The sequence below is a fragment of the Oryza glaberrima genome, chromosome 11 (genome assembly GCF_000147395.1).
Source record: "Oryza glaberrima chromosome 11, OglaRS2, whole genome shotgun sequence".
NCBI classification, from domain to species: Eukaryota; Viridiplantae; Streptophyta; class Magnoliopsida; order Poales; family Poaceae; genus Oryza; species Oryza glaberrima.
Window position 1 is genome coordinate 25,919,725 of NC_068336.1, and position 50,797 is coordinate 25,970,521.

Sequence of the window (50,797 nt, forward strand, 5' to 3'; positions counted from 1 at the left end):
GCTTCCCTTTTTTCCCCTCCCCCTTCTTCTCTTTGTTGCAGTGCTTCTTTATGCAAGCATGGCGTCCGTGAAACAGGCCCTCAAAAACGGATTTAGAGGCCTAGGCCTTCCCCACTGCTGGATTTACCCTGAGCGCACGTTGGCTACAATGGCCAAATAATCAAAATTTCGGACAGGACCTGACCACCTAAGTCTGGGTTGGTCTACTGCCTCTGTCCGAAAAGATAACCTAAGTACTCCCTCTGTATTTTAATATATAACGCCGTTGACTTTTTAACCAACGTTTGACCATTCGTCTTATTCAAATTTTTTATGCAAATACAAAAATACTTATGTCATGCTTACAGAACATTTGATGATAAATCAAGTCACAATAAAATAAATGATAATTACATAAATTTTTTGAATAAGACAAAATATCAAATGTTTGTTAAAAAGTCAACGGTGTCATATATTAAAATACGGAGGGAGTAGGAATTTGACTCAACCTAAGATAACGAATTTGGACACGAGTTATCCTAATTGTGTCATATCCTCATTTTGGTTAGTTTTTTTTACAGAGGTGTACGTCAGTCCAAAACAACAAATGTTAGTACAAAATTAATCCTACCTTTATCGTTTTTTAATAGATAGGATCATTGACTCAATAAATAAATAGTATTTATATAATTTTGTAAATAGGATGAATAGTCACACGTCATGTCAAAAATCAACAACATCATCTTTTAAAAATAAACAGACCCAGTAAGAAGCTACTTTCTCCGTTTAAAAATACAAGAACTATGGATCTCATTTGGTTCTATGTTGTTGTATTTTGAGATGAAGAGACAGATACGGAGATAGCAATACATTATTACTGCTCATTGTAAATGCATGGGATATCGGTAAGATAACAGATGCTAGTGTACCCTTATAAAAAACACCGCTAACAGTAATGTCATAGAAGTACTCCCTCCGTTTCAAAATTGACAGTAATGTCGAAGTACTTCCTCTGTTTCAAAATGTTTGACACCGTTGATTTCTTAGTACATGTTTGACCATTCGTCTTATTTAAAAAATTTAAGTAATTATTTATTCTTTTCATATCGTTTGATTCATTGTTAAATATACTTTTATGTATACATATAGTTTTATATATTTCACAATTTTTTAATAAGACGAACGGTTAAACATGTGCTAAAAAATCAACGGTGTCAAACATTTTAAAACGGAGGTAGTAGTAAATCATCGGGACAAAAATAAAAGCAAAAAAGGACTCGTCAGCCTCCGCGCTGCGTTGTCGCTTCGTGGAATGCTTTGTTAGGTCACACCCTTTGAAGTGGGTCTCCGTCTTGTGGATTGCCTCCAGCTGCTAGGCCAGCTTCTTCAAGTGGCTGCCTTGGAAATGGAATGGAATATCTTGTCGACTCCTCCAGTTTTGCCAGCTTGATTTCAATGAAACTTTGAATGGACTTCCATTAAAAAATACTCCCTCCGTTTTAAAATGTTTGACACCGTTGATTTTTTTAAGTACGTATTTGACCATTCGTCTTATTTAAAAAATTTAAGTAATTATTTATTCTTTTCATATCATTTGGTTTATTGTTAAATATACTTTCATGTACACATGTAGTTTTACATATTTCACCAACTTTTTTGAATAAGACGGACGGTTAAAGATGTGTTAGAAAGTTAACAGTGTCAAACATTTTAAAACGGAGGAGTAATAACTTTTTAAAAAGACTCTACAGGAGACCTTGACATGACCGACTAGCTTGTAAACAAACGAGACGTGACTTGACCGTCACGGGAGAAGCTTGCAAAGATCTCATAAGTGGATTGTAATTATCGAGGAGACGTTCCTCGTATCTTTTTCTTTTAAATTCAATATAAATAGTTATGAAAAATTCAAAAAAATATAACAATATAGAGTATATCTCTATATTAATATCTATCGGTCAATAAAAGTTTAAGGTTAAACTCGATCTATACTTTAAAAAAAAGATAAATTTAGATATGAACAATATGCTATTATATTCATATGTTAAATTTATCGTTTTATATCTCAACATGTAAGTTGAGCTTGGACTTAAGATTTTGTGAAGTTGTATAAATATGTTGTATGAGTGTTGTTAAATTTTTATTTCATAACTATTTGAATAGTTTTTAAGCAAACGAGAGGTATCCGCTCGAGTAATCAAATAGTTTGCGAGGATCTCTTACTGATTGATTCAATAATATAAAAAGATAAACCCCAGTCACATGTATCCACCAAGTTAACTACAGATTGAAGTTAACTAAAGATAAACCTCTGATTGACTACAGATCTAGTATATCGATTATTTCAAGTTAAAAAATTATAGTCTTAACCATCATATATAAAGTCTGAGATTTACCCTGAATTATTGCATTAGTTTGATTATCCTCCTAAGACATTCTATACCCATGGATTTTTGAAGCCGGACGATATCCCCTAGCATTGTTTTTGGATGGTTTTGGTCCGATATTGCACATATGTCATGCTCTAGTCATCACGGCTTATTAAGAAAAGTACAATGTGGGATCCACAAGTCATCCTCTCTCTCCTCTCTTTCACTTCCACTCTTGCTGTGGGGCGCCGCTCCCGCACCAGGGCAAGAGAGAGAGAGCGAGGGCGCGCGTGCGGCAGAGCGCGGCGTCGCCGCGTTGGACGCTAGTGGCGTGCCTCGGTGGGACCAAGGTGACGCGGTGGTTGGTCAGGAAAAAGGGGAAAAGGGATAAAAGGGGGGCTCGGTCCATGCTGTTTTGGGAGGAGGGATGTGGGAGCTGGGAGTGAGAGTTGCTACCGCTCGCGGTCTTGGCAACACGCGGGCAGACAGCGGACCGGGCGGGTGACGCCGGTGGTGATGGCGGTGGCCGGCGTGGAGCGGAGCGAGGACAAGGCGGTAGAGTGACGGCAAGGGGTGATGGCAGCAGCATCCTTGGCGGTCGGCCACGACCACGCGCGAGCGCGCGAAACAAAGGCGGTGGCGGTTTTTGAATGGTGACGGCGGTAGCGCGCGCGGTTAGGTGATGATGGCGACGACCAAGCGGTAGCCGCGCGCGTGGGAAGCGATTAGCGGGGCATGGTTTGAGCAGCGGTGGCGCGGGACAAGGGCGGTAGAAGCGACGCGCGCGCTCGGTGGGCTCGGCAGAGGCCGGCAACGCGTGGGAGGGGGAAAGGAGAGAGGAAGATGGGCTGGGGAGTGTTGGGCCAAGCTAGGGAGGCAAAACAGACTTCGCAGAGAAGTTGGCCCAAGGATGGAGAGGAGGTGAACTAGACTTCTGCTGCAGGATTGAAATTAGAGAGAATTAGGTTTAGGGGAATATGGGAAAATCATGGGAGGGAGATCAAGGGAAAGGTTTAGGATTTACGAGGTAAACGCTTGGACTAGATTGGATTCATGGATGCGACGATATTTGTGGTTAGTGTTTTTGGAACGAAATCCGAATATACGAATTCAGACTTCGAAACTGTCTTCAAAACGAAAGGTGAGAGGTAGATTAGGTTTTAGGGTTTGCCGGTTCTGAGATTTGAAAACGTGGAACCTTCGAAGGAGTAAATGAAGAGGATTTGAGTGCGGACTCAAAACCTTAAGGGAAACAACGGAACGGAAATTATTTCAAGGGAAATATCTCGGTAGAGGTTTTAGAAGGGAGATATGAATACAACTAGCTGTGTGGCCCGCAATTGTGCGGCTAGCACCTAAACAAAATCATATATTATTTTAGTATGATTTTACTTAAATTTTAGTAAATAGCTATCTCATTGTCTTAAGACTTTGTAAGACCAAACCTTATTAAAAAGTCACACCAGTTGCTACCTCTTATGTCATTTCCTTCTTTATTTACTTTCTCGATCTATCACTATTTCTATTCATTCTTCTTGGAACCTTTAAAAATTGGATTTTATAGTTTTTAGATTTTATTGTCACGTTGGGTTTCGTTTTTATAATTTCTAGATGTCCCATCAAACGTTGCTATTATACTCCTCTACGGCACATCCACTGTCTCTTCTCTTTATTGTCATTGAGATTTTAAAAATCGAACATAATTATCATTTGGGTTCATTTTTTACTTTCTAGAAGTTCCGCCAAACCGTCGGCGGCTTTGCTATTGTACTCCTCTACGGCCCGTCCGCTACCTCCCTTCTTTATTGTCATTGAGATTTTAAAATCGAACATGATTATCAATATTATTTTTTTACTTTTTAGAAGTTCCGAACCTTTAAAATTTGGACTTGTAGTTTTATTTTTTATAATTTTTAGAAGTCCCATCAAACGATGCCACCATGCCCCTCTACAGCCCGTCCGCCGCCAACTCTTTATTGTCATTGTGATTCTAAAAATTGAGCATAACTATCGTTAGATTTCATTTTTTATTTTCTAGAAGTCTCGTCAACCGTCGTTGGCTCTGCAACTATTCTCTTATACACCCCGCCTGCCGCTTCTCCTTTTTATTGTCATTGAGATTTAAAAATTGAATATGATTATCAATGGGTTTTTTTTTTTACTTTCTAGAAATCCCGGCAACCGCCTTACTTGTTTGCTTCACGGCCTGCCTAACGTCCCCTCCTATTAATCGTCATTAGGATTCTATTTGGTGTTTTATTAACAATTTTTATGTCGTATCAACCGCCACCACTCTACTCCTTTAAAGGCCTTACTTAATATATCTCGTCGTGTGTTTTAGATGGTCTTTTCTTTCAATAGTCTTTATTTTTATCACAAATTTTATTTATTTATAAATTGTACTCCTGATTGAAATCTTTTTTTTTTCTTTTTCTAATTTCAGAATTTATTTTTTTTAAAAAAATATAGTTAATACCGTATTGTGTTCTTTTAAAGTTTTTATTTTTTATTTTCAATTTCAGTTGTTTCAAAATTGTATTCCTACTTGAACTCTCTTTTAATTTTTCTAATTTTGGATATTATTTTATTTTTTATTTGAAATTTTAATTAATCTCGTATTGGGTTCTTATATGGATTCTTCTTTCAATATTGCTTATTTTTAATTCCGCATTTCAGATAATTTTAAATTATATTTCTACTTGAACTCTTCTTTTATTTTCTTTTGCTAATTTCGGATTTATTTTTATTTTTATTCTGAAATTTAATTAATCTTGTATTGGGTTCTTATATGGAAACTTCTTTCAATATTGCTTATTTTTAATTTTGATTTTCAGCTATTTTTAAATTGTATTTCTACTTGGACTCTCCTTTCCTTTCCTAATTTTGGATTTTATTTTATTTTTATTTCGAATTTTGTATTGGGTTCTTATATGGAAACTTATTTCAATATTGCTTATTTTTAATTCCAAATTTCATCTATTTTTAAATTGTATTAATACTTGTACTCTCCTTTCCTTTTCTAATTTTGGATTTTATTTTATTTTTATTTCGAATTTTGGTTAATCTGTATGGGGTTCTTATATGGAAACTTCTTTCAATATTGCTTATTTTTAATTTCGAATTTTAGCTATTTTTATATTGTACTTCTACTTGGACTCTCCTTTTCTTTTTTTTTCTTTTTCTCCGATTAATGTGAGAATTTCTAGCCCCCACAGCGAACGTGGTGCCTCCTTTCAAAGCTGTTTTAATAATATAATAGATAGGTTCAAGTATTGATTTTGGATGGAGATTTTGAGTAGATGATTTGACAATCGGGAATTGAGGCAAAGGAGAGTTTTAAACTAAGATCTACAGCACGACTTTAGACTAAGCACTCAAAGAACAAAATTTTCGCAACTAGGGTTTTCATAAATTAGCTTTTAACGTCACACGGAAAGCGGGACGTTATAGTGGTCGACGGCACCGTCGTTCACGCTGACATCTGCGCCCGTCGTCGTCACCGCCGGCTGAGCAAGGTGCCTGCGGCATCCCGCCGAACCTCCTCGACTGATGCTTGAATTGTCTCTCCACCTCGCACCAAGTGGCCTCGTGCCATCTCCCGATGCGCTGCCGCCGTTGCCGACTGTAAGTGGCCCTGTAGGCCGCCGTCATCTTCTTCCTCGGCTGGGACTATGGATCGCCGGGTTCGTCCCCGGGCCGACACTCTTCACTCCCCCCCCCCCCCCCGCCCCCGCCGGGTCCCCTCGCCGCCCATGGTCGTTAGGTCCTCTCATGGTGTCTATATATTATGATCATGGCTATTGCTCTCTCATCCTGCAATGCAGATGGTTCAACCATAGCTTTTCCTATTGGTTATCAATATTAGTTTGGCAGTATGCATATTGAGATTTGATGTGTCTCAAATATGTGCATGTATCCTACTGATGAAAATGCCTAAACGAGTGCATCTTTTATTGTTGTACTCTTGCTGTGAATACAGGCTATTGCTTCAATCCTGAATTTACATGCACAAAGGATTTGTGCGTCAAATTAAGCATGCCCAGGTAATCCAAGCTCGAAAGTCGACGCATATTGCACACCAAGAGGAGCTTGCTGCTGCATTGGGAAATTATTCTAAATTCTCGAGGGGATTTTTCTTCATTGTTTGTATGTCACTTAAATAGTTAAATTTTTTTAAAAAAATATATTAACATGTGATATATCACTTCACAACATGCAACTTAAAATTTAACTTTTACATATCACAACGAAAAAAATAAATTACACTACAGTTTATTTAACTTATATTTACAGTCAAATTTGTTTTTTCGTTACGACATGTAGAAGTTGAATTTTAAGTTGTATGTTTATGGAGTGACATATCATATGTTAATATTTCTTCTTAATTTTTTAATTTTTTTCATAATTATTTAAGTGATATGCACTCTCCTTGCTGCACCCGATCATCAACGGATCAGAGGTCTGCTGCTGCCCCAGAACATCACTAGTTATTAATCCTTCAAATAATGAGATGTACACATTGATTGATCAATCCAGTTGTAGCAGATTAAAGAAACATAAACTATTGTTACTAAGTGGAATAAAGTTGTGGCAAATCCGACCAACATCATGCATCTGTTTGACAGCACCAGCCAGTGTCACTCTGGTATCAGTAAATTTAGTACAAACCAAGAAGCACAGTCCTATTACTCTTATTAAATTCAATAAGAAATCTTGTCTGGGGATGAAACCACGGATGCATGGCCAAGATGATGCCGCCGCCAGCCATAACTTTGCTATTTCAATATAAACTATATCATGATTCATGCCTGATATGACTGGGAAAATAAACGATGTCCAAGTCTTGCTATGAAGAACTACGGGAAACGCATACGCACTGCCGTATATATTATAGACTGGTCGATCTAGTATTGCCGAAGCCTCTGCATTGCTAGCATTGATGCAGAGTAATCCTTCTTGATCCCATTCAGCTTTGAAACTACATCATTCATTGCCATCCTTTGCTCAGGTGACTCACTCGAACACAGCAGGCCTAGCTCAAATATTGACGTAAGGAAGCTGTTACTCCTGCTAGCCGAGGAAGATCCCAAGGGAGCCTTCTGGTGATCAAAGCAAAGATGTGTTTCTTCATCTTGCAATAGGTTTTCGTCTACAACATCGTTAAGATTCTCTGGAAAAGATTGAGAAACCCATTTCCTCAGGGTCAATCCACCAACGAAAATGGGATTTGTAGGCCTCTTCCCGGTAAACACTTCAAGCAACATGATTCCAAAGCTGAACACGTCGCTCTTTCGTGATGCCTTTCCCATGAGTGCGTACTTTGTGAGAGTGATTTTAAAACAAAATAGTTTTGCCAATATTAAATAAAAAGAAATTTCATGGTCCTTGAGAATTACCTTGAGTTACCTAAATTTTACACTAAAAATTTTATTACCTCAAGGCATCTAGTATCTATAAGTACCAAATTTACACTTAAAATGTGATATCTCCCGGTATTTTCTCAAGGATAATAAAACTACTCTTAAATAAAAACCACATGTTTATTACTCACGGAAAAAAATGTAAGTGGATATAGATTGAGAAGTGCGAGTACCTGGTGCCATGTATCCTATTGTTCCTGGCATGCTTGCTGAAACCGTTGAGTTGTCCTCCCCTAAGAGCAACTTTGCTATGCCAAAATCTGCTACATGCGCAGTCATCTCTTCATCAAATAGCACATTGCTAGGTTTCAAGTCACAGTGCACAACAACCTCATAGTGCTCATGGTGCAGATATTCCATAGCCATTGAAACATCTAGCATAATCTCCATCCTTTTCAAGAATGATCCAATGCAAGGCCTGTTTTCAGTGTGCAAGTATGCGTCCAAGCTGCCATTGGGCATGAACTGAAGCAGCAGTGCTCTGAAATCCAAGTTCGAACAGGTATTCAATATCTTTATCAAGTTGCGATGTCTGGCCATCCGCAAAACATGGCACTCCGCATCGAAAGTCCTCATAGCTCGCTCGACCTGTGTGTTGAGGATTTTGATTGCAACCAACAAGCCATCCTCCAGTAGACCCTTATAAACTTTGCCAAAACTTCCAACTCCAAGTAGGTTGTCTTCGTTGAAGTTTTCAGTGGCACGAACAATTTCTTGGTATGACACTAACCTATGGCTGATTGCATCAGCTATATTAAAAGTAGCTGTCAAATCTAGCTTCTTTATTTTCTTTCCAATCATTAGGTATAAGAACACGGCAATGGAACCAAATGTGACAATGACAGCAGGGAGCAAAAACTTCACCAAGTGTTTTTTGCTAGTTGTGTGAGGCTTGTCCAGACATGGAGAAAATCCTAGACGTGGAGCACCACACAGTCTAGCATTTCCATTAAAGATTGCAAAGTGATGTTTGAAAAAATACCACCACTTGGTATCTGACCTTGTAGATTATTGAAGGAGAGGTTCAAAAGAGTAAGATAGGTTAAGTTGGCAAAGTACTTTGGTATACCATCTGAAAGATTGTTATGAGACAGGTCCAATGTTGCTAAACTAATTAGATCTTTGAAGGAGTTTGAAACTGAATCGCTCAATGTGTTGTGGGATAAATTGAAGTAGCTTAGCAGTGTGAGCTGTCCAAATGAAGTTGGGAGGCTACCAACCAAATTGTTTGCAGAGATGTCTATTAGACCTATTGCTTTCATGGGACTTAGATCAGAAGGCAATGCACCAGTTAAGTTATTATGAGATACATTTAGCTGGAGAAGATTACTAAGATTAACTAAGCTTGCGGGTATAGCTGATGACAGCCAATTATATGGTAGCGATAAGTATTGCAACGTGCTTAGGTTGCCTATACCGTTAGGGATAGAACCAGAAAATTTGTTGTCGTCAAGAGATAATTCAACCATGCTGTTTAGGGTACCAATTTGGGCTGGGATTTGTCCAGACATACTATTTATAGAGAGCTCCAATGCTTGTAGGTTCTCAATCAGCACAATAGAATCTGGAATTGCGCCGCTTATTTGGTTGTCAGCAAGCCTTATTTCATTCAAGTTAGTGAGATTTGATATGGTAGATGGAATACTGCCTGTCAAGTTGTTATTGCTTGCATAAAAATATACTAAATTGCTAGAGAGGTTTGCAAGAAAATGTGCAGGAATAGTCCCTGATAGAGAATTCATACCTATGTCGAGGGATTGGAGTTGCCAACAATTGGAAAGAGCGGCAAAGAAGTCAAGTTTTCCTTGCAGATGATTTTCTCCCATGTGAAGGTGGTAGAGAGATCTGAGGTTCCCAAGGGTCGTTGGTACTGGCCCGGTTAGCAGGTTCCTTTCTACATCTAGGAAAGACAACTGAGTCAAGTTTCCGATGGAAGTAGGAAAAGGGCCAGCTAGCTGATTAAATGAGAGGCTCAAATACGTCAGTTGTGTTAGCTTTCCCAGTTCCACTGGAATCATTCCGTTTAGGTTGGAAAATGACAGGTCAAGAACAGTGAGCATGGTGAGATTACTTAGAACAACGGGGATTGAACAGACAAGGTCATTTCCACTATTTCCCCCTAGAGAGAGGAAGTAGAGCTGGGACAAATGTGCTAACCATTCCGGCACACGATCCGCCAGGAGATTTGCACCCAAATCAAGTACCTGGAGTTTCCGGCATGCCGCAAGTCCAGGTGGAATTCGGCCTGTGAATTTGTTGTAAGAGAGCACCATCACCTGAATCATGGGGAGGCTACAGCTCTGGTTTCCATCTGGGAATGGGATATGTCCGGTCAGATTGTTTCCACTGGTAGACACTTTTTCAAGTCTGGACATATTGAAGATGGTTGGGGGTAGTGAGCCAGACAAGTCATTATTCTGAAGAACAAGAACCTGGAGCATGGGCAAGGAGCCAGTCACGCTCGGTATTGGCCCTGATAGGCTGTTGTTGCCCAAGTAAATTACTCTTAGGACGCTGGAGTTGCTGAACAAAAAGTTTGGTATAGGACCAGTCAAGTAATTCCCTCCTAGGTCCAACTTCACGAGATTACGCATGCAGTTTTGCAGCTCGGGTGGGATCTGCCCTGAGAGGTGATTGTTGTAAAGGAAAAGAGATTGGAGCCTCGTGAGGTTTCCCATGATAGGTGGAATGGAACCTGACAAGGTGTTGTCGTGGAGGTTGAGATATCTCACCCAACCTAACCTTCCGAGGTCAGCTGGAATGGAGCCCGTCAGGCTGGTGTTGGTGAGCTTGAGGACGGCGAGGAAAGAGAGGTTACCGAGGTGTGGGGTGATCGACCCTTGGAGCGGCGTGTCTTGCAGGATGAGAGCGGTGACACGCTGCCGGCGCCGGCTGCACGACACACCGATCCACTGGCAGAATGATGTATTGTCCCTCCAGCCGTCGCGAAGGACGCCATGAGGGTCAGGCAGCTCAGCTTTGAACGCAAGCAGCGCGGCCAGGTCGGTGTCGTTGCTCCGGTGATACTCCGCCGCCGTGATGGCCAGTATTAGGAAGATGTAGAACAGTGTAATGCAATTGAAAGGAGGAAGAGCCATGGCAACTATCGTTAGAGCTCAAGTAGTATGTTTTTCTTGAGGGGATGTATAGAGAGAGAGAGAGAGAGTATGGACGTACGGCTGTTAAAATTCTCTCTCGGAATTTATTTCGCCGTGTCGTCGGGGCAGTTTGCACTGAAACTATGGGTGTGTTTTCCACACCAAAATTGAAAGTTTGACTGAAATTAGAAGTTCGAAGAAAAACGTTGGAAGTTAGTGGGAGTAGAAAAGTTTTGATATGATGGAAAAGTTAGAAGTTTGAAGAAAAAGTTTGGAACTAAACCTGGCCTATATTCCAAATCCCCATGACGTGCTTACTATACTGTTAGTCTAGGCCACTAATTAATACTAGTGCTGTAGTCTCCCGCACTCCACCCACTAATATTGCTGAGAGTTAGGAGAAATTAAAAGTAAGGTCAAATTATACTTTCATCATGCCCTCGGTTTCCATTACCTGATTAATTAAGATAGACAATATAGCAAGAAAAATTAAATAAGTGGTGATTGGAATGTGGAATTTGTACTTCAAAAATATTTATATTTATAAGCAAATTTTAAATGCAAAGTATATATATTTATACGTAAACAAAATAAAGGAGCAAGACCGAAACTTGACTTGGGCATTTTTCATTTTCGTTGGACTAATAATTTTCCAGTCGTTGCTTTCAAGACTCACATGTCACGTATGAAATAATGAAATGTGTCACCTACTTTGCTTTCTCTTTGCACTAATACTACCATCATGAGATGGAGTAATTTTATATGCAAATTTTACTATAGAACATCGACTTCGTAATTTTAAGCTGTAGGACATCGTGCGAAGTGACTTTTAGAGGAAGACAATGACAAAAGTTGAAATTTACTGGTGGACACGACATCTATTAAAAGAATAATTTTTGATTGAAGAGGAGATATATCGTGTAAAAGTTCTAAAATACCCTTAGGCCCCATATCAGCTCTTTCATCTCTCTTCTCTCTATCCCTGCGCCCCTTCCTCCCCTGCCATGGCCATGCCGGTGGCACCGCGCTGTCCTTGCCGCCCCGGCGCCCATCCGCATCCACGCTGATGATGCCATCTCCATCCCCGCTCTACCACCACCAGTCACCAAGACGACGCGTCGCTACGCCTAGCGGACGAAGCCACGCACGCCGTCCTCGCCAGCCGCAAACGCCACCTCGTCCTCTCACAACTGCTCCCTTACCGCTTGCTGCACGCCAAGGACATACCGACGACCATGCCCCTGCCAGCGCTAGCCTGCCCACGCCGTCCTTACCGCGAATCACGTCGGCCGTCGTCCTTGCCGCCCTCACCACGCCGCCCGAAGACCATTCCGTCGCCCATGCAGTCCGCCACCACGACTGACGCCCATGTCGTCCCCGCGTCAGCCACCACCTTGCCGCACCATCCTCACCGTGAATCGTGCCGCCCAGACCACTCCAATCACTCCGCCACAAGCAAGATCCACAGGATGGCGTCCTCCGACGGCGATGGAGCGCATCCCTGCCGACATCCGCGTGCAAGGCGGTGTCGCCCAAATGTCCGACCCGGTGCTCATCCGCGACATCAAGCACGTCGTCACCATCCTGGTCATGGCCAAGGCCCACATCGGGCACTTTGTGGAGGCCCAGATCCTGGAGGACATCGGTGAGGCACAACTTCGCATCCTCTTCATCTGCGGCTGCCGCGACCTTGGCGAGGCGCTCCGCCGCATCCGCAACGGCACCACCATAATCCACAACAAGGACGAGGCTGGCACCGAATCCGCGCACTCTGTTATGGGCCAAATCCGCGCGCTCCGCAACACGGACGACGACGAGGTCTTCACCTATGCCAAGCGCAATGCCGCGCCCTACGACCTCGTCATGTAGACCAAGCAGCTGGGCCGCCTCCACACCGTGCAGTTCGCGGCCGCCTCCTCAACTTTTGTTAGTGTCTTTCCCTAAAAGTCTCATTTTGTGCGGTATCCTACCGCTAAAACCGCAAAATCACGATGTCCTGTAGCAAAATTTGTCAACTTTATATGACAGCTTTATTTTTAGAGAAAAGACACATTTCCCAGCTTTATAGAAAACATAACCAAGTTCATACAAAGTTCAGAACACCGGGGAAACCGGTTTTACAGACAAAAGCACAGTGACTATCTAAACACATAACCACCTAAAAAGACGAAAGACAGAGAATTTCTGAATGCAGTTCAGACCCTCTTCTTCAAAGCCACCATCGTCAGCTGCCCCAGTTCTCTTTGTAAAGTTCTTGTATTTTGGCATATAGCAAGTTTGTTGCCACCTCCAGCCCTTCCTCCACCTTATTCGGCGCCAGCGGTCTCCACTGTTGCAAAAACGAAATCACCTTATGAGATAACTGAATCACATCCGACAAAAGATTATTATTAAACACCCAATCATTTCTCATTTGCCAAATCACCCAAACACCAGCTGCAATTATACAAAGATTAGGAATATTATCAGCATTTCCTGGATTCCTAAGCAACTCTAGCATCCCATTTATGTTTCTGGGAGTAATCCCCCAACCCAAGGCATCTCTAAAACAGCACCATAGAAACCTTGAAGGTGGACAGCAAAAAATCAAGTGATTCACATCCTCCTCGCCTCCACACACTTTGCATGACACCTCCCCAGGCCATTTCATTGCTTTTAGTTGTTTGGCTGCCTGTATTCTCCCTTTTACCATCAACCACAGGAAAATTCTGATTTCATATGGCACTGGGATAGTCAAATTTTCCTGCATTCTGGTATCTCTTACACCACCAGAGATTATTTCCCTATATAAAGACTTTGTAGTGAAATTCCCTGATTTAGTCAAGCTCCAACTCATTACATCCCTTTCTTCTGTAAGTATAGCATCCCCTAAGATCTCCAACAATCCATTCCATTCATCATGGTCCTCTTCTCCAAGAGTTCTTCTTGGTTCTATATTCCACTCCCCATTTGTACAAATATGTTAGACTGTCGCCCTTGGCTCCCTACATATGCTATATATATATATATGGGAATTGAGTCTTCAATAGAGTTTCTCCTATCCACACATCATCCCAGAAAAAGATGGATCTCTCGCTCTCAATTTTGTATTTACTCCCTACTCTTATCCAATGTTTGACCTCATGCAGCCCCTTCCAAAATTGTGAAACCCCTATGTCAGTAGATTGGAAAAAACCTCCCTCACCACAGTATTTGGTTCTGACAAGTCTACAGCATGGGTCATCTCCCCCTGACTCAATCTTGAAAATCCACTTGCACAACAAGGCTTCATTCATTACCCTAGTGTTTATGAAACCCAAACCCCCTAGGTCCTTGGGCCTACATAATGCTTCCCACCTAATCATATGATATTTTCTTTTGTTTTCCAATCCTTCCAAAAAAATCTAGCTCTCAAACTATCCATCTTATGATGTGTTGTCTTTGGAAGGAGATAGAATCCCATCATATACATTGGTACACTGCTAAAACAGAAATTTATAGGGATTGCTCTCCCCCCATATGACAAATGGCCACTTTTCCATGTTGCTAGCCTCTTTTCAATCTTGTTTGCTGGGATACTTAAATTAGTTGCAGTCAGTTTTCCTTCACTGATAGGAACCCCCAAATACTTGATTGGTAAGCTCCCAACCAGACAATTAAAAAAATCTGCCACCCTCTTTGTTTCAACTTCATCTCCCCCCACCACTATCACCTCACTCTTTTGGTAGTTGATCCTCATTACTGACATAGCCTCATAGCAGTACAACAAGAGTTTCACAGTTAAAATATTAGATTCTGAATTTACCATAAAAATATTGTGTCATCTGCATACTGTAGATGTGTCAACCCCCCTTGTACCAAGTGTGGAACCAGCCCCTCTAGGTGCCCACTTTACTTTGCCAGCTCAAACATCTCAGCTAGAGCATCAGCAACCAAATTAAAAAGCAATGGAAAAAACATCCTACTTTTCCATTTATATTAATTGCCACCCTACCATTTGTAACTGCTTTCTTGACCCATCCAATCCATTTTTCATCAAATCCCTTCTTTTGCATTACCTCAAAGAGAAAACCCCATTGCACCTTATAATATGCCTTCTCAAAATCGAGTTTCAGGATGATCCCACTCTGATTCTTACTCTTTAGCTCATGCAACACTTCATGTAAAATAACTACCCGATCCAAAATGTATATCCTTGGAATGAAGGCTGTTTGACTTGGGCTAATGATCTTTTCTGCTATCCTGGTTAGTCTGTTGTTCAGTATTTTTGTCAACAGTTTAAAACACATATTAAGCAGACAAATTGGTCTGTATTGCTTTATTGTATTAGCATGTCACTTTTGGGATTAATGTGATAACCCCATAGTTAAGCCTCCACATGTCCAGCTCCCCCTCAAAAAGCATGTCTAACATTTCTTTGATTTGTCCTTTTACTTATGGCCAAAATTGTTTAAAGAAGATCACTGAAAAACACTCAAGACCAGGGGTTGTGTTGGACTTCATTCCTTTCAGAGCTTCTTCTATTTCCTCCATGCTAAATGGTTTAATAAGTTGTTCACTGTCTTCTTGATCTAATCTCCTCCTCTCACTCCAAAAGTTACCTCTCAAGAAAACTTTTGGAGTCTACTCTACTTCAAAGAGGGTTTCGTAAAAACTATAAATGTGGTTCTTGATGTCCTCTTGGTCAGTGATTTCTCCCTCCTCATTTTCCAGAGACATGATTGTTGTCTTCCTCTTCCTCCCATTAGCTGTTCTAAAGTTGTATTTGAATCCCCTCGAGGATCCAGTTTTCCCCACTCCTCCTTTGCCAATAAATCTCTTCAGCATAATAAATCTTCATCAGTTGACTCTCCAACTGATATCTCAACTTCCACTTATCCTACTCTATTTGACCCTGATCTGCAGCATTTTCAATCTGGCTTATTTCTTCTATTAACCTCTTTTTTTTTCTTATCTCACTCATTCTATCCTGTGCCCAACCTCTCATTAGTCTTCTCAGGATGGTCCTTGACACCTCCATTGCTCCAGAATATATTGTTTTCTTCTTTCTGGCTAATTTTCTATCACCCATTCTTTGAAACGTTCCTGAGTCAGCCAAGTAGGATCAAATCTGAAGTTTTTTTGCAATCTCTAGGCTTGGCTCCAGTTCCACTACCAATGGGTTGTGGTCAGAGCCCACTCTCAGTAAACTCCTAACCAATGTCAAAGGAAACAATATTTCCCACTAAGAAGACACTAGCACCCTGTCCAGCACTTCCCTAACAGGCACAGTTTTCTCATGTGTATTTGCCCCCCAACCTATGTAACTCTCTAAGTTCTGCCTTAGCAATGCAGTCATTAAATTTATCAGTCCAGCTTCTATTTATATTTTCATTTGACTTCTCACTTGCTGACCTGACCATATTAAAATCTCTCCCAATAAGGATGGGTATATGAGCATTCATACATTTCTCCAGTATTTCCTTAAGAAAATTGTCTTTCCTTTCATGTTGCACAGGTCCATATACATTAACAATCTCCCATATCTTCTCATCTTTCCTGTTTTTTAATACCATACTTAAAAGGCAAATTTTGCTACAGGACATCGCGATTGTATGTATTTAGCTCAGGGACACCGCGAAAGTGAAGCTTTGGGGAAAGACATCCTATAATCGTGGTTATTTGCTGATGGACACTGATAATAACTAGTGGAATCAATCAACCAACGGGTAGATAGATAAGTGAAGTGTTGGGCTGTAAATAGACTAGTTATGTGTGTGTGTCTTGTGTGCTGGCCCATCTATTGAAGAGGGCCCATCCCATGTATATGTAAGTGAGAATGGCAATAGAGAAAGTGAAGCTTCCAGAGAAAAAATCACAAGACTTCATGGTATCAGAGCCAACCGGCTAGTGGCTGGCGACGGCTAAACCCTAGCCTCGCCGGAGCTCGTCGAGGAGGGAGACGCTGGTGTTGGGGAGGACGTGTGGCGGCGGCGCTGTGAGCGGAGGAGTGCTGCACCCGTCGACTGCTGAGGCGGAGCGGCGGCGTCGACGGTTGAGGCGGAGAGGCCACGTCGACGCCAGAGACGGCGACGGCTGCTGCAGCGCGGCCGGTGTGAAGGAGGGAGCAGGGCTGCAGTGCTAGGTGTGCTTGTGCTTGTGAAGGAAGGAGTGAGTAAGTGTGCTTGTGCTGTTGCTGCTGTTTGGATTTGGTACTTGTTCTGTGAGAGGAGACAGAGAAGAGCTGTGCGTTGGTAGTGTGCTTGGCGCTGTTGCTGCTGCTTGGATTTGGTACTTGTGCTGTGAGAGGAGACAGAGAAGAGCTGTGCGACGGAGGTGCTTATGCTGTTGAAAGGAAAAAAGGGGAGGAAACAGAGAGGAGGTGAGGTGCTTGTGCTGTTGCTGTTGAAAGGAAAAGGGAGGATTTGGTGCCTGTGTAGCTGCTGCTGGTTGGAGTAGCTACAACTTATAGAAGGTGAGAATAAGGAACTTTCTACTGCAAGTATTGCTTGATTAAAATGGGGGAAAATCAGGGACTGGAACAAGTAATGGGTAAATTGGTAGAGATGCTTGCAAAGAAGTTTAATGAGGCACCAACTACGAGTAGTGCAGTGGTTCCTCATACTGAATCGGTGCAAAAAATTGAGTTGATGCAAAATGACATTAAATTGGAGGGTGTAAAAAATTATTTGAGTTGGTCAAGAAGAGCTTTATTGATTTTGAAGACAAAGGGGTTAGAAGGATATGTTACCGAGGAGGTAAAGGAGCCTGAGAACATATCAAGTGTTGAATGGAAGACTTGGAGTACTACCAACTCGTTAGTAGTAGCATGGTTGTTAACCTCACTTATCCCTGCTATTGCTACAACTGTTGAGACCATCTCTAGTGCAAGTGAGATGTGGAAAACTCTTACTAATCTCTACTCAGGAGAAGGAAATGTGATGTTAATGGTGGAGGCACAGGAGAAGATAAGTGTTTTGAGACAGGGGGAGCGTTCTGTTGCAGAATATGTTGCTGAATTGAAGCATTTGTGGTCTGATTTGGATCATTATGATCCTCTTGGGTTAGAGCACCCTGACTGTATAGCAAAAATGAGAAAATGGATTGAGCGTAGAAGGGTCATTGAGTTCTTGAAGGGCTTAAATTCGGAGTTTGAAGGAAGAAGGGATGCAATGTTTCATCAAACCACCCTTCCTACCTTGGATGAGGCTATTGCAGCTATGGCACAGGAGGAGCTTAAGAAGAAAGTATTGCCTAGTGCCACACCATCTTCACCAAGCCCCACCTATGTAGTTGCACAAAGTAAAGAGACCAGGGAGTGCTTCAATTGTGGTGAAATGGGGCACCTTATACGTGATTGCCGCGCTCCTCGCAAGCCTAGTTATGGGAGAGGAAGATTTGGTGATAGGGGTGGAGCAAGAGGTGGAAGAGGTTATGCAGGTAGAGGTAACAGAGGTAGAGGCTATGAGTATAGAAGTGATCACAGAGCTAATGTGGTCACTCTTGAAGAGGGTTGTTCTGGATCTACAAATGTTGATGTTGCCAATCTTGTTCATTCTTCCTCAGGTAACTCAAACCAAGCATTTATGTCTATCAATAGTTCTCATTCAAATTGGATACTTGACTCGGGTGCATCTAGACATGTCACGGGTATGTGTGGAGAATTTGCATCATATAAACCATACCCATTTACACGAAAAGAAACAATTCAAACTGCTGATGGGACATCATGCCCAGTTAAGGGAGAGGGTACAGTACAATGTACTCCTTCAATCACTTTATCATCAGTGTTATATGTCCCTTCTTTTCCAGTGAATTTGGTTTCGATAAGTTCTCTTGTTGATCATATGAATTGTCGGGTCTCCCTTGATCGTGAGAATTGTTTAATTCAGGAGAGGGAAACAGGGAAGAAACTTGGGATTGGCGTCAGGTGTGATGGACTTTGGTATTTGGATCGAAAGGAGACAAGTGAAGATGTATGTCTTGCATTGATGGCTTCTACAAGTGAAGAAGAGGCTAAGGTATTACTTTTGCATTGTCGACTGGGGCACATATCTTTTGAAACTATGAGTAAGATGTTCCCAGCAGAACTAAATAGAGTGGATAAACATAAGTTAGTATGTGATGCATGTGAGTATGGAAAACATACAAGAACATCATATGTGAGTAGAGGACTCCGGAGTATGTTACCATTTATGCTAATTCACTCAGATGTTTGGACTTCACCTGTGGTCTCTATGAGTGGAATGAAGTATTTTGTTACCTTTATTGATTGCTACTCTCGCATGACATGGTTATATCTTATGAGACATAAGGATGAGGTGCTTAAATGTTTTCTAAATTTCTATGCATACATTAAAAATCATTTTAATGCTCGGGTCCAGTTTATTAGAACTGATAATGGAGGGGAGTATATAAACAATGAATTTAGTAGCTTTCTTTCATCAGAAGGAATATTGCATCAAACTTCTTGTCCTGATACTCCTCCACAAAATAGGGTGGCTGAGAGGAAAAACCGTCATCTCTTAGAGACAGCCCGCTCATTGATGTATACTATGAATGTACCTAAATTCTTGTGGAGTGAGGCAGTAATGACAGCAACTTATCTTATCAACCGCACACCATCAAGAATACTTGGAATGAAGACACCATGTGAGATGATATTTGGAAAGAATAAATTTGTTGTTCCACCAAAAGTGTTTGGTTGTACTTGTTTTGTTAGAGATCATAGACCTTCCATTGGAAAACTTGATCCTCGGGCTGTCAAATGCATCTTTGTAGGCTATTCATCTGGCCAGAAGGGGTATAAGTGTTGGAGTCCATCAGAACGACGAACCTTTGTAAGTATGGATGTTACTTTTAGAGAATCTGTCCCATTCTATGGTGAGAAGACAGATTTAAGTTCTTTATTCATTGATCTTGATGATTCAACTAGTGGTCATGATGGTCACCAAATGAAAGATGAAATATTGGGTCCAAAGGGAGATGAACAACCAAAGAAGGAAAAGCTTGTGGTTGGTTCAATTCCATGTCCCATGGGTGGTCCTGTTGCACAGGAGAAAGAATGGAGGAAGCCACATGAAGAGAAAAATCTTCAAGGATACACAAGGAGAACAAGGTGTCCAGTAATCCAACAAGTTGAAGAGGATAATCAGGTAGAGGAAGATGTAAGCCGTGAGCAAGGATCTTTGGAGTCAGGGGGAGAAGAAGAGGAAGTTAGAGAAGAATCTGACTTACCAATTGCCATTAGAAAGAGTGTGAGAAGCAATGCAGGTAAACCTCCACTAAGGTATGGTTTTGAAGCTCAAGATGAGGGTGATGATGAAAATAATATATCCAACTATGTTTCCTATGACTCCTTGTCATCCACATATAAGGCCTTTGTAGCATCACTAGATTCAGTGCAAATCCCAAAGGATTGGAGAGAAGCAAAGCAAGATCCAAGGTGGCATCAAGCTATGCTAGATGAACTAGAGGCTCTTGAAAAGAACAAAACATGAGATCTTGTACCATTTCCTGAAGGGAAGAAAATTGTCAACTGTAAGTGGGTTTATACAGTAAAGCAAAATCCTGATGGAAAGGTGGAAAGATACAAAGCAAGGTTGGTGGCTAAGGGATATAGTCAAACATATGGAATTGATTATGATGAAACTTTTGCACCAGTAGCAAAGATGAGCACGGTAAGAACTCTTATATCTTGTGCAGCTAATTTTGATTGGCCATTGCATCAGTTAGATGTCAAGAATGCATTCTTACATGGAGATCTTCAAGAAGAGGTGTATATGGATGTCCCACCTGGATTTGCCACTTCACAAACTAAAGGAAAGGTGTTGAGATTGAAGAAATCTTTGTATGGTCTTAAACAGTCACCAAGAGCATGGTTTGATCGGTTTAGGCGTGCAATGTGTGCTATGGACTATAAGCAATGTAATGGAGATCATACAGTTTTCTATCATCATAGTGGAGATCATATAACCATTCTTGCTGTCTATGTTGATGATATGATTATCACTGGAAATGATTGCTTGGAGATAACTAGGTTGAAACGGAATCTAAGCAAAGAATTTGAGGTCAAGGACCTAGGCCAGTTGAGATATTTTCTGGGTATTGAAATTGCAAGATCTCCTAGAGGGATAGTTATTTCACAGCGAAAATATGTATTGGACTTGCTTAGTGAAACAGGTATGCTTGGATGTCACCCAGTCTCTACACCAATTGATCAAAATCATAAGTTATGTGCGGAGTCTGGAGATCCAGTGAATAGGGAAAGATACCAAAGATTGGTGGGAAGACTGATATATCTATGTCATACACGACCTGACATAACATATGCTGTCAGTATGGTGAGTCGATATATGCATGATCCAAGAAGTGGTCATATGGAGGCGGTGTATAGAATCTTGAGATATCTGAAGGGAAGTCCAGGCAAAGGCTTATGGTTCAAGAAAAATGGACATCTTAAGATAGAAGGGTATTGTGATGCAGATTGGGCTAGCTGTCTTGATGATAGAAGGTCAACTTCAGGCTATTGTGTTTATGTTGGTGGCAACTTGGTATCTTGGAGAAGCAAGAAACAATCCGTAGTGTCTCGCTCAACTGCTGAAGCAGAATACAGGGCAATGGCAGCGAGTTTAAGTGAGTTGTTGTGGTTAAGAAATCTTCTAGTTGAGCTGAAAATTTTGGAGAACACTCCCATGAAGCTATTGTGTGATAATAAGTCAGCTATTAACATTGCTAATAATCCAGTCCAACATGATAGAACAAAGCATGTGGAGATAGATCGTTTCTTTATCAAGGAAAAACTGGACGAGGGAGTGTTGGAATTAGGATTTGTAACGTCTGGTGGACAAGTTGCTGATTGTTTAACAAAGGGCTTAGGTGTTAAAGAGTGTAATTGTTCATGTGACAAGATGGGTATGATAGATATCTATCACCCATCTTGAGGGGGAGTGTTGGGCTGTAAATAGACTAGTTGTGTGTGTGTGTCTTGTGTGCTGGCCCATCTATTGAAGAGGGCCCATCCCATGTATATGTAAGTGAGAATGGCAATAGAGAAAGTGAAGCTTCCAGAGAAAAAATCACAAGACTTCATGAAGAACTACCCATATTAAATATCATAACTAGGATGTGGAGAAAGATGAGGTGGTTCAAATCAGCTTACGAGTTCAAATAAAGCACGCATTTTCAATGAGTTCGCGGAGATCATTTACCTTGAAATCCTTCTTCAGAGAGTGAAGCAGCCTAGCAGCTTCAGCTGCTGGTGGATGCACTCATGCACGCAACAACTCCACCAACTCCGGGTCGTGTGCTGCACCAACACCGAGGAGGTTGGGCACCAGCACTTCATTGTGTTCTGATTCCTGGATCTTGTCAGCAACTTGAAGCTGGCCGGTGCAAAGAGGGGAGTACTCAGCCTCCACAGCAATTCAGGTGTATTTCTTGATTTCCTGATTTAGTATCTGATCAATATGCTAATCTCTGTTGCCTCGATTTCTGTATTTTTGAAATTTTTCATCTCAACTCTGTTCATTTTCTCTCTATCCCCTATTTGCAAAGGGTTCGGCGTTTTGCCTACATGAGGTTTGCAATTATAAAGTGAAATGAACTAGTAATAAATAAAATAATGCAAGTTAAATAAAGCAGGACCATAATGGTGTTTTGCCCAAAATTCACCATTAGCTCAAGGTTACCTGCCTTGCAGTAGCCACGACTTTAATCACCATGGAGCTCCAATCTCAGGCAACACAAATCAAGTCTACTGAAGAGAACAATTTGACCGGTTAGTCTTATTCCACTGGGAGCCTGTGCCATCATTTTCCGAAATCAATGATATTCAATCCAGCTTAATAAAGAAAACCCAAAACAAGGTTCATATAGAACAGGAAAAAATAAAATTTGGGGAAGGCACATATGCCGCAGAGTGTAAACACCGAGCTAGATAAAGAAACTAAATATGAGTAACTTGCTAAGCAAACACGCAAGGTTAGGTAAGCGTCCCGTCTCAAGATTCCATTCCCTTAGGTGGAAACTACATTGTTGGGCCAATCCCAGGTGTGATCTTTTAGCTCGGAGTGTACAAATCAGCTGGCTGGATTTTTTTTTTTTTTTGAAACTCCAGCTGGCTGGATTGTTACCAGCAACCATTTATAGCATCAAGTCCTTGCTGTATCTTGATAGTATTTCAGAAATTTGCCTAGCTACTAGTTTCTAGTCCCTTTAAAGTTGCAGTATTGCACATGATTAATTGGTCAACAGTGAGATATTTGACTCATATGACAAGCTAGCTATTTGTCCTGTATCTATCAAGGTCTTGGTTAGTCACAAGTGGGAAAGGGAAAAAGTTGCATGCGCCCATATGCTTTTAGACTAGGGAAGGAAAAATCATCATGCATGCTTGGACAGTTGGACTTGTTCATGTCAGGTTGACCAATAGTCAACATCTTAGATTTAGAAAGAACCAGATGCATGCATTCACAATGGAATGGAGAGCTAAATAAATTAACCTCAAGCTGATTATTCCTGTCGTGCCAATGCATAAGAGCTCAGACATGGCGCTTGGATTGCTAGTTTGGATATACATTGTGCTGTTGATTGCTCTGTCCACTGTGAGTGCTGCTTCTCCACCGGGTCCGAGCAAGAGCAACGGCAGCGAAACCGACCTTGCTGCACTGCTGGCTTTCCAAGCGCAGCTGAGTGATCCTCTCGGCATCCTTGGCGGCAATTGGACAGTCGGCACGCCATTCTGCCGATGGGTGGGTGTCTCTTGCAGCCACCACCGGCAGCGCGTCACTGCCCTAGATCTGCGGGACACTCCTTTGCTAGGAGAGCTCAGCCCTCAACTCGGTAACCTCTCTTTCCTCTCTATCCTCAACCTCACCAACACCGGCCTCACGGGGTCAGTCCCGGATGATATAAGAAGGCTTCATCGCCTCGAGATACTTGAGCTTGGCTATAACACTCTGTCAGGTAGCATCCCAGCTACCATAGGGAAACTCACGAGGCTTCAAGTTCTTGATCTCCAGTTTAACAGTCTATCTGGTCCAATCCCAGCAGATCTGCAGAACCTGCAGAACCTTAGTAGTATTAATCTCCGTAGGAACTACCTCACTGGCTTGATACCAAACAATCTATTCAACAATACACATTTGCTAACTTATCTCAACATTGGTAACAACAGCCTGTCCGGACCAATACCTGGTTGCATTGGCTCCTTGCCAATACTACAGACTCTCGTCCTGCAAGTCAATAATCTCACAGGCCCAGTGCCACCAGCCATCTTTAACATGTCTACGCTGCGTGCTTTAGCTCTTGGCTTGAACGGCTTAACTGGTCCTCTCCCTGGCAACGCAAGTTTCAACCTCCCAGCTCTGCAATGGTTCTCCATCACTAGAAATGATTTCACTGGTCCAATTCCAGTAGGGCTTGCAGCATGCCAGTACCTCCAAGTTCTTGGCCTGCCTGATAATTTATTCCAAGGTGCTTTCCCACCATGGCTGGGCAAACTGACGAATCTCAATATCGTCTCCTTGGGAGGGAATCAACTTGATGCTGGTCCGATCCCTGCTGCACTTGGCAACCTCACCATGCTGAGTGTCCTAGATCTCGCATCATGCAACCTAACAGGACCCATACCGGCTGACATTCGACACCTAAGCCAACTTTCAGAGTTGCATCTTTCAATGAATCAACTAACAGGACCCATTCCTGCTTCTATTGGCAACCTTTCTGCATTATCATACCTGCTATTGATGGGAAACATGTTGGATGGATTAGTACCAGCAACAGTTGGTAACATGAACTCGCTACGGGGATTAAATATTGCGGAAAACCACCTACAGGGGGATCTTGAATTCCTTTCTACTGTTTCCAACTGTAGAAAGCTCTCTTTCCTTCGAGTTGACTCTAATTATTTCACTGGAAACCTCCCAGACTATGTAGGTAACCTGTCAAGCACACTGCAGTCATTTGTTGTAGCTGGAAACAAGTTAGGTGGTGAAATTCCGTCTACCATTTCGAATTTAACTGGCCTCATGGTGCTAGCACTTTCGGATAATCAATTCCATAGTACAATACCAGAATCAATCATGGAAATGGTGAATCTCCGGTGGCTTGATCTCAGTGGAAATAGCCTGGCTGGCTCTGTCCCATCAAATGCCGGAATGCTAAAGAATGCTGAAAAGCTATTCCTTCAAAGCAACAAATTATCTGGCTCCATACCAAAGGACATGGGCAACCTCACCAAGTTAGAGCACCTAGTACTATCAAATAACCAATTATCATCAACTGTACCACCGAGCATATTTCATCTTTCTAGCCTTATCCAGTTAGACCTATCTCATAACTTTTTCAGTGATGTGTTGCCGGTTGATATAGGCAATATGAAGCAAATTAACAGCATAGATCTCTCTACCAATCGCTTTACTGGTAGCATCCCAAATTCGATTGGGCAACTTCAAATGATATCCTACTTGAACCTATCTGTTAATTCATTCGATGATTCAATTCCAGATTCTCTTGGTGAGCTAACTAGCTTGCAGACTTTGGATCTATCCCATAATAATATTTCTGGTACCATCCCCAAGTATCTAGCCAATTTTACCATACTTATTAGCTTGAACTTGTCTTTCAACAATCTGCATGGTCAGATACCAAAAGGGGGTGTATTCTCAAATATCACATTGCAATCCTTGGTGGGGAATTCAGGGTTATGTGGTGTTGCACGTTTACGACTTCCATCATGCCAAACAACCTCTCCCAAAAGAAATGGTCGCATGCTAAAATATCTGCTCCCTGCTATAACCATAGTAGTTGGAGCTTTTGCTTTCAGCCTATATGTAGTCATCCGAATGAAAGTTAAGAAGCATCAAATGATTTCTTCTGGTATGGTTGACATGATCAGCAACAGATTACTCTCCTACCATGAGCTTGTCCGTGCTACTGATAATTTCAGTTATGATAACATGTTGGGGACTGGAAGCTTTGGAAAAGTTTATAAGGGTCAGCTGAGTAGCGGTTTGGTGGTTGCCATAAAAGTTATACACCAACATCTGGAACATGCCATGAGAAGCTTTGATACGGAGTGTCATGTGCTTCGAATGGCTAGACATCGGAACTTGATAAAGATATTGAACACTTGTACCAACCTAGACTTCAGAGCACTTATTCTAGAGTACATGCCCAATGGTAGCCTAGAAGCACTCCTGCACTCTGAAGGAAGAATGCAATTAGGTTTCCTTGAGAGGGTGGACATTATGCTAGATGTTTCAATGGCAATGGAATACCTGCATCATGAGCACCATGAAGTGGTCCTACACTGTGATTTGAAGCCTAGCAACGTGCTACTTGACGATGATATGACTGCACATGTATCGGACTTTGGCATTGCAAGGTTATTGTTAGGTGATGACAGCTCCATGATCTCTGCGAGTATGCCAGGAACAGTTGGGTACATGGCACCAGGTACTAGCAGATTCTGTACTCTTGCTCAAAGTAGTGGTATTTTCATGATTTTTGTATCGTTCAGTCAATGAGCAATTGAGCATTAATCAATTTTATTCCTGCAGAATATGGTGCTCTCGGAAAAGCATCACGAAAGAGTGATGTGTTCAGCTACGGGATCATGCTACTCGAAGTGTTCACTGGGAAGAGACCCACAGATGCTATGTTTGTGGGGGAACTGAATATAAGGCAGTGGGTTTACCAGGCGTTTCCGGTAGAGCTTGTCCATGTACTGGACACCCGACTTTTACAAGATTGCTCTTCTCCCAGTAGCTTGCATGGCTTCCTTGTGCCAGTGTTCGAGCTGGGCTTGCTTTGTTCAGCCGACTCCCCAGAGCAAAGGATGGTGATGAGTGACGTGGTTGTGACACTGAAGAAGATTAGGAAGGACTATGTCAAATCGATATCAACAGCAGGGAGCGTGGCCCTGCCCGCATATACGAAAGAATGAATTGTCCTCTGTGGCCATTTCTGCTTCTGCATTAAGAATAACAAGAGAACAGCATCAGCAACATGTCCAGTGATCGATTAATCTTTGCCTCTATATCTTTATTATGGTCGAATATGAACATATTTCTTCTGTTCGTTAGTTGCACAATATTTGATTGGTGTACATGTATGACTGATCTGCTGCTTCATGAATTAGCATTGTAAAAATGGGAGTAAATGATGGATGCTGCTTGAATGTGCTTACTTTCAGGTGAAAATAATAATAATAGAAAAAAGAACATTGTAAACCTAGAAAAGTAATCAAGTTTGGGTGCAAACATTGGACATTAAAGACATGGACTTCACTGGTTGCCTGACATGTCGGCTCTGTTCATAGCCCATACTCCCTCCGTCCCATAAAAAACCAACCTAGTACCGGATGTGACACATCCTAGTACTACGAATCTGGATATACATATGTCTAGATTCATAATACTAGAATATATTACATCCGGTCCTAGATTCGTTTTTTATGGGGCGGAGGGAGTAGGATATATAGTCTTCCTCATATCCTCTTTCCAATTTGCACAATTTTGTTTTTTTTTTGACAACACAGAAATGGAGAGAACAACGAACACTACCCAATGGGAAATGGAACGCAACAGTCCAAGCGATAATCATTACTAAGAACAAAGATATCTAGTAGATGAAGAGATCAAGCAATGTGTAGATGTTAGATATGAGATGGTTCAAGTGAGCACTGGAGTTCAGTAAAAGCACATATTTTCATGGGGTTTCGCAGAGATCATTACCCTGAAATCCTTCCTTCCTCCGAGATTGAAGCAGCATAAGCGGCTTGGGTTGCGGGTGGAAGCGGCGGAGCAGCCCGCAGGCTGCGTCGCCACTCAGCCAACTCCGGCGCGCCCGGCAGCGTCGAGGGGGTCCTGGATCTTGGCGGCGACTTGCAGCTGGCCAGAGCCAAGAGGTTGGGGCGGCATGAGCAGTTGGTGGAGGAACTGGAGATGGACGAGGAGATGGGAGCGGTGGCCGAGTCCTGGGTAGGACAGGGAGCCCGCGGCGGCGGCGGCGAACTCCTCTCCGTCTCCGGCGACAAGAACCAACGGCTCAGATTGGTACCCATTACCCAACTATACAAATCGTAATCCTTAACCTCTTTTCATCAAGGTTCCTTTACTTAACCAATATTAATTTTCGGTACTGAAATTTACAAAACAACACCCGATTTTGATCGCTATGAGTAGTAGTATTTCCAAAATGGTCCTTTCTGAGGACCGCTGCGGTGGCCGCCGGCTGCCTCCTCCGGCGGCGCGTGAGCATGGCGGATCTGTGCTCCTGGCCCTCTGGTTGCAGTGCAGGTTCCCTAGATGATCGATGCGGCTACAAGTAAAAACATCATTCTCCCCGGCACTGATTCCTGCACTAAATGTCTCATTTACCCCCTTTTAAAATGGGAACAGTAGAGGAGCTAGATAAGATTTATAGTCTCTTAATACAAAAGTGCGCAATCTTTTGCGTATTCCAAAAAAAAAAAAGTTCATAATGTAGTTTCCTGCAATTGTTGACATTAGGTTGACTGATAGTCAAAGTCTTGGATGTTGAAGGTGATAGATGGTTGGATGCAGCATACATGCACAGTGGAATGGAGAGCTAAATACTTCATCCGTCCTATAATATAAGGGATTTTGAGTTTTATCTTGCATTGTTTGATCACTCGTCTTATTAAAAAAATTTAAAATTATTATTTATTTTTTTTGTGATTTTCTTTATTATCCAAAGTACTTTAAGCACAACTTTTCATTTTATATATTTACATAAATTTTTTAAATAAGGTGAGTGGTCAAATAATACAAACAAAAACTCAAAATCCCTTATATTAAGGGACGGATGGAGTAAATCTCAAGCTGATCATCCCCACCATCATCTTGGCAATGCATCAGAGCCCAAACATGGAGTTTGCATCTCCAATATTATGCATATCCGTTGTGTTGTTCTTGATCACTTCATCCACTGTGGCTGCTGCTGCTGCTGCTGTTTCCTCTCTAGGTCCGAGCAGGAGCAACAGCAGCGACACCGACCTCTCTGCACTGCTTGCCTTGAAAGCCCAGCTCTCTGATCCTAACAACATCCTTCACCTTGCCGGCAACTGGACCGTCGGCACGCCGTTCTGCCAGTGGGTTGGTGTATCGTGTAGCCGCCGCAGGTAACATGCATGGCTTCCTTGTGCCAGTGTTCGAGCTGGGCTTGCTCTGTTCGACTCACTCCCCCGAGCAAAGGACGGCGATGAGCGATGTGGTCGTGACACTGAAGAAGATTAGGAAGGACTATGCCAAATTGATGGCAACCACAGTGAGCGTTGTGCAGCAGTGATTCAACGCTCTCTTGTGGTATATGAGCGAATGAAATATACTCCCTCCGATTCGTTATGTTTGACGTTTCCGACAAAGCCGTGAAAATTAAGGAAGCTGTGAAATTACGTATTTGCCCCTGTGCCTTCTTCTCGTCAACGCAGAAATCCCGAAAGAAATTGCAACGCCGACGATGTCGACCGGGCCTCCGACGCGCACGCCCGCAACGCCTCCGCGGTGGGCGGCCTCCCCTCCGACCTCCGCCTCCGCGGTGGGCGGCCTCCTCTCCGACCTCCGCCGCCAGGGAGGCGGAACAAGGCTGCTTGCCATCAACAAAACCCAGCCCGTCAACGCTGCTTGCTACTGAATCTCTCTCTCTTCTTGGTGCTTTCGCCGCCATGGCTGCTCCCAGCGTCGCCGTCGACAACCTCAACCCCAAGGTGGTGATTTCTGCTTCTCCTCATGCCCGTTTCTTGATTCCTCTTCTCTCTCTTTTTTTTTTGTATATGATGTGATGCGGCGTGAGGATAAGGGAGCCTCTCTTTCTTGTCTGCCTTGTGAGATGTCGCAAGATTCCCCTTATTCCTCCTCTCTGGGCATGAAATAGACTGCTTCATTGTTTAATTTGACGGCATAATCCGTCTAAACCTTCGGGCTTATGCATGTTAATCTTCTTGCTACTTTCAGAACTTTCAGTGAATGTATATGCAGCCTGTAGGAGTAGAAGTTTTATGCTTCACTTCAATCACCTGCTTTGAGAAGATCATAAGCTGTCATCCCTGGCATGCAGTGGTCAGTTAGCATGATGCCAATGGCTTGTTTGTGCAAGATTGACCATCTCAGAGCCCAGCTCTTACTTTTAGAATGAAAATGAAAACAAGAAGATTCTTTCAGACTGAAATGAGGCTACAGCGATAGCTTCCGATCGACCCAGTCACCGTGGCGATGCGAAGGAGACGCGGACGGGAGCACGGCGTCCGGTGCCTGACCCGCCGCAGCTCCGGCAGGGCGCCCGCCACACCAGCGCACGGAGCAGTCACCCCGGGAGTCAGACCACCGCGTGCACAGGCGGCACTCCTCCCGCCCCGTCCCGACGCACGCCGCGCACTGCGGCGCGGACGTCGGCGCCCCCACTGCAGCAACGCCGCCGCCGGCAACGACGACGACGACGTCCTGCTGCTGTTGCTGCTGCTCTTGTTCGGCATCACCACGCCAGCCAGCATCCCCAGCCCCGCAGACGTGAGAATGACAAGATGGTGCAGAGCTGCGGGAGGCCAGAGCCAAGGCCATGACGGAAAGTCGCCATCGCACGCGAGGCCGAGGTCGCCATGCTGCGCCGGCGCCGCCGAAGACTGGGTTGCGGCCTTACGGATGGGGAGGGTGCGAGGGGCAAGGATGGAATTTCGCGTAGGATAGCAGGTGGAGATGTACTAGAGCGTCAAATAAAATGGATGTTTTCGGTCTGTACTGGCAGCGACAAATAAAACGAAACGGAGGGAGTATATATCCTTTGCATCCATTTCTTCTTCTGTATTAGGAATAGCATCAGTGTATACCCAGTGATCAATTACCCTTTGCTTCTACTCCCTCCGTTTCAAAATGTTTGACACCGTTGACTTTTTAGTACGTGTTTGACCATTCGTCTTATTCAAAAAATTTAAGTAATTATTTATTCTTTTCATATCATTTAATTCATTGTTAAATATACTTTCATGTACACATATAGTTTTACATATTTCACAATTTTTTTGAATAAGACGAGCGGTCAAACATGTACTTAAAAAGTCAACGGTGTCAAACATTTTGAAACGGAGGGAGTATATGTTTACGGTTGAATTGAATATATCTATGGTGCTTCAGGTTCTGCAACAATTTATAGTTGGTGTAAAAATGTGATTGAACTGCTGGTCAATAAATTTCCATCATGAAAATGAAAGTATGATGTGCTGCTTGTATTTTCTTATTTCTGGCTGAAACAAAAAAAAAAGGAATATTCTGACCTGAAAAAGGAATGAGGTTTGCATGTAAACATTGGGCCTTTGTCGTGGGCTGCACTGGTAGCTTGACATGCTTCATACCCTCATGGGCTTTTGCTTCAAACCCCATGGGTACATTAAGGCCTGTTTGAACACTAATATTTTGCGCTGGTAGAGGTGGACACTAAACGACGACATAGGTAAAATGATATAGAAAAATAATTAATTGAAACGATATACTCATGCAATAAATTTGAGAAACGGTCATTAATGAAACCTCACACACGTCATTAATGCATAATAATGGAGGTAATTTACTAATGAATCATCCAAGATTTGCTCTTGTGACTCTATATAAACAGCTGCAAAATGAAGCTAGGGGCCAGGTAGTAGTCAGCATATGCAGTAGCTTCCTTGTCAAAAGGATCTCCCCTCATCTCATCTCATCTCATCATGGCGCAAATTCTCAACAAGAAGGCTGCAGCAGTGTTCTTGTTCACATCTCTTATGGTGATGGCCACCGTAAATTTCTCATCCGGTCATACTACACAAGGTATACATATATATATATATATATATACACCTCTCGATTGAATTTCTCCATCACATCCAAATACAAAAACAGTTTAATTTGTTCTCTTTTGCATAAAATGATTAGTGATCAATGATGCTGGAATAATCTGATATATAGCCTGACAAGTATATATGCATTTTACATTTTCTGTATGAACTATTTCGGCTCTCTGTAAAAGCCGGGGTCATTAACAATATAATGATTTTTCCTTTAAAAATATGTATTTTACATGTGCATATATATAGGTGGATATGGAGAAATGGATTCGTGCGTGGTCCTTGTAAATTGCGATATGAACAAGTGCATGAGTGACTGCCAAATCAAGGGGTTCAACGGAGGCCTGTGCGACGGCGAGTCGAACGACCACTGCTGCTGTACAGATGAGGCCCGCACAAATAATAGATTTCTCTTGTCCAAATCAACAAAGATGGTTGTATAATCAACGGCAATCTTATTATTGATTGATGAAGCAGAGATTCGATAGTAAACTTGCAGTTGATGCTTAATTGTACCAATTCACTCAGTAGCAAAAATTAATTAATGATGATGAGGTTGGCATGCCTTGGCTCCTCTAGTGTTGGCCCATGTATAGAGGGATTTTACAGTCCTTGAGGGAACACGGTACTATATCCTGACCGTCCATTTCACGCGATCGAACAGCTGCAAAGGATTGGTACCGCCCGGTACCGCGTTCACGCGAAGAGCAGGTACCAATTCCATTATCAGGTGGGAGGGTAAGATTGTAATTTCGCATCAACAACTTTTCCTCATCCAGCGACCTCACCCACTCCCTCCGTCCGTCGTGTGCTCGGCATCCGCCTGGAGCGCTCCCACTTGAGCGCAGACACCGCCGGCCGCCATCTCCTCCTCATCCTCCCTCCCTAGAGCCTGAACTATGGCCATTCCCCCGGCCAGATCCGACCGCCGGACGCCAGATCTACGCAAGGTGCAGCAGCGGAAGCCTCCCCAAGCGGACACTGCAGCGAGCTCAACAGAGGGAAGCTCACACGCACATCGGGCATGCCGCGTGGAACCCGTCCGCCCCTAGCGCCACCGCGTCGGGCACCAGGTCCGCCGGCTTGAGGAGTGGCAGCACATGCTGCTCCACCCACGGCTCCATCTGTCCCCATCCCTTGCCTTCCCAGCATGATTGCGTTATCCCCTGAACCTGAACCACTGATTCTTCGTTTGGCCAGAACTTGATAGCAAGTGTCGGCGGTGGCGGGCTTGATGCGCGACGGCGGCGCGACGACCTCGATGCGACGGCGGCACAGCGGAGATGGCCGGTATGGACGACCTGATAAGACAGATGGAAGAAACCTTATTTTTGTTAGCCTGATCATACCCTGCTAAACCAACGGTTAGATTAGATTGGTACCTCAAGGTACCTTGTACCTCATAGTACCTCGTGGTACCTCCTCAAGGATGGGAAAGATGCTCAAACTAATTACACAGATAGAAACTAATTTGTGAGATGAATCTATTAAGACTAATTAATCCGTAATTAGCACATATTTACTGTACCACTGCATTGTCAAATTATGGTCTAATTAGGCTTAATAGATTCGTCTCGCAAATTAGCCTCTATCTATGTAATTAGTTTGTAAGTAGTCCATGTTTAATACTTCAAATTAGTGTCCAAACATTCGATGTGACAGGGACTAAAGTTTACTCCCTGGATCCAAACACCATCTAAGGTAACAAATCAATATTACTAGGAGAAGGACTGATGCAAGTGGGACGAACAAACGGTTTTTTTATTCTACTTCTAGTTTATTTTATATGCTTACTGTCATGCATATCATATCATTATATGTGTATTTTAAAATGCTTTCATGTTATACTAATTTTGTAGTTATTGATAACATTAAAAAGAAATTAGATCAAAGTATAGTTTTCGAAAAAACTACGATGCTCTTTACTTGTAGTAGAAAGTAATCTGGTTTCACATTCGAAAAAAACTCAGGACTCCATCGTTTCGAATAAGCGAAAAGACATATTTACAAACGAAAAATAATTTGTAAATAAAACTTTTATATATGTGTTCATAGTAAACTAAAAGCAAAGGCTGAAAAATAAACTACGATGAAAAAAACCTTAAAATCAACTCTCAAATTTAATTTGAAAATCCGGTTCTACCCTTCCACCTGTTCAATTCATGCGGATGGAGAAGAGGTACCATCACACAGGATTTACATTACCTCACAATACGGACGATTTTCAGCCATTAGATCTGTCCCAACGGACATATTAATTGGTACCGCCTCCACTTGCTAGACGGTAAAAATTCTCTTCATTTATATGTCGACACAGTACTTTAGGCTCGAATGAGTCTTACTTGAGAATAATTGTGGTTAGTAGCTAGTGATATAGTGTCCGCATATAATAGATAAACAAAATGCGCTCAAATGCTAATTTTATATTGCTCCTGTAAAAGCGAAATAATCCTTCCTGATGCTCTTGAGCTTCATGACCACATCATTTATTTCCATCCGTTCTGCAGGTGAGCTACTGCAACACATCAAGCCAAGCTCGAAAATTGGCAAAAGAAGGCCTTCATTTGGCCAGGTAGCAGAACGCGGCAAGGAGGTAGCATTGTTCTGATGAACACCTTGTTCTATTAACGTTTCAGCCTGTAGAAGCCTACCATCCACAATATCTGCAATCCTGGCTGGAAATGCTTCAGAAACCCACCTCCTAAGGCTCATGTCACCAACAAACATGGCATCCGTAGCCCGTAGGCCTCTTCCCGGTGAAGACTTCGAGCAACATGATCCCATAGCTGAACACATCACTCTTTCGTGATGCTTTTTCCATAAATGCATATTCTGTTCAACGAATGATTTTTCAAAGAAAGAAAGAAATAAACTAAATTAAGTCTGTTACATAACTTAAATGGTAAAGCAAAATTCTCATGAATAGTAAGTGCAAGTACCTGGAGCCATGTATCCTATTGTCCCGGGCATGCTGGCTGAAACTGCAGAGTTGTCATCACCTAACAGTAATTTTGCAATGCCAAAGTCTGCCACATGTGCCGTGATTTCCTCATCAAACAGCACATTGCTAGGCTTGAGGTCGCAGTGCAAAACAACCTCAGAATGATGATAGTGAAGGTGCTCCATTGCCATTGATACGTCCAGCATAATGTCAAGTCTCTTTAGGAATCCTAGTGGAGGGTGCCCTTCCTTGTGCAGGTATGTCTCCAAGCTGCCATTGGGCATGTACTGAAGCAGCAGTGCTCTGAACTCTAAGTTAGAGTATATGTTTAGTATCCTTATCAAGTTGCGATGCCGAACCATGCGTAGAACCTGGCACTCAACATCAAAGCTTCTCATAGCTTGTTCTACCTGCATGTTTAGAACTTTAACCGCAACCACCATTCCATCATCCAAATGACCCTTGTAAACCTTGCCAAAACTTCCAGCTCCCAACATATTATCCTCATTGAAACTTTCTGTGGCACGAACAATCTCTTGATATGATACTAGCCTAAAGGAAGTAGGTGCAGCAATATCTAGCTTCCTTTTAATCTTCTTTCTAGTCATTTGGTATAAACAAAGAGCAAGTGCGCCAACTGCTATTGTGATGGCAGGGAGTATAAACTTCAGGTAGTGGGTACCATTAGTTGAGTGTGACTTGTCTAGGCATGGTGAAAATCCTAGACGAGGAAGACCACACAAGGCAGCATTGCCCATCAAAGATATCAAGGTTATATTTGAGAAAACACCACCATTTGGTATTTCGCCTTTTAGCTTATTAGAGGAGAGGTTCAGAATAGTGAGGTAGGTAAAGTTTGCTAAGTACTTAGGTATAGTGCCTGAAAGATTGTTATAAGAAAGGTCCAATACTTCTAAGCTGGTCAGATGGCTAATAGAGTTCGGGATTGAATCTGTGAATGAATTGTGAGACAGGTTTAGGTAGGCTAACATCTGATGGTATCCAAATGAATTTGGGAGCTGACCAACTAATAAATTGTCTGAAGTATCTAGGGCATACATATCTTGGATGTGGCTGAGATCAGATGGTAATGTACCATTGAGGTTATTATTGGACAGAAAGAGCTGCACGATACCAAGATAAAATAAACTTGTTGGGATAGTCGATGACAACTTGTTATCAGATAGAGAAATGTATTGTAGCATGGTGAGATTACCAATGCTATCAGGTATGGAACCTGAGAGCTTATTATCGGTCAGGTACAACCATACAAATCTTGACGTACCAATCTCTTCAGGGATAGGACCAGATATTCCATTCGAGGTAAGATCAAGTCCCTGCAAATTCTCCAACTTCATGAGGGAAGCTGGTATGGAATCACTGAGTTGGTTGTTTGACAAATTTAGCACACGCAGATTAGTAAGGTTTGACAGCGTAGCTGGAAGGCCACCAGTTAAGTGGTTGTCGTCTCCTTCGAATTTTACGAGTTCAGTTGAGAGGTTTCCAACATAGTTTGGGAGAGACCCGGTGAAAGAGTTCTGTGATATGAAGAGGTACTGAAGTTGGCGACAGTTGCAAAGGTTAGACAGGAAGCTAAGATCCCCTTGGAGGTGATTACTTCCAATTAAAAAATCAGTGAGAGGCAGCCTGGTGTTTCCAAGCGTTGATGGTACAGGCCCTGTCAACTTGTTATATGCCAATCCCAAGAATGACAATTCAGATGAGTTTCCAATAAAAGCAGGAAAGTGCCGTCGAGCTGATTATTTGAAAGAAGCAGAAATGTGAGTTGTGTCAATGTTCCCAGCTCGACCGGAATGTGGCCGCTTAGGTTGTTGAATGAGAGGTCAAGCACACTTAGCATGGTGAGATTTCCGAGAAGACTCGGGATCATCCCAACGAGCTCATTGCCGCCAATATAGAGAACAGTGAGCCATGACATCTTAGCCAGCCATGGTGGCACGATGTCTGAAAAAGGTTTTCCTGCAGGAAAATCTCCTCAAGGTACAGGCTTGAAGCAAGCCCCGACGGGATTGAGCCTGTGAATTTATTCGTGCTTAAATCTATCTGTTGCAACAAAGGGAGATTAAAGCTCCCGTTAGTAGGTATAGGCCCAGTCAGATTGTTCTTCCAGATACGTATGACTTCAAGGCTAGACATGTTGAAAATGGCAGGAGGCACTGGACCAGAGAGCTGATTGTCTGGCAACGCAAGAACTTGAAGCATGGGCAAGGAGCCAACACCGTCTGGTATGGAACCTGATAAACTATTCAGCCCTAGGTATATCTCGGTTACCCAAGGTGTGGCGTTGAATAGATCCTTTGGTATTGGCCCAGTCAGGTAATTTCTCTGAAGAACCATATACTTAAGGTTATGCAGATTTTGTAGCTCTGTTGGTATGTTCCCTGAGATGTGGTTTCCATAGAGATTTAGAATCTCAAGCTTTGTAAGGTTCCCTAGTGCAGAGGGAATAGTATCTGATATGGTATTGTCGGCAAGACGGAGAATCCTAAGACGTTGCAGCCTCCCAAGATCTGGTGGGATGGGGCCAGTGAGGTTTATGCCACTGAGGTTGAGGACACGGAGGAAAGAGAGGTTACCGAGGTGAGGTGTGAGCTCTCCTTGGAGAGGAACGTCCCACAGCTTCAACCCGACGACCCGCGGCCGCCGCCGGCTGCACGACACGCCGACCCAGCGGCACATGGACACCTTGGTTGTCCAGTTGCCGGCAAGGACTCCGAGAGGATCGGACAGCCACGCTTTGAAAGCCAGCAGCGCGGACAGGTCGTCGCCGGTGCCATTGCTGCTGCTACCACCGTCACGCGGGATGGAACCAGAAGCATATGGTATGGTAAGTGGCAGTACAAGCATGAGAAGACGAATGCTGTTGAATGGTGGAAGAAGTAGCCAGGCCATGTTAGGCACTACATACAGTGTGTTCGTGATGTAGAATTGAGAGCACAACTTCCCCCTTTTATTTTTGGGAGAATAGCTAATACGGTCTCTAAAGTTCCGCTTCGGGCTTAATTTAGTCCTTGAGGTTTCAAAACATCCAAATAAGTCCTCCAAATTAATCATTTGGGTTAATATAGTCCTTAGACACACAAAAAATGCCACATGAGCATGCCAAGTCATTCTTGCATGCAACAATACAAATGAAATGACCATTATAGCCTTACCATATACTCCCTCCGTCCCGTTATGTTTGACGCTTCCGACATCTTCGTCAAAATTAAGGAAGCCGTGAAATTACATTTTTGCCCCTATGCAAATCCCCTAAAATCGCCGACGGCCTTGACCGGGCCTCCGACGCGCCGCCGCGGTGGGCGGCCTCCTCTCCGACCTCCGCGCCTACGTCTCCCAGGTGCGCGCGTGCGCACGCCGCCGCCCACCGGGCCTGCTCGACCCCGGCGCTCCCAGGTCGGAAACGCCGGCCACCGCGCCAGTCGCCGGGGCTCACTCCCAAGACGCCGGCGAGGCCCCCTTCCTGCTCCAAGCACCCCGGAGGATACCTGAGCCGCCGGCGCCCTCCCCCAACACTGCTATGTCGCCAGCGGCATTCCTCTCGAGCCGGTAATCTCCGTCGCCGCCACCCATATTCGCCGGAGCCGTCGTCGCCACCCCTCCCTGTCGGAGCCGCCGACGCTCTCCCCCGACTCCGTTGCGGCGCCGGCGCCGTTGTTTAAAGCCCCAGCATCCCCAAGACACCAGCGAGTCCTCCTGCGCGGCCATGGCCAGATGACATGGCCATTGCGCAATCCATTGTACAGTACCGCCTCCATCGTCTCGCGGCCATGGCCGCGCGAGCCGGCATAGCTTCCTCTTCGACGACTCTCTCCCCAAGGTTTGTCTTCTATCGGTTCACCATGCCTTAGGTTGATCTTGCTCAAGAACAAATTTAGTGATTATTGTCAAGTGAATGGCACTACAACCTCAAGAAATACAGTGCTGCTAATATGGAGTAATGCAGTGTTTCTTGTCTTCAAAAAAATGCAGTGCTTCTTGTCCAATATCTGAGTTTTGCATGCTCATTGTTAATTAAGCATCAGTTTCATCTTAGACATTTAATTGTTAAGCTCTATGCCCTTGCATTTCTTATATAGACATGTTAGAAGTTACTGAAAATTAATGATGCTCCTGCAGGGTTGCACAAGGCGGGTCAAATATTCGAGGAGAGCAAAGAGGCAAGAAGAGGAAGTCCCCTTGCCTGAGCATGCCACTTTTTAGATCTCCGTTGAGTAGAATGTTAGTGTCTCCAAGGATACAATTACCTGGAATACGGTTAAGGTCACCGTTAGTAGGACATCGAAAATCACCATATGCTGAAAGAAGGATGCTGCATATTGATTTGAATATGGAAGTAGAAGAAGAAAATGCAGATGCTGAAGAGAGAGGTCTCGACTCTGGTATTGATCAAGTTCATCAGGAGAATGCACAAAATTGCTTCGATGCCGATGATGATGTCCCAGTCGCTCTAGAGGATGAAGAGACAGGCGTTGACCCTGGCCAAGAGAATATACAACCTTGGTTTGATCCTTTCTTCGATTCTGATGTTGATGATGTTGTCCCAGTTCCTCAGGAGAATACACGCAAGAATGTCGTGCCTGATAATGACAAACGGAGAGCAATCTTTGATGCCATGCTTGTAAAGGCAAGAAAAGGATATTTGAAGGGCCATGAGAGCAAGGAGGTTTCAGCACAATTCTCGGTGCCTGTCAGGACTGTACAGCGTATATGGAAAAAAGGCAAAAGCTGTTTGGATCAAGGTATTCCGGTTGATGTTGAGAGTGGAAGATCTAGGTGTGGCAGAAAGAAGATGGTGGTGGATGTGTCCCGTCTTGAAGATAGTTCGATATTAAGCCGTACCACAATACAGGACGTAGCTACTCAACTTGGTGTTAGCACAAGCAAGGTCTACAGAATGAAAAAAGAAGGTGCTATAAAGCGTGTATCGAGCTCATTTGATCCCCACTTGACAGATCAAAACAAAATTGACCGGCTAAGGTGGTGTCTTGAAATGCTTGACCCAAGGAGTGTGCCTCACAATCCTGTCTTCAAACCACTGTTTGATTACATTTTCATAGATGAGAAGTGGTTCAATATTACAAGGAAGACAGTGCGATATTACGTAGCTCCAACTGCTGCGCGCTGCATCAGGACAATTCAGAACAAAAACTTCATCCCCAAAATAATGATCTTAACAGCTCTCGCTAGACCAAGGTTTGACTCAGATGGAAACTGCACTTTTGATGGCAAAATTGGATGCTTTCCTTTTGTGACACACACAGCTGCAAAGAGGTCAAGTGTGAATCGTCCTGCAGGGACAATCGAGATGAAGCCCATTGAGTCAATTACAAAGGAAGTAATCCGAAATGTCATGATAGAAAAGGTGTTGCCGGCTGTTCGTGCTAAGTGGCCTCGTGAAGACGCCGGCAAACCTATATACATCCAGCAGGATAATGCTCGGCCCCATATTGCACCGGATGACAGAATGTTTTGTGAGGCTGCGAAGCAAGACGGCTTTAACATCAAACTTGTTTGCCAGCCGGCAAATTCCCCAGATTTGAATGTCTTGGATCTGGGTTTCTTCAACTCCATTCAGTCCATCCAGTATAAATCAGCCTCAACAACAACAGAAGAACTTGTAGCCGCCGTCGATCGAGCATTTGAAGATTATCCAGTGAGGCGGTCAAACAAGATTTTCTTGTCTCTTCACGCATGCATGAGGGAAATTATAGAAGTACTTGGTGGCAACTCTTATGATCTTCCACACATCAAAAAAGGAGTGCTTGAAAGGCAAGGTCTCCTTCCTTTGCAACTAAGGTGCAATGCTAAGTCAGTAAATGCTGCTATACTCTCTTTGAGGTAATGAATCACTTTATAAGCCTTGCTATCAGTCAAATTCTCATAGGTTAACTTGCTTGATGTGTGTTGATTAGTGGCATTTATATTACTCCCTTTCAGGACAATGGCTGATACCTGAGGATGGCTTGGTTGTTGCTTGATGCACTTTTCACGTCACAATTGACATCAGACTGGACAGTGCAATTGTGCTTGTGAAGAACAAATGAGATGGCAGACAGATAGAGATAAGGCACAAGATCTACGTTTTAACCACCTGTAGAGTATCAAAAAAAAAAACTTCCATTTGATTTCCTTCAGTCAGAATTCAGAATTCAGATTGCATTGTAAACCTGTGATTGAATTCAGTACTACCACGGTACCATCAGCAAAAATGAGTTGTACTTTTATTTCTATTACATACTCAGGATGTTCTATGGCACTACACAAACACTCTAAATTGCCATGCTCAAATGGCAACTTTCTGCCAAAAGTGCACAGAGCATGAAAGAATACTCCACAGAGTGCTATACATGTTCAGGAAAATAGTAAAAAAAAAACACCATGTACTAGTAGTTGCAACTCTGATGATTTACTCCCTTCATTGCCCATTCAGAAAAACTCTCTTTTCCAGTAGTACACTAGTTTGTCAAATTGCACAACCACAACCACAACCACAACCACAAGCCACAGACAAGTGCAGCAGCTAAGCTAGCTCACCTTCCTCACCACCAAGAACACAAGAACGCAGAAAGAGAGGAGGAGATTCAAGAACCGGAGGAATTGATGTCGTCTTCGGCTGTGATTCCGCCGCCGTTGCCGGAGAGGAGGGTGCCGGTGGTGGCCAACGACGGAGGTGGAGGACATGGGACGAGATGGTGGCGTCCGTCTCCATCCACTACTTCATCCGCCACATGTGCCGCCACGCTGCCGCCTGGGGCTGGTCGGCCTTCTCCGCCGCGTCGTCGGCGTCTTCCTCTGCTGCGCCGGTGCTTCCCGTCGTGGTGCGTCCCGCGTCGGCGGAGCACGCGGCGGAGATGGAGCGGCTCATCTCGCAGCTGCCGCTCTTCACGCTGGCGTCGTCGCTGGCGGCGCTCCCGAAGTCGTCCCGCGCCCGCTGCCGCCATCGCCTGCTTCTCCGGCGAGGAAGGTGACTGTCGCCGTCGAACAGAGGGGTAAAGATGGAAACGGTTTTTTCTGATTGTACTGCAGCGTCAAACATTTAGACTCCTTTTAAAATGAACTGCAACGTCAAACATAACGGGACGGAGGGAGTAAAAAAGAAAGAAAAGAAAAAAATAAAGGAAAAGAAAAGGAAACAACAGGAAGGAACGAACAAAAAGACCGGCCCATTACTCTATCTGTTTGTTTTCTCCATCTAAACCTTGATTATAATGTGTGAACCATTTATATTATGTCATGCACAATTATGTCATGCATGTTGGCTATAACTTTTATATTGCAATTTGAGTTGATTGGGTAAAATATAATTGCTACTTTTACCTGCTTACACGATTTTGTTATTTCTAGGATTTTGATAACTCCGTGCAGTACAGAGTTGAATTGTTCTATATTTGTTTGCGTGCACGTTTAACTACTCACAATAAATAAATAATATATATTATTAGATACAATACATGCAAAAGAAGATAAATGGTTCACACATTATAATCAGGGTTTAGATGGAGAAAACAAACAGATAGAGTAATGGGCCGGCCTTTTTGTTCGTTCCTTCCTATTGTCCTTTTTTTTCCTTTATTTTTTCTTTTCTTTCTTTTTTATATGGTAAGGGTATAATGGTCATTTCATTTATATTGTTGTATGCAAGAATGACTTGGCATGCTTATGTGGCATTTTTTGTGGGTCCAAGGACTATGTTAACCCAAATGACTAATTTGGAGGATTTGTTTGGACGTTTTGAAACCTCAAGGACTAAACTGAGCCCGAAGCGAAACTTCAGGGACCGTATTAGCTATTCTCCCTTTATTTTTATTAAGGGCTGGCTAAAAAGTACTCCCTCCGTCCCATAATATAAGGGATTTTGAGTTTTTGCTTGCACTGTTTGACCACTTGTCTTATTCAAAATTTTTTTGCAAATATAAAAAACAAAAAGTTGTGCTTAAAGTACTTTAGATAATAAAGTAAGTAAAAAAACAAATAATAATTTCAAAATTTTTTGAATAAGACGAGTGGTCGAACAGTACAAGCAAAAACTCAAAATCCCTTATATTATGGGACGGAGGGAGTACATGTATATGAAAAAGCATGCGTGGGTGAAGATGGATTCTAATCTCTCGGGTGGATGTCCACCCGTTTCTTACTTGTCAACTAAACAGTTATGAAAAATTTTCAAAAAACTTACAAGAAAAATTAATATGTAATATATCACGTCACAAACATGTAAGTTAAAATTCAACTTCTACAAGTTGTAACAAAAATAACAAATTAAACTCTAACTAGTATATGTATCAAAAATCAATTTCCGCAGAAAAACATCTTAAAGGTTTGCTTGTGAAAATCATATTTTTATTACAAGCATTAATTTAAGAGAGACGCATACGACGATAGAGCTATTTTCGTAAGCAGTGCCTTTAAACGGTACGTCTGAAAAAAAAGTTAGACAATATAAAAGGATTGTCACGCCCAGAAATTAAAATCGGGGCGTTACAAGGATTGATTGCCTCGATCCAGTCGGAGCCTTTAAGTAGGGGTGGGCATTCGGTTAAGACCGAAACTTCGGTCCGGGTAGTTTGGTCTTTTAGAAAATCGGTCATTGAAAAAGGAAAACCGAAATGCTCAGTAAAAAATCATGGACCGATAGATCGGGTAATCGAACTTTCAGTCCGGTCTTCGGTCTCCATCGATTTGACCGAACATGGAAGGATCGTAGAGGCAGGCGGCCCATCGAGGCGTTGACCGGTGACGAGGGAAGCGTCAGGGCTGGTGGCGAGGACGACGGCATCGGAGCTACCGCTGCAGGATCTTGTTCCCACCTCCGGCGACCTCATCGACCCAACTGTCGATTCCACCCTCTCCGCGTCGTGCCCTCCTAGCCTCCCCTGCGTGGCTGACAGAGCTCACCGCCCCACCGCCAACGGCGCCCCCTCCACAGACAATAGGATGAGAGGATGGGGAGGGAGGAAGAAACGAAGAGAGCTCGCCGGCAGGATCTAGTCCCTATCTTCGCTGATCTCATGGTAGTGCAGCAGACGGGGATCAGAGGATGGTCGATGCGGTGATAGGTGGCGCCGTGGCGGTCGTCACTAGATGGGGCTGAGTGATAGTGGACTATTGTGGTAGACTTGTTGGGCTCAACCTCTCGTTGAGTATATGGGCTGATAGTATTGGCCCAAGACCAAGATCGGTCTGATCGGGTAACCGAGGAATAATACCGAAGCCTGAAAAAAAGATCGGTCTTTTGAAACACATGACCGATCAGGAGACCGATGACCAATAGATCGGTTTCTTTGGTCTCGGTCTCGGTTTTTTCGGTCTCGGTCTTCGGTCTTGGTTTTTTGTGCCCACCCCTATTGGGAGGGGCCATGGGAGGCCTCCCTCTCTCTAGAGGCAGTGGCGGTGGAGGAGGTGGATGGATTTGGGGGTGATGATGGGATGAGAGGGCGGTGAGTAAGTTCTCTTTCTAAGAACGTCCCTCACCTATCCTGCCCTCTATCACCTTAGAGCATCTCCAACAACTTATCCAAATTAGACTCTCCAAATACCCATATAGCCAACTTGCCAACTGATTTGGGTAGTTAAACTAGATTCTCACTCCAACAATCTCTATTACCATCTCCAAAATAACAAAGGGAGCCACATGTCAGCCTCTACTAGCACCTTCTCTTTCTTCCCCTACTCCTCTTCTCTTTTCCCGCTGGGGCAATGGACTAGCCGGCGACGGGAGGCGGCGGTAGAGACGCAGGATGACACAACGGTGTAAAATCAAAGGTGTTTTTGATTATTATTCTGTGATGAACAATTGGGCATTGGAGATTATTGGTTTTGTTATTTGGAATTTATTCACGAAGTGGTTTTGGAGATGATTGGTTTCACAGGTGATCGCAGGATTCATTATTTTATGTGACCGGTCAGACCGGGCTGTGCATGCCGGTCAGACCGGCGGTGATCGAGCGGTCGGACCGGCCAGCCCGCGGTCTGACCGGCCGACACTGTGTCGGTTTTGGTTTCGGGTTGTTTGTTTGGATATCCGAGTTTATTTCATGATTATGACTTCTAGATGGATACTATACGTATGTAATACTATTGTTTGCTGCTAATGAGTCAAGTTGGAGATACCTTGGTCTCGGAATATGGTTTCTTTGTTTGTTCCATGTGTAGGTGACTCGATGTCCGGGAGAGTATTTGCGGTGATGGACCGGGAGTCGGCTTGGGGATAAGACGACGTCCGTGGTGGTCAGAGATCATGCGGGATACTATGTCTAGAGTTGATGCACGTGGATTGATGGAGTTTCCATATGGCATACGATGGAGTTATTGTGTGCGCATGGGATGCGGAGTCGAATTTGGAAAGAGTCCAAATTTGGTACGATTGGTTATGTAAAGTTTCTTTCTTGTACTAGAGGGTTTCCTAAGGTGTTTAGGACTCCTAGTATGAGGTTATGTAAAGTTTCTTTCTTGTACTAGAGGGTTTCCTAAGATGTTTAGGACTCCTAGTATGAGTTTGGTTCGTGGCTTTAGGCTGCCTACCTCGGGTATAAATAGAGGGGGAGCGTGAGGCTTCCCGGTATCACTTTAGAGAGCAATTGAGTTGAGTTTTGAGTTAGGGTTTCGAGTTTAGTCGAAATTTTTGTAAGGAGTGCTGTTGGTGCACTTTGTAAACACAGAGAGAAGTAATAAAGTCGTCATCCACTTTAAGAGTTCTTCGATTTGTGTTTCACCGGGTTTCGGCTGTCTAACTGGCAACTCACCGGCGGTCAGACCGGCGGTAGCACGGCGGTCAGACCGGCGGCGGCAACAGGCGCGGCAGGCGACTTTGGCGGTCAGACCGGAGATTCAACACCTGTCAGACCGGCGGCATCCACTCGGTCAGACCGACTTTCGTCGATTTCGAGGGTAACTTTTATTTCCGCTAAAAGTTTTCGGTTTTTGGGTATACCAACCATTCACCCCCCCTCTGGTTGGCTTAGTTCTTGTGATTCGATCCTACAAGTGGTATCAGAGCCTTATTTTCTTCTTTGGATTTTTATCGATCTAGAGTTTTTGCCATGGCTACTCCTTCTAGGTTTTCAACATGTTTTCGATGGAACGGATTTTTCTCATTGGTGTAGTAGGATGCAATCTTACATTATGGCTGAAGATTATGATATTTGGAGAAAAGTTTCTCATCCTTATGAGATTCCTGAAGCTATAAATACTGCTGCTGAAAAAACTGCTTTTGAACAAAATTGCAAAGCTCGCAACATTCTTTTGAGTGGTATTTCTCGTTCGGATTATGATCGTGTTGCGCATTTTCGAACTGCTCATGAAATTTGGAATGCTTTGAGTAACTTTCATCAAGGAACAAATAACATTAAAGAACTTCGTCGTGATATTTTCAAAAAGAAGTACATTAAATTTGAGATGAAACCTGGAGAAGCTTTGAATGACTATCTTTTTTAGGTTTAATAAAATTTTGAGTGATCTTAGATCTGTTGATTCTTCTTATGATACTAATTATCCACAATCTAAGATTTCTCGTCACTTTTTGAATGGTCTTGATATGTCTATTTGGGAGATGAAAGTTACATCTATTCAGGAGTCTGTTAATATGTCTACTTTGACTTTGGATTCACTTTATACAAAATTGAAAACACATGAGATGAATGTTCTTTCTCGTAAAATTGATACTAAGTCGAGTGCTTTGGTTTCTTCTTCTTCTTCTTCTTTGGATGTTGATGCTTCTTCATCAAAGTCTTCTTTTCTTGCTATTTTTAATGCCACATCCTATGATCAACTCGAACAGATCGAGGAGGAGGATTTGGCTCTAGTTGCTAACAGAATTGCTTGAGCTATGAATAATGCCAGGAACAGGAAAAGAGGTGGTTCAAATCGTTGCTTTGAATGTGGTTCAATTGATCATCTTCGTTCGCATTGTCCTAAGCTTGGGAGAGGCAAAAGAGAAGACAAAGATGGTGAGAGGACCAACAACAACAAGCCCAACAACAATAGGTCAAAGGGTTCATACCAAGGGAGGAAGATGGAGAATCTTAGGAAGGCTTTTCAACAAGTTTGCACCGCCTTTGAGCCACTAAGTGATGTAGATGGTGAAAGTGGAGATGATGATAAGGGAAAGAACATCTCTGATGTTTGCTTCATGGCGTGTGGTGAATCTGACACAGAATATGAAGATAATGAGGTGAGTGCTTTTGAGGAAGCTATTAATATTTTAAGTGCAAAAAATAAGAAGTGTGAGAAGATGTATAGAAAACAGGAATTTATCATTGAATCTCTTAAATCTGAAACTGAAAGATTAAAATATCTTATTTCTAATGATGATGATTGCTCAAATTGTGAGGTTTTAATGAATGAGATTTCTAAAATTAGAGATGTTAATGCTGCAAATGATTTGAAAAATAGATCTTTTCTTGCTTGTAGTTTTGCTTTGCACACACGCACTTTGGATGAGTTGTTTTTAACTAAAAAGTTATTGCAAAAATATCAAATTGCTTTTCATGCTAGTTTGATGTTTAACATGATTTGTGCTAAAAAGTTAAAACAACCTCATGATGTTTTGGATTGCTCAACATGTAATTTGAATAAGTTGAAATTGAAAGATGCTTTAGGTCGTGTTGAGTACATGGAAGATGTTGTGAAAAACAATGAAGTGCTTTCTTGCCCTAAATGTCGTAAAAGCAAAGGTGTCATGGTAGATTGTGAAAATTGTGCTAATTTGGAAAAAGAGGTTTCTTATTTGAAAAATTCTTTGCTAAGATTTTCTGATGGTAAAAAGAATCTCAACATGATTTTGGATCAATCAAAGGTTAGCACACATAATCGTGGTTTAGGTTTTAATCCTTATGCTCATAATTCTAGACATCCTCCTGTTGTGATAGGTGCTGATGCTAAAGGTGGTGAGATTTTGGTTAAACCTGATACTAACAAAACTATATTTAAATCTGCTGGTATCATGTCTACCTTGAGTGCATCTTCTTCGAAATCCAATGTTGTGCATGCAAAATCTCTTGTTGTTGCTAGTGTTGCTAAATCTTCTAATGCTATCAATGTGTCTAATCATCGTGAAAAATATACTTGTTCTTTTTGTGGAAAAGATGGACATATTGTTGGTTTTTGTTTCAGATTAGCTCACAAACAGAAAAAGGAGAGAGAGATTGCTTTTGCAAAATCAAAGTGGCAAAAATCAGGTTTTCCCTCGAGGAAACAGGTCAGACCGCAGTGGGTTCCGCGGTCAGACCGACGACCGGTCAGACCGGCTACTGAGCGTCGGTCAGACCGGGCACCGGTCAGACCGGCGGTACAGAAGCGGTCAGACCGGCCCCCGGTCAGACCGGCAGTACCACCTCGGTCAGACCGGCCTTGGAGGAATTTTTCTGAAAATTCTAAAATTGATTTTGCACATGGATATATGCCTATTGGATCTTCTGGTCGTGTCTCAGTACTGGATTCCAAAACTTTTATTATCATCTAACCCCAGTACTGAGGCTTCGACTTCTGCTTGTGTGTAGGCTTTGGTGGCAAGGAAGGAGAACGTGTGGATTGTGGATTCCGGTTGTTCGCGGCACATGACCGGTGATAAAAATTGGTTCTCCTCCCTAAAGAAGGCATCTAAGACTGAATCGATTATCTTTGGTGATGCTGCTACAAGTGCCGTTCTCGCTACAGGTATGGTTAAGGTAAATGAAAATTTTGAATTGAAGAATGTAGCTTTGGTTGAGGACTTAAAGTACAATTTGCTTTTGGTTTCACAAATTGTTGATGAAAATTTTGAGGTTCACTTTAAGAAAACTGGAAGTAAAGTTTTTGATTCTTGTGGTGATTCTGTGTTGAATATTTCTCGCTATGGAAGAGTGTTTAAAGCTGATTTTGAAAATCCTGTTTCACCTGTGATAACATGTTTGGTTGCTAAGTTCGATAAAGATGTGATGTTTTGGCATCGTAGACTTGGACATGTTGGTTTTGATCATCTTACTAGGTTAAGTGGTTTGGATCTTGTTCGTGGTTTGCCTAAACTTAAGAAAGATCTTGATTTGGTTTGTACACCGTGTCGTCACGCTAAGATGGTTTCTTCTTCACATGCTTCTATTATTTCTATGATGACGGATGCACCGGGACAGCTATTACACATGGACACTGTTGGTCCAGCTAGAGTGCAATCTGTTGGAAGAAAGTGGTATGTGTTGGTTATAGTTGACGATTTTTCTCGATATTCTTGGGTTTTCTTTATGGCAACTAAGGACGAAGCTTTTCAACACTTTCGTGGTTTGTTTCTTCGATTGAATCTTGAATTTCCTGGTTCTTTGAAAAGAATTCGAAGTGATAATGGTGGTGAGTTTAAAAATGCTTCTTTTGAACAATTTTGCAATGAAGGAGGTCTTGAACATGAATTTTCTTCTCCTCGTGTTCCTCAATAAAACGGTGTTGTTGAAAGGAAAAACCGTGTTTTGGTTGAGATGGCTAGAACGATGTTGGATGAATATAACTCCTAGAAAATTTTAGGCTGAGGCGATTAACACTGCTTGTTATATTTCAAATCAAGTTTTCTTACGATCTAAACTTGGAAAAACTTCTTATGAACTTCGATTTGGTCATCAACCCAAAGTTTCACATTTGCGTGTTTTTGGTTGCAAGTGCTTTGTCTTGAAATCTGGAAATTTGGATAAGTTTGAGGCACATTCTACCGATGATTGTTTCTTGGTTACCCCGCACATACTCGTGGCTATCGTGTACTTATTTTGGAGACTAACAAAATCGTTGAGACTTGCGAAGTTTCTTTTGATGAGGCTAGTCCAGGTACTAGACCCGATATTGCAGGTACACTGTCACAGGTTCAGGGGGAGGATGGTCGTATTTTTGAAGACGAGAGCGACTACGACGACGACGATGAGGTCGGCTCGGCTGGTCAGACCGGGTGCCAGGCCGGTCAGACCACCGGCACACCTCCGGTCAGACCGGCTCAGGAGGAGCGGTCAGTCCAGCCAAGTTCGTCGAGTTCTGGTGCTGTTGATGCTGATCGAGATGGACCTCCACAGACTTCAACTTCAACCAGTACTAGTACAGAACGTGGATCAACTTCAGACGTCACTACTCCTTTGCACATTCAACGACGACATCCGCCGGAACAAATTATTGGTAATATAGGTGAGCGGACTACAAGATCTAAGGTAACGACTCATGATGTTTGTGCAAATTCTGCATTTGTTGCTTCTTTTGAACCCAAAGATGTGTCACATGCATTAACTGATGAATCGTGGATTAACGCCATGCATGAAGAACTTGAAAATTTTGAGAGAAACAAAGTTTGGACTTTAGTTGAACCACCTTCTAGACATAATATTATTGGAACCAAGTGGGTTTTCAAAAATAAACAAAATGAGGATGGTTTGATTGTGAGAAATAAAGCTAGACTTGTTGCTCAAGGTTTTACTCAAGTTGAGGGTTTGGATTTTGATGAAACTTTTGCTCCTGTTGCTAGAATTGAGGCAATTAGACTTTTGTTGGCTTTTGCTGCTTCAAAAGGTTTTAAATTGTATCAAATGGATGTGAAAAGTGCTTTTCTAAATGGTTTTATACAGGAGGAAGTTTATGTCAAACAACCACCAGGTTTTGAAAATCCTGATTTTCCCAACCATGTTTTTAAATTGTCTAAAGCTTTGTATGGTTTGAAACAAGCTCCTAGGGCATGGTATGACAGACTTAAGAACTTTTTGCTTGCGAAAGGTTTTACAATGGGAAAGGTTGACAAAACGCTTTTTGTTCTTAAGCATGGTGATAATCAACTGTTCGTTCAAATTTATGTGGATGATATCATCTTTGGTTGTTCAATTCACGCTTTGGTTGTAGATTTTGCTGAGACTATGCGCAGGGAATTTGAAATGAGCATGATGGGTGAGTTATCGCACTTTTTGGGATTGCAAATTAAGCAAACACCTCAAGGTACTTTTGTGCATCAAACGAAGTATACGAAGGATCTTTTGAGACGGTTCAAGATGGAGAATTGCAAGCCAATTTCAACACCAATTGGTTCTACAGCTGTGTTAGATCCTGATGAAGATGGTGAAGCTGTTGATCAAAAGGAATATAGAAGTATGATTGGATCTTTGTTGTATCTAACTGCTTCTAGGCCAGACATACAGTTTGCTGTGTGTTTGTGTGCACGCTTTCAAGCTTCTCCTCGTGCT

General features: G+C 42.8%; 3 protein-coding genes and 2 pseudogenes across 3 annotated transcripts; 3 read left to right on the top strand and 2 right to left on the bottom strand.

Moving 5' to 3' along the window:
• Positions 1-6,938: 6,938 nt before the first annotated feature.
• Positions 6,939-10,899, bottom strand: LOC127754222 (probable LRR receptor-like serine/threonine-protein kinase At3g47570; annotated as a pseudogene).
• Positions 10,900-11,879: 980 nt separating this feature from the next.
• Positions 11,880-13,061, top strand: LOC127754225 (probable pyridoxal 5'-phosphate synthase subunit PDX1.1). Its single transcript, XM_052279715.1, has one exon. The coding sequence runs from the start codon at positions 12,235-12,237 to the stop codon at positions 12,733-12,735; it is 501 nt and encodes a 166-aa protein (XP_052135675.1). The 5' UTR covers positions 11,880-12,234; the 3' UTR covers positions 12,736-13,061.
• Positions 13,062-23,197: 10,136 nt separating this feature from the next.
• Positions 23,198-27,109, top strand: LOC127754219 (probable LRR receptor-like serine/threonine-protein kinase At3g47570). The gene is made up of 2 exons (XM_052279714.1): positions 23,198-26,283; positions 26,388-27,109. Exons 1-2 carry the CDS (start codon positions 23,355-23,357, stop codon positions 26,771-26,773), a joined length of 3,315 nt encoding a protein of 1,104 aa, XP_052135674.1. The 5' UTR covers positions 23,198-23,354; the 3' UTR covers positions 26,774-27,109.
• A 6,481-nt stretch (positions 27,110-33,590) lies between these two features.
• LOC127754221 (receptor kinase-like protein Xa21) lies at positions 33,591-37,495 on the bottom strand (annotated as a pseudogene).
• A 900-nt stretch (positions 37,496-38,395) lies between these two features.
• On the top strand, positions 38,396-40,584 carry LOC127755886 (uncharacterized). The gene is made up of 3 exons (XM_052281499.1): positions 38,396-38,445; positions 38,745-40,466; positions 40,566-40,584. Exons 1-3 carry the CDS (start codon positions 38,396-38,398, stop codon positions 40,582-40,584), a joined length of 1,791 nt encoding a protein of 596 aa, XP_052137459.1.
• Positions 40,585-50,797: the final 10,213 nt, after the last annotated feature.

Coding starts and splice junctions, on each gene's coding strand:
- LOC127754225 (XM_052279715.1), top strand. CDS start 12,235: ATGTCGTCCCCGCGTCAGCCACCACCTTGCCGCACCATCCTCACCGTG.
- LOC127754219 (XM_052279714.1), top strand. CDS start 23,355: ATGCATAAGAGCTCAGACATGGCGCTTGGATTGCTAGTTTGGATATAC. Junction 26,284..26,387: donor AGTTGGGTACATGGCACCAG/GTACTAGCAGAT, acceptor TTATTCCTGCAG/AATATGGTGCTCTCGGAAAA.
- LOC127755886 (XM_052281499.1), top strand. CDS start 38,396: ATGGCCGCGCGAGCCGGCATAGCTTCCTCTTCGACGACTCTCTCCCCA. Junction 38,446..38,744: donor TCGACGACTCTCTCCCCAAG/GTTTGTCTTCTA, acceptor ATGCTCCTGCAG/GGTTGCACAAGGCGGGTCAA.